Here is a 58,089-nt window from a genome sequence, read left to right as displayed (position 1 = left end):
AAAACTAATAGGAATTGTTTCAGAGCCTTCAGGTAGCTGATGTTTAGTTCTCACCAATATCCATAAGGAGCGAAAATGAATTAAATACTAATGATTACAGGGCACACTAATTCAATGTAATTGCCTATCCGATACTTGACATGGAGAAAGCATCCAACATTCAGTCAGCAACCTGTAAACTTCAGCCTAAAGAAGGAAGAAAAAAAAAGTCTAATTAAATTTAGTACATCGACATCGAAATATACTATTATCATTCACATAAAAAGTGTCCCATAATCATTCTTACCCCAGATGATGATTGACAAGATGTTTTAACTGGATTTTGGGTCAGCAATGCATGCACTGCGTCAGGAGAACAGTTATTAAAAAAACATTTCTCATATTGGGTTTAGCAAAAGAGGAAGAACAAGCGCTTACTTGCACAAGTGCACTAAAGATGGAGCACCTGACTCAGAAGGAACTAGCATTACATACCCATTGGGTGATCATCCAAGAGGAACAGAACCCTAGGTGCAATTAACAAAGGAAACAAAAGAAAATCTACAAGGACAAAGCTATGCCAATCCTGCACTTCTTGGAAAGAAAGCAATCGATACTTGTAGCAATTTGGCCAGAAACAAGCTGCCTCCATATCTTGAATGAGAGAACAAGATCGTCAAAATTCAAATTAAGGGCACCCTGTATAAAAGGAAAACGTGAAAAGTTAGTGAAGAACCTAAACTTAAAATTTAAACATCTCATGCATGTAGAATATTGTCTTCAAGCAAAATATATCAAAAATAACCCTAGGTAGTGACATTTTAACTGCTATTCAATGTTGACAACTATGAACTCAAGAAATTTAGTGCAAAGATTCAAGCTTAGCTAGTCAAGAAATGTACGCCATCAGTATACCACATAAACCAAAATCCAAAAATGAAATCCCCATCATAAAAACTTCAGAAGATATACCATCTGAAACAGACTTAGACAGTCAAATAATCACTGGTTCCGATACCAGCAGAATAGAAGACATCCATTTAGCCTTTCAGAACATTTGATCACGACTCCCATACCAAAAGTACATCAGAAATAGAAGGAAACAACATATTATTCATAATAATAGTTTGGGCTCATTACATTATGATAAGATCGTTGCATTAATGCGACATACATTTAAGAGTGACAACGAAGAATGAAAGGGTGTGCGCACAATGTATTTATCCAGAGGATATAGATGCAATGTTTTGAATTGTCTGCAGCAAACGCTTGTAGCGCATGCTAAAAAGCTGAATAATCTAAATTGGCAACCCAGGAGAGATCATAGAAGTGTTGGATTAGATCAATCCATCCCAGCAGCAACACGCGGCCAACAGAGGGGCAAGGAGGAATTTCAGGAATGAATGCAATAATACAGATAATGGCAAATAAATGCCCAACAATGCCCCGAGAGAAAACCCCTAACGGTGAGGAAAAGATGCGTTAAAGAAGCACAAGACTCAAATTCGACCCTTAAATATCACGAAAAGAAGAAAAAAAGAAAAATCAACCGCGACGAAACTCCACGACAGGCAAATAAATTCCTTCATGCACAATCCAACAACAGTCCCTTCTCAATTGCAAACCCGTGGAACTCAACAAAGTTCTTCATAAACGATAAGCAGACGAACGACGATTTCAGGTTTTCCAGGGGAACAATCATTCAGATTAAAAACATAATCGATCACAGAACACAAAAAAAAACAGACCATACAACTTAAATTAGATCCAATCGGAAACGCCGTGACGAAATAGCCAAAAAAAAAAAAAAAAGGAAGATAAAGTGACGACAAAGGCAATCAAGGTGCAAGGAGAACCTGAACGGGCAAGCAGCATAACCACCGTCGAAAGAGGTGGAATCCAGATATTCCTCTCCGCCCACCCACCACCAAACTGCGAATATCTAAATTCTCAAACCAGACACTCCTTCTCTCTCTCCTCTCTTGCTTCGTCGGCGGACCAAGGATTGCAAATTTCGCTTTCCCACGGCTTTATATACCATGCGTCTCCAATCCCGCCCTATATGCTATATATAGTGCCTCTCCGCGTGGGCCCAGCTCCTGTCAGATCCGACGGCTGATCCTCAGATTCCGTTCATCTTCCGACACGTGGCATCTGGCTTTCTGGAAACACAAGACTTTATATTCAAAATTTCGAGGAATATTTTCACTGTATTAAGGTTGATGATTATTAATTATATCTCAAACTATTTTTAATGAGAATAATTGCTAAAATCCTGAAAAGAAAGCAGAGATAGAAATTAGACATTAAATTTATTTATTTTGCGGTTGATTTTTTACCAAATACTCTCCTTTGGTTTCAAAATAGAGTATTATTTGTTGATTGAGATGGCAAAAAAAACGGGCGGTGCATGTGGAAAAAGAGGGAAACCGTATGTCGCTTTTATGGCAGGGACAAATTTATCCATTGATAATGATAATTGACCTGCAAAATGTCTAGGGCTAAACCAATAATTTGTTAAAAAGGTTATCAATTAGAATCCAGTTGTAAATACCGAATTTCTAAATTATTGATATTTTGCATTAAATCAGCTGATTAATCTTGATTTATTTTAAATAATTATTGTATTTACATAATTGTTACCAGAATTTAAAAATTAAATAATGTAATTGATATAATAATATTAATTAGGTTGCGTGGTTGAGCATATAGTAATTAATATTCATATTTAATATTGAAAATATCTCTGGCTCGTGGAATTTATTCAGCCCACTACAAATTTGATATTGATGTGTTATCACTATCCTATTTGGTTGATGTACTATGAAAAGACGTCGCTGAACCAAAAAAATATGATTCACCATGTCAAATTATTTTCACGAATCATGATCATGTCTGATTAGTACTTTTTTTTTTTTAATTTTTCATGTAAAACGGATCATTAAATGCTGATTTTTTTTAGCCATGGGTAAAAGTAAAGAGTCTATTTCAAAACACTAACATATATTCAGTGAGAGAGCTTTTTGAACTTATAATCTTTCTTTTCTCACGAGGGTTTTTAATGTGAGACTCCGTCTGTAGAAAATTTTATCATATTTCACCGATGAAAAGAATTCATGCATTTATAGAAAATCGAACACACAATCTTGTGTTTAAGCAAGATTTGAGGTGACTCTAACTACATATACAAATTAAAATTATTACTTCGTTTTTATTATAAATTTTTTGTAACTTATTCTCACATACTGAAGACCGCGTTAAATTGAGAAAAAATTTTAAATTTATAAATTATTCTCATATCTTTCTCTCTTTCCAAAAGAATTATATAGGAATAAAATTAAAAAGTATCATTAAATACTCTACAAATAACTTATATTTAGGATCAAAAATTTGTCCGACCAGTGACTTGTAATAAAAACCTGAATGGTACAATTTTTTTTTAATTACATATTTTGATAATGACTGGATAGAAGTGTCTTATATATAAAATTTAAGAGAGTATCTGTCAAAACAAATAAGTTATGAATATATGGTGAGCTCTGATTGCGATCCACGAAAGAATAAAAGCCATAGGATAAGACCTAATTAATTTATGTTTACAAAAATGGAAAAAGGACAAAAAAATTCTCAAATGATTGGGTTTTTCATAATGGTTTCATTAATTAGAAGCATGATTATGTTTATGATGAGGCTGGCTGTGATAATTAGTAACGACAACCGACCAAAGCACAATTAGGGAGACACCCACACGGGTGTACCAGAGATACAGCAAAGCTTTGCTGAGCCAGAATTATAAGCGTATCTAATGATTGCAATTACAAAATTAAAAAAGTTTGTGGTTGAAACAATCAACAATTCAGACGTATTATTATTTATTAGAATTGCTTATTATTGAACTAAAAAAATGCTGATTATTCTTATAAAACATTTGTTATTATTGCCATATCAATTTTATTCATTGGGTGTGTTTGTTTGCTTGTCTTTTTGTACACACTATTCATGGCATGTTTTATTTTCAAGATTGCAAAATGGTCTCATTGATTTTAGATAACTGACAAAATTTCAATTAACTCAATCATATCAAAAGTTGATTGTCTCTATAATATGGAATATCAATTAAGAATTATAAAAATCAATCTCATTAAAATTTTCCAATTTTAAGATTGAGCAAGATTTCAACTTTCCAATATGTAATTCTCTTGGCCAAATCCATGAATTAATGAAATTATCTGAATAAAAAGTCAAATAACACTACAATTTTCTGCAGCTAATCCACAATTTTGCAACTAATATATTTTCTATTTAGAAATTACATTCAATTAGCTATTTAATTTTAATTACATTCAATTAGCTATTTAATTTTTAGACTTCCAAACCATGCATAGAACCTTAATCTTCTCCAATTAATATGTTTTGCATGTGTAAACTATTACTCCTCTGGTACTTAATATAATGATCATTTAACTAATTTGATTAGATTAAGGAAGTTAGATAAGTTAGTTAATTATAAGAAATGTGACACATTTTTCCTAAAACACCATAATCATCTTTCTTAATATTCCATCTCCCTCTTCTACTTAATTATGGTTAAGGGAGTACCCATTGGGGTAATTTAGATAAAATTGATAAATATGAGAAATGGATCTTATATTTATTATCAAAACAAATTCAAGAATTGGGTCCTATATTAAGGACCGGAGGAGTATATCACATTTGCTTGCATGCTAGAGTGTTATATCATTCATGCTCTCTTTAACCAAAACAATCCAATTGTTTTTTTTTTTTTTGGGGTGAATCTCACGAATTCCCATCTTAGCGGATTATGGAGAGAAAAATATAATAAAGAAAATTTGTGGGATATGAGATCCACGAGAAAAGACACTCAGAACATTTTGGTATTCCAAAAGTATGTAAGTATTTCTCAAAGAAAATTATCATTAGGGTGAACTGGACTTTATGTAACGAATAAGTATATTATTATATGCAGATTCGATTGGTTTCTTCTTTTTGCCCCGCACGGATTCGTTTGATATTATATAGTACATGTATAATATATAATGTGCGTGTTGTGAAAGAGAACATGTGCGTGGACTAATGTTTGTGTTTGAGAATTGATTATATGAGATTTATTTAATGATGATGACGATGAGTAGTTCGGTCAGGGCACTTGGAGGAGGCGAGAATTGTCGTGCATTGCCGGTATTTGTTAGGTTCACTAAGTATTTGATTTAATTTGTACATCCAATTTACAATATTAGTCATTTTAACAAAATTTTCAAAATTAAGAAAGATTAATTAATACTCCTTAAATCTATCTTAAGTTGAAATATTTTTTTTAACTTTATTCATATTAAATGAGGTTAAATGAAAGCAAAAAATACAAAATGACTTATATTTTGAATCAAGTCATTTTCTTAGTAGAGCCCTATATTATCAATGAAAAGAAGCACATGGGGTGTTTGGATGGAAACTAAACTATGATTTTAGAAATAATTTTACAGCCTACAAAATAAATATATGGAGGAGTTTGTCTCGATTTTAAAAGGTAATATATTTTTAATTAGCAACAACTGTACGAGTTACATATATACTCCTCTTGTCCTTAATATAAGACTTATTTAATTAATTTGGTTAGATTAAGAAAGTTAGGTAAGTTAGTTAAGTATAATACATATGACATGTTTTTCTTAAAATACTTTAATCATTTCATCATATCCTCCCTCCCTCTCATACTTGATTATGGTTGGGGGAGTATTAATAGGAGTAATTTGAAAAAAAATTATAGATATAAGAAATAGATATTATATTTAGGACCAAAATTAACTCCACAATTACATCCTATATTAAGAACCAGATGAGTACTTATCAACCAAACCATTATTAGCAACAAAATTAAATTATATATATTCTTATAAAATACGAAGGAAAAATATAACTTTTGTCTTTAAACATATTTTAATTATTGATTACTCATCAGTTACTAAATTTTAACTAAAATAAACTCATGAATTCCTAAATTTTTTATCTAAAATAAATCAATTCTTAAAAATCTTTTTGCCCAGAAACAATTCAATCCCTATGTAATTCATTAATTTAATAAACTGTGAGAAAAAAGTTTATAAGGTACCAGTTATATTTCTTTGTAATTATTAAAGGCGCCGCCGTTTGTTGACATCATTCATATGAACAACTTTCCTTATATGCCACTTGAACGTCAATAATGTAATAATAATAATAATGGCTCCTCCACCATTTGAAATTGGTTGAAGATGCCTCACATCATCCTCCTCCACACTTCATCTCGAGAAGCGTCTAAAACAAGATATTACGTGTGTGTCTAGAGAGAGAAAGAGACTTAAAATACAGTTACTTATCCTATTAGATGAGCTTAGTTAAACGGATTATACAATACCATTGAGCTCTATCAAAAACTAATTTTTAAATAAATTGTTGATCAAAAAATCGTACTTGATAATTTTATTAAGTGTTTTCTTTATTCTTATTCAAAATTTGAACTACTCATAACAATATGGTTTTGAGGGTGTTAGGTTTGTGATGAAAGGACTTTTTAAAAATATTTTTATTTAAATTGAGATATAATTCTTTTTATATATTTATTTTATATACCGTATAATTATTTTTAAAATTACGTTTTGATTTTTAACCAAACACTCTTTTCAAGTGATACTTTGATGGACAATATTCCATTTAGTGATGGGCGAATATGACGGAGAGTGGTGCAAGAATAATATGGTCTATTTGTAATTCAAACATAACTCTAGCTACATAGGAAAAATTACTCACGAGCTTCTGTTTAGTAATTTTACTACTTAAAAGCATTTTAGTTTAGACGTATATTTAGTATTCTCATCTTTTATAAGGTACATTCAACACTCTGATTTTATTTTATTTTTTTAAATTCGGCATTTGAGATGTTGAATATATTAAGAAAATAAGATCAGGATACTAATTATATCATGTACAAAAAATCAGGATATCGCACCTTTACCCAATATTTTACACGCTTTGTACACCAAAAGCAAAACTATTGTGAAGGATTTCTTACTCCCAAAGTATTTATACGCGAATTCATATGCTTATGAGCAATAAAATAAAATTTACAAGTATATATGAGCGATTTCTGCAGAAATTTAACATATTTTTATATTTTCATTTTCATAGACATGATTTAGTAGACCAAACAAGAGCTAAGTGTGCGTCTGGGATAGCTTTAAAAAGCTTTAGAAGTTAGTTAGGACCACACAAAAAAGTTAACGGGAGGGGGAAAAATTGTGTTTAAGATGGATTTTTGGAGGCAATTGACTGTTTTTTTTTCCCCACCAAAAAGCCACTTTAAAGGAGAAATGATTTATTTTTTGTTTTTTTGACTTTTTTCACACTTACATTTTTTGAAACTTTTTTTTTAGCTGAATTTTTGAAACTTAATTTTTAATATATTAAATCTGTGTCAAACTACTTTTTTTATGAAGATCCATCTAAATATAAATCATATTAAATAAACTAATTTAGTTTGTAAAAATTAGTGAATAAAATTTAGGAGGTGTTTAGATAAAAACAAAACCATGGTTTTAAAGTGCTTTTACGAAAATAATATATAAAAAAATTATTTCAAGTTACAAAAAAATATTTAAGAAGTAATTTTAGGATTACTCAAGTACCCCTTAATTCCATCAATATAAATCCAAACAAGCCAATTGGAATAAAGGCATAGATGAGAATAGGATTACAGAAGACCGGGGTGGCGGGTGGCGGGTGGCGGGTGGCGGGAACACTGAGGTGAAGAGAGATTGACACGTGTCAAAGGAGGGCTCTTAGGTGGGAGGCCATCGCTACCGCCACCAAATCACCTCTTTCTTTGTGCTCACTCCACGCAATATCCGCTTTTGACCTCAACCCCTATACCTACTCAAATTGTTCAAATTTAAAAATAATAACTTATTCTTTAATACAACGGAAAGGACTAAAAAGTAATAATTTTAAAAAAAGATATTTAGAAATAATTAAATTTAAATTGTCCAAATTTATGTGATTTATAATTTAAGTTAAAACTAATAATTAATAGGGAAATGACAAGAAAATGACTGTTGAATTCTAAATGACAAAATGGGCATGTAAATTACTGAAATGACAAAATGGGCATGGGGTATCAATCTGGAATTTGAATAATTCGCCAAAAAGACTGAAATGCCCCTGAATCAGTCTGAACTCATGAAGACAAAGGCATGACACGTAACATGAGGGAGAGATGAGAAGCTGAAAACGGAGGTGGAGCAGAGTCGAACGCTGAGAAGACGGAAAAGGTAAGGAAAATTTCTCCTAAAATGCTGTTATCTACTCCTCCAACTCTCACCATTGTACAAATCTGATTCATTACGGTGGAATTGCTTTGTGGGCAACCTGGTTTGTAGTGAGAGAGGGGTTGAACGTGGGTATTACGTAAGAAAGTGGAGCTTAATGATGGGTTTGGGTTTTCAAGTCGGTTTACTGGTACATGGTCTAATGGGGATGGGTTTATGAGTGTAGATGGTTTAAATGAAGAATCTGACCAGGATGAGAGAGTGATACATCGGAAATGAAAAAATGGTGGGAACTGATAACGTGGGCATGAAGATTGAGGGCTAACAGTAAGCATGAGGTGGTCAGTGTTGTCAAATTCATTATTGGAATTGTGAAATCCCATATTTAAGTTGTCAATGTAGCAAGTGTGCGCGGACGTATTTTGGGTGTTGCATTTTTTGTGAAATCGCAAGAAAAGTTTCGAAATCCTGATAAATGAAATTGATTATTGGGGAACTAAAATATTGATTTATGCTTCTGTGGTGCAGGTTAGGTAGCTTTGATGACATCTAACATTGGGTCAACATCTTCAAAGCGTCTTGCTTGTTACTTTCATGTGGGTGGGAAGTTTGCAGAAAATGGTGATGGTGAAGTTAAGTACTATGGTGGAACTGTCAGGGTAAGAGTGATCAAGGAGGGTATAAGGCTTGAAGATTTGAGGGTTATGATAGGAGAATGGTTTGGTGTAGATAGTAATGGTTGCGACATTAAATACACATTGGGCTTGAATGATAGGATATTAATAGATCTTATTGATGATGATGAAGTTGACAACCTATTTGAGTATAATGATAGTAATGCACATGTATACGTAGCAGCTAAAGGTAATGAGAATACGGAGGAAGAAGTGGCTGATCGAAACAGGTAAGTCACAAGTTTCGGATTATGGAAGTTGTTACTTGCGATAATGTTGTTGTTAATATCATAACAAATGTTGTAATTATACATGCAGCATGTCAAAATTGTCAGGACTGTCACAGCAAAATGATGAGCCAATGATTGAGGATGCTGTCGAATGTGTGAATTACATAGCAGCTGAAAATGTTCTTAGCCTGCCATATGCAGTAGAGAGTGCACCAACTCCTTTGCCAGGAATGAATTCCCTGAAATGGAAAACAGTATTGTTAGGATTGAGGCAGACTTTTCCAGATGCGGATGATTTCAAGAAGAAACTACACAAATTCAGCATTGCAAACAAATTTGAGTATAAATATGTGAAGAATTCTAATGCCCATATGTATGTCAAATGCAATGTTGAAGGTTGTCCATGGAGGATCAGTGCAAGAGCAGCTGTAAAGAGTACTCCAGCATTTTTACGTGTAACGACATTCAAAAATGAGCATGTTCATAATGCCCAAGACAATCTTCATGTGACACATGGTAGATCAGCTAGCTTGACATCATCAATTATAATTGAAGAGGTTAGGGATCATATAGACATGCGTCCAAATGATATAAAAAAGAGGTTGGAAAGAGATTATGGTGTGAAGTTGACATATAAGCAAGCATACAGGGCCAAGGAAAAAGCGTTGGAGGACATACATGGCAGACCTGATCATTCTTACATGCTTATTCCATGGATATGTGACCGGTTGAAGGAAACCGATGACAAAACAGTGGCAAAATGGGTGGCTGCAAGGAACAACAGATTTGAGCGTGTATTCATAGCCTATGGGTGTTGTATAGAGGGTTTTATTGCTGGTGCTAGACATGTACTGTATATTGATGGAAGTCATTTAAGTGGACCGTATAAGGGGACACTACTTTCAGCGTCGGCTTATGATGCGGACAACGAATTATTACCTTTTGCCATTGCGATTGTGAAGGGAGAGACGCTTGAGGATTGGACATGGTTCTTACATATGATCAAGGAGATAATTGGGTCAATGCAATTAACAATCATTTCAGACCGACACAATGCAATTATAGGTGCTGTGCAAGCAATATTCGGAGGTGAGCGACATGCGTACTGTTACAGACATGTTAAGGAGAATTTCAGTACACAAATGATCAAGTTAAATAGAGGAAGAAGGAAGACAAGTGGCAACACAAGGGAGGATGGACTGCATTTCCTAGATGCCATTGCATATGCAAGGCTTGACACAGAGTTTGATCAAGCAATGGATAACATGAGACACTTCAATTCCCAATTATTTGAATGGCTTGTCAATCATGGTGATATTCACAAGTGGGCCTTAAGCAAGTTCCCTTTTAAACGATGGGACAACATAACAACAAACCTTGCAGAGTCATTCAATGCGTGGATGCTGAAGGAGAGAAGATATAATGTTGCCCAACTTATACATGAGCATCGTGAAAAAGTAGCCAAGAAGATGTATGCAGCAAGCATGGCAATGAGCAAATGGAAGAATGGTGTAGGCCCAAATACAAATGCAACATTGATGGAAAATGTGGCGAGATCTGCACAGATGTTAAGTGTTCCTTACGGAAGGGGTAGGGTGTGTGTCCATACAGCAAAAGGAGCCATTAATGTTGATCTTGGAAAAGGTGAATGTAGTTGTGCAGCTTGGCAAATGTCAGGCATCCCATGCCCACATGCATGTGCAGCTATCAAGGCCTTGAATTGCAATGTGTATGATTTTGTTGAAGAATGCTACAAGATTACGTCCCAACAAAAGATTTATGGTAGGACGATGACTCCAGTGGTGACAATCGACATGCCAAATCCTAATAACTATCGGCTGCAAGATATAGCAAGTCAAGTGTTTTTGGCACCACCTTTGACTAGTCGACCACCTGGAAGGCCTAGGATAAATAGGCAAGAGTCGCAGTTTCAAAACAAGAAGGTCTACCATTGTAGTGCATGCCAGCAAGTTGGCCACACAAGAAGAACATGCAAGAATCCAAACCCAACTTAAGGTTTCATGTCAATACCAACAGGGGTAATTTTTTTTTTATAGGAAAGGAATGACTCTTGAACCCTTTTTAATTTTTTTGGGAGAAGGGTTGATAGGTAGGCTATCTTTTTTGTTAATGATGTTAACTGGGTAGGAGATGTTCTGTAATCTGAATGACAAGAAAACATTAGGCGGTAGGTTAATCCTAATGTTAACTTGTCATTTGGATATCAGTTATGTAGCTTCTGTCATGGGCCTACTGGTTTTTAGTAAATATCATTACGTCAGTGGTCAATTCCATTACAGATATAGTAAAGTCTGAATGTTAATGTAAAAATCGTATGATGGGTAGGCTATCCTTTTTGTAAATGATATTCACTGGGTAGGATATGTTTTGTAATGTGAATGGGGACGAAACATTAGGTAGTGGGTTAATCTTACTGTTAACTTGTCATTTGAATATAAGTTATGTACCTTCTGTGATGGGCCTACTGGTTTTTGGTAAATATTGTCACTTCAGTGGTAAATTCAATTACACATGTAGTAAAGTCTAAATGTTAATGCAGACATCCTATGATGCTCTTTTGGTGTACTTCTATGCTATTTTGGCAACACAGATGACCTTTTGTTTAATGCCCTCAAGGGAGATGGTGGAAGTTGCCAATGGGTATGACTGGAGTGGTTAATGTCATCAACGATGTTGTTATTCACATTACCAATGTTGTTATTATCATTTCCAGGCTAGTGAAACTCCCTGAAAATATGTTACTTGACTTTGAAATAAAGGAAGTGGAAGTGGAAAAAAGCAGAGTGGTAAATATCATCACTAAAGTTGCAATTAAAATTACCCATGTTGTCATTATCATTACGGGGTAGTAAAATTTCCTGAACAATTTGATGCGTGGGTTTGACTTAAAGGAACCGGAAATGGGAAAAGCAGACTGGTAAATGTCATAACTGAAGTTGCAATTAACATTTCCAATGTTGTCATTATCATTACGGGGGTAGTACAATTTCCTGAACAATTTGATGCGTGAGTTTGACTTAAAGGAACCGGAAATGGGAAAAGCAGACTGGTAAATGTCATTACTGAAGTTGCAATTAACATTTCCAATGTTGTCATTATCATTACGGGGGTAGTACAATTTCCTGAACAATTTGATGCGTGGGTCTCAGTTAAGGGAACCGCAAATGGGAAAAGCAGACGGTAAATGTCGTTACTCAAGTTGCAATTAACATTACCCATGTTGTCATTATCATTACGGGGGTAGTACAATTTCCTGAACAATTTGATGCGTGGGTTTGTCAGTTAAGGGAACCGAAATGGGAAAAGCAGACTGGTAAATGTCGTTACTGAAGTTGCAATTAACATTACCCATGTTGTCATTATCATTACGGGGGTAGTAAAATTTCCTGAACAATTTGATGCGTGGGTTTGACTTAAAGGAACCGGAAATGGGAAAAGCAGACTGGTAAATGTCATTACTGAAGTTGCAATTAACATTTCCAATGTTGTCATTATCATTACGGGGGTAGTACAATTTCCTGAAGAATTTGATGCGTGGGTCTCAGTTAAGGGAACCGCAAATGGGAAAAGCAACCGGTAAATGTCGTTACTCAAGTTGCAATTAACATTACCCATGTTGTCATTATCATTACGGGGGTAGTACAATTTCCTGAAGAATTTGATGCGTGGGTGTCAGTTAAGGGAACCGCAAATGGGAAAAGCAGACTGGTAAATGTCGTTACTGAAGTTGCAATTAACATTACCCATGTTGTCATTATTATTACGGGGGTAGTAAAATTTCCTGAACAATTTGATGCGTGGGATTGACTTAAAGGAACCGGAAATGGGACAATTTCCTAAACATGGGGATGCAAATGGGGAAACCATAGTGGTAAATGTCATTACTATAGTTGCAATTTCCCTTAACAATGTTGTGATTTTCATTACCCAGGTTGTGAAATTCTGACAATTTATACGTGGGGACGAAAATGCAGTTGCAAAAAGGAATAGCGAGGTGGTAACAATCATTAAAAAAGTTGTAATTTTCATTACCAATGTTGTCATTCTAGCGAAAATGGATTCAAAAAAAGTGATTTGGGCTTGAAAGACTTCAGATGCAAATGGCAACAGCGATGTCGTAACTATCATTACAGAGGTTGCAATTCTCAATCCGAAAGTTGTTAATCCTATTACTTGTGTAGTTAACCTGGGTCCAAGTGGATGTAATTTGGGGCACAAATAATCAACTTGTGATTATCATCACGGAAGTCACATGGCATGTTGTAAATTTCATAACTCTTTTACTCAAATTATCCCAAAAAGGATTGCAATTAGGCCAACAACTGGCAGCCACTTAGACTTCAAACTACATAAGACTTCAAATATTAAGACTTCAAACTAACACTCCTTTTACAAATACTATATGCCTAATCTACATAATGTCTCCTCCTATCACAGATGGCGTCTTTTGGTCAGTGTGGTGGCTTGGGTTGATGAAAGCAAGCTTAATGCTTCATCACGTCTTGAATTAAGCTCATGATTCACTAGCCACCACATGAGGTTTCGTCGGAATTCAGCCACTTGTTCATCCGTATAGTGAAGTATCTCACCGGGCTTCCATTTACTCAACCATATTAATACATGAACACCGCAGTCTCGCCTGCACATCAAAACATACCAACGATGTAAAAGAATGAAAATAACACATTGGGCTACTTTGAGACGTAATAATATCAACAACATAAACCACTCACAGATTGTTTTGTTGCGGAACAGGAGCCCAAATGATATCACTCATTTTCTTCTTCCCAGTGGCATTAGGCTTAACTATCTCAATAATGTCATAAAATCTATTCCTCTGCACAATATCATTACGCAATTGTAAATAAAAGGTAAATGAAATGTCAATCATAGAAGATGAGTTGCATTATCCTTACACATTCAGTGACGACGGTCGTCATGTCATCAATAATTACACCCTTCTTCTTGCTCTTCTTCTTACCCTCTAAATTTGGCTTCATTGAGTCCAGCACATAGAAATTCATTGTGCTAGGCTCAAGCACAACACAGAACCAGTGAGCGCCAACAAGTGTGGGTCCAAAGATCAAATCACATTCTCCTATGTTGTAGCCTACATTTTCAGGTAAAAATTGTTTCTTCCGTTTTGTAGCATCCCACAGCTTTGGGTTAGCTGCCATTATTGCCTGAAACATGAACATTTTAGTCATTTATCAATATCAATCGACAAAAAACTAACATCTCAGCAAGCTTACCATAAAATCAGCATAAAAAATGTGCCGCTTCACCTGCCCTTCCTTCTCCATATCAGCCATTAGAGTCTTGCACACAGTTGACATCAGCTGTACGCAAAGAGATTATTGTTTTGATGAACCCAAAATGCAGCATCTACTAAACAATTAAATGACCTCATCACAAATATTCTACTTACCCGGTTACCTATTTTCTCAATTCCGCCAAGTGTCCTTAGCTGATCCCGAGTGATATCTTCATCAGAGATTTTCACCAAAGGCCTAAAAATATGTTGTCAATATCATTATGCATATAGTCAATTACCACAAAATTGTAATGAATATGATTACGTGGGTAGTGGATATGTACATACATGTCACCCTCCTTGCTTGAACACATACGGGAAACTATGTCATAAAACCGGTCCTTGTCATCCATGGGCCTCTTTCGCCTCTTAGTTGGCTTTGTCAAAATCCATGGAGAATTGATAGCGGATTTCATCTCCCTTTGCGATCTCCGGAGTTGACATCCCTTGTCCATGGGGGACAAGGGCAGGGGAGACTCCATAATTTCTTTGTCTGCACCTTCTGCTGCAACACCAATGTCATCACCCCTATCTGAGCCAGTTGCATCATCGTCTCCCTGACCATCTCCCCCGTGGAACTCATCTCTATCATCACCTTCGTCATCAGACTCATGTCCATCATGATCATGGGAGTCTTCATCGCCAAATGCATCATCATCTGGGACGTCAATAGGGTCCTCATCATCTATGGTCACATTATTTTCCTCTATCCTTATCTGCACCTTATCTAGCTCATCTTCCATTGCACTTATAAGCCTCATAGTGCTTAATTCGATCTGAGCCATCAATCGTCCGTGCAACTTCTGTAACTCCTGCAGCAAACAATTTAAAATGAGTAAACACTTTTTTCATGAGATTATTTGCTAATGAGAATGAAAATTAGTAATGAAAGCACATACCGGGTGTAAATGAGCCACACTTCTGCGTTTTCCTTCATCCTTCCCACTTCTATCCATACTTCCCTTGCCCTTATACAGTAAACCCCTCTTGCTTTCCCTCTCCTTCTTTTCCAGCTTCCTTATCCTCTCATCAGTCCAGAATTGAATGGCATTTAGGGACCCTCTCTCAACAGTTTTGGATAGTGGGAAGTGCTCAGCAAAATATAACTACAATAGTAAATCATTAACTTGCCAATTCCACAAATAAAGAAAACAATAACTTAGAAGCATAAGTCAGAAATACATACCAACAGGAGGTAGATGCATCCTCCCACATTGCAGCTTCCTTCATCTTCATCTTCGTCTTTCTTTGCTTTTGTGTACACTTTCACATAATCTCCCATCTCTTTCCACAAGTGCTTCACAATGTACGTGGCCCAATCAAATTGGTGAAATCCCTTCATGGTACAGCACATGACTCTTATTAGCTTGTCACTCACAGTTGTTTGTGAAGTAGGAGTTAAAAAACTCCCAAGTGTGTACAGCATAAACAGGAACTCAAACTCATCTTTCTTCTGCCCAGATTTAATGTCATTGAGTATCTTCGTATAAGGGACTTTACCAAATTCCTCCTTCAACCTCTGGTATGTCTCATCATCATCACATACGTCCATTTTTACCTTCTCCCCTGTGTGGGGTACACCCAACAAGTTTGCAACATCATTTGCTTCTATTTCCTTTATTATCCCTCTTATTAGAAATTGATGGGTAGGCGGATCATATGCTCGGAGAACACATACTATGAGGTCACGAGGGAGTCTCTCACATCCAATGTCAAGTAAATGGCCAAAGCCTAAATTTTGTACCCTCACTTTCAAATCTTCATCATCTTTTATGAAGTCCACTAATGACTTAAATTGCCGAACCGAGCAACGAGTGCTAAAAGCCACTTTTTTCTTCCTCTTCTTCTTCATCCCTTCCTTTCTTGATTGCTTCACCCTATCACTGTATTTCTTCTGCTCCTCTGGTGTCAACTGCTTCCATGCCTTTGATGCCTTTTTCGCTTGTTCAGACATATTCTTAAACTTCTCCCCACCCTTAAGAAATTCTCGTCTAAACAACATGTAGCCATTCTTCACTTCTTCACTTGGCCCTCCTTCTACAACAAGCATAAATAACTAAATCTGGTCAGTTGAACAGCTCAACTTTCTTTGCATTTCAAAAAAGTTGTCATTACCATTTCCAGTGTAGTCATTCACATTATAGGTGTTGTTATTTAGCCACAAAATGAACCTCGACTATTTACTACTCATATAACTAAATTTGCTGATCACGTAATGAATGTTATTGCTTCTTTCTCACTTCACAGAACAGAGCAGAAAATAGAGACTAATGACATAATACACTTTAACAACAAACTAAAAACAATCTAACTTACCAAACCTATATAACTCAACCACTTAATTCCTATTACAACTGCATATTACCGTTTGTCGCAGTCACAGTTACTTCGCCAACCTCCTCCATGACAGCAATGCGATTGATGCTTCTCAGCACTTCAGCGACCTCTACCTCTTCAATCCTCAAACCAGCAGATTAATCTCTACCTCTTCAATCCTCAGACCAACAGATTCAAAAATAAATGAATATGCATTAAAAGTGATTCTTTCTCGATGAAATGTTACAAAATTTGTATCTTCAAGTAACTTATATTATGGAAATTACTACTACACAGTGCCACAGATGACCAAGTAAATTATACCAATACATAAGAAGGCCACAAAGGTTATTCTCACTTGGTACATACTGAAATGAATATGCATGTTCATCCCCAGGTAAATTGCACCGCTAAATGACTGAGGTTATGCCCATTAGGTAGCTATATCTTCAAAACAGAGTTCTACCCACGAAAAGTCACCCCTTTCAATTTATTTTACAATGTTAAATTTGCATAACCAATATGGGGATACAGTTGAACTCATTTTAGTCCCATACACAATGCTAAAAATGTGCAATGCCCATTACATGAACAGACCAAACAAGGGGGCGGAAACAGGAAGCATCCTGGCTCATGTGCGACAGTGGTCTCAATTTATGGGCATCTAAAAAGTAGTGTAGCAATCATAAACACACACGTATATTATGCCTTCCAACATTACAGCAACACAGCAATCAGACAACAACAATCAGAGAGATATCTCGTCAAACATGGACTGAGTTATATGAATCAGAGCAAGCAAGCAACTTCTGTAATTCCGTCACACACAGAAGCACCGACTTTTAATCTAATCTACCTTTACATTCCATTTTAAGCCTTTACCATTGCTTCCCCCTTTACAACCAACATTCACCGTTTTCCCCAAATTAAAACACTCCAATCAGACAAGCACAAGACGGAGACATTTGGGTGGCTTACCGGGGTCCGAACGAATATCGACTTCTTCCTCAACCGGTGACGACCTTACAGGTGCTCTCCCTCGAAATCTCTCTCTCTAGCCACCCCCTCTCCCTTCTGAAGATTGAAGCTTCTCACTGGTTTATTGCTTCTCACTACGACCCACGGAAAAGACGAAGAAGCCAGACGCTATTCACAGTTCCTCAACCATGGCAATGTGAGACTTGCGACAACCATATGCAGTTTCGCCGAGTGCAATGTGAGAGTTCGGAGAACCCTATGGTCTATGCAGTTTCGCCGAGTGGAGAACCGCCAACCAAACTCCAATTCCGTTGCACAATATCCCGCCCTCTGATTCCCGAAAAAATTAAGGGCATTTCAGTCTTTTTGGCGAATTATTCAAATTCCAGATTGATACCCCATACCCATTTTGTCATTTCAGTAATTTACATGCCCATTTTGTCATTTCAGTAATTTACATGCCCATTTTGTCATTTTAGAATTCAACAGTCATTTTCTTGTCATTTTCCCTAATTAATATGCATCTTTCTGATTTCTTGTATTATTAATGATTAATTATTATTTTTAATATTTTAAATAGATAAAAAATTAAAGAGTAAATAGAATAATGACCAATTTTATAGTGAAAATAATATTTATGTTAAAAAAATATGTGAGCCCCATATATACTTAGTGTGCTCCTGAGGCGGTTTTAGAAAGCAAATTTTATCTCTTTAAAGGAAAAAAAAATACATATTGTATCATGCATTTTTTGATTTATCCTCCACTTTTCTTTTAATATTCTTATTCTGTTTCTTCTTATTCAAATCGAAAACTTTCCCTCATCATGTTTTTGTTAAATTTTCTCTTCAAATTTTCTCTCCACATGTAATATGATATGGTAAACGCGTTGTTGGGGTTATTTGAATTTCCCTAATTTCTAGATTCATAGGATATTCTTAATTAAATGCACTGTATAATTAGGAAGGAGGAATGAACATATTCTAACCTTAAAAATATGAAAAAGGTAACACATGTTTACGTTTTAACTCGTCAGCCATGTTTCAAAGATTAGAATTATAGACAGGGCAAGAAATTTAATACTCCAAATCCTTCTTTTACTCGTTTTTCATTGGGAATGCCGAACTCAGGACTTCCGTGTTCCCCGTGTCTTCCATGGGCTTTCCATAGACCAAATATGGAACGTGGCCCAGTTGGCTAACCTCAAAAGTCAAAATAACGACAATTTTGGTACAACTATTTTCAGTCCTTAATTAAGACCTGGTTTCACTCTCAATTTATAATTCAAACGTACATGTTTGATCAAGGTAATCCTTCACTACTAAATATAAAACCTACTTTGGTAATAGATACTCCTCCGGTCCTTAATATAAGACCCATTTAACTAATTTGATTAGATTAAGGAAGTTAGGTAAGTTAGTTAATTATAAGAAATATGACACGTTTTTCCTAAAATACCATAATTATATTTCTTAATACCTCATCTTTCTCTTCTACTTGATTATGGTTGAAAGGGTATCCATAGGGGTAATTTAGAGATAATTGATAAATATGAGAAATGGGTCTTATATTTATGACCAAAACCAACTCACCAATTGGGTCCTATATTAAGGACCGGAGGAGTATTATCTTTTCTAAAATACTTCTCCGGTTCTAAATATAAGACCCACTTTGCAAAGTGGGTCTTATATTTAGAACCGGAGAAGTATTTTAGAAAAGATAACAAAGTGGGTCTTATATTTAGAACCAGAGAAGTATTTTAGAAAAGATAACATCTATTACCTCTGGTCATAATTATAATATCTCATTTGCAGATTATAAACGAGATCTTATAATTAGAACTGGAGGTAGTATTTACTATAAATAATTAGCTTAACTAACTTTCTTAATATCTCCAAATTAGTCAACTGGTTCTTAATATAAGAACTATTAGACTAATTTGAATAGATTAAAGAAGTTTATTGAATTAGTTATTTTTAACAAGCAAGTATTATCTTCTCTAAAATACTTTTACATGTGTATTGATTAGAACTACCATTTGATGAAATCTTTAACATGTACTATAAGAACTACTTTAAAAAAATTAGATAAATATGATTGACAAAATAGATTATGACCTTATATTTAGAATTAAATTGAAAGTCAAAATAGTTCTTATATTAAAGACGCAATAGTATTAAGGGCTAGAGGCAGTACTTGCGAATATACTTTAGCAACTTATCACACAGTCACGAAGCAGAGAACTTAATTTGAATATTCAGATCGAGCAAAAGATATCTCAGAGACCAAATTAAAACTTATGAGCCATCGGTAAGCGTTTTGGTTTCGCAGCGGCAGCATGTTGTGATTATTATTACAACACAGGCCTCCCACTTTGGGTACTGTTCATCTTGGTGATGTGAACCTCCTGAGGAAGAAGATTGTACTTAACTTCATGCACCTCAAATATCTTCTTCAGCTCCAACAAAAGCTCTGTCATCCGATTGTTTCTCTCCCCATAGTTCTGATGGTTGATCGTGTGCTGAACACAAAGACACAGTTTCAGCTTATCCACATTCTCTATCTCTTTCGCTATCACCGCGTGCTTTGGATTCCAGTACTTCGGCTTGCTCTCTATGTACCTGTATATACATATACATACACATACTCATCAAAATCTGATCATATTACTGTGAAAAGAAAGATAAAGATCAGAGAGACATATTCTTACGTTTGAATTGATTTCTTGAGCGAAATGATGGTCTCCATAGGTGTTGAAACGTCAATAACGAAATCAACAGAATCCCACATTTCTGGACTCCTATAGAAATTGCTTATGGGCTTGCTGAGCAAAACTGCGTTGGGGTAGTAGATTTTCTCATTGTCGTATCGAAGAAACACAGTCGTCAAGATATTCATCTCCTCCACAATCATCTGTTGAAGAAGCAGCAATATGGTTAATCAATACAAGAATAATGTTAAATTAATTAAGAAGAAGAAGTGGGCATCTTTGATGAGTTTGGTGAGAATATATGGTGACTTACGTGAACATCGTCAATGACACAGCGATCTCCAATGTCAAAAGGGTGCATGATGAAGACGAAGATGATGGCCTCCAGCACAGTTTTGCAAGTGCCTTGGAAGGCAACCCCAACCAGAACTATTTGTGTGATGAAGAAAAGTATTACTTTGAGGGTAGCCAGCTCCATCACCAAAAGGAACACTATGATCGTTATAACTATCACTATGGAACTTGCCAGTTTGTGAAGCTGTTGAACTGCTGTTTTGGTGTCGTTCAGTGATTGTGCCAGAGTCTTTCTTTCATAGTAAGCTCGAATCTGATTATATATCCATGCAAATTTGTTCATTAATAGTATCTAATATATTAATTGATTAAAGCCAACAAAGTAATAACAAAGGGATCATCATGGAACTGGGGATTCTGCAGTAAGAAACTTACCACCCAATTTCTAAATGAGGACCTGGAGATTTTTCCAGTTTCAAGTGAACCTTCGAAGAGCGGGAATATAGTATGAACCTCAACTCTCTTCAAAAATCTCATGAGATCCTCCTCTTCAATATACCTTCAATAGTATAATTTATGAATCATATGTGTCACTTGTCGTGCCAATCAAAAGTCAGAGATCAGTGCACACAATTTAGCTTATATTATTAATGAATCCTTCCATTTTAGGAGCATACCTAAGAATAAGCCTGAAACCAGGGGAGTGTTTATATCAGCTTTAGGAGTACTTTTACAAAGTTCAAAATGAGTATGTCATAAGAGTTTTGTCTTCACTTGGTCTAAAACGCTTTATTAGGTGCTTTTACTATATACCAAACATGAAACACCCCTATGGTACGGTTCATGCATGCTTCATCTTGTTTTATACATATTACCTCCTGTCTTTAATAAAGGAGTTAAGATAACTAATTTGAGAAGACTAAAAAAATTAGTTAAGTCACTTATTTCTAACAAGTTTATGTTAATTTTTTAAATTATCCTATTTAATTATATATATTAAAATTACCTATTAGTAGAAACTCCTTACAGTTGATAAAACTATTTTAAAAAATATTATAAATTACAAGCAAAAAATGAGTTGAGGTGTAGTATTTAAGATAAAAGCAGTGTTTGCGTAGAAACAAAATCATGAATAATTCTAAAAAATACTTATGACATATAAAGTAAAATGCAGAGAAGTTTATTTTGATTTAAAAAAATACTTTTAAAAAGTGATTTTGGTTTCCAAACACCTCTTAAATCCATCTATCAACTAGCCATTATATTTATTACACAAGGAAGTATGTATATAATAGTGGAGAGAATATTTGAGATGGCACAGTGGCATAGTGGCGGGTGGGGGGCAAGATCGTGGACCAGCTAGACTGAGGGCGACAAGACAGAACGCAACGATGATTACTAGTTTACTAATGTGTGTGCGTACTGCTATGCACGAAAGGGGAGGGAGAGGCTAATGGGGAAATAGAAGATGGATATATAGACGGAAGCCTATCCTGGACGTGCCTGGTGATAGCTACCTGGCTACTTCACTCTTGCATCCACAGCGTCAAACGACATCACGACTGGTTGTCGTTTGGTGCAGAAGCCGCAATGGGGTGAGTTTGATGATGACCATAAGGACCACAGAGCAACTATTTGACGCGATTATATTAGAGGGACCACAGAGCAGCTCTTCAAAGCTGTCTCACAAGGCGGGTCGTTTCATTAAACACCTCTATGTCTGAACCATAATTTTGATCTCGGACCCCGTTTAGAATAATTTATGAGTAATTTTTCAATTGTAATTTACGAATATAAAATAAGTATTGTCTCAACTTACATAAAATGTGTTTATAAATGATTTCAAATGTGATTTTAAATAAGGCCAAAGTGGGTTTGTGGAATGTGATATATTGTCAAGATCTCCGTGAATGAAGCTGGTTCACAAGATTATTCTTTACATCATTCATTCATTGATATATACATATATATATTTATATATATAAATGTATGTTGATTATTAAGTTTTTCCACTTAGTGGCCCTGACGCATGCGTGAGAGGTGCTGAATTTTATCACGTTTTAGTGACACACACACATATTGCTACTATATATATATATATATGAGGATCAGTGGCCCATCTCTAATTACTACTCCCTCCGATTCTTATTATAAATTTTTCAAATGGCTAATATATGGATAACAAACAATTAGTTAAAGTTATTTAAAAATAATAAATATGTTAAAAACACACTTTTCTTTTCAAATATGCTTTTATAATGAATGAGAAAAAAATATGAAAGAGAAGGTGTCAAAAAAATATTAGATGCAAGAAATAATTAAGGGTAACATTAAAAAAATACATTGAATGTTAAGACGAATCAAAATTGAAACTTATAACATGAATTACACCTATTTTCAAGTTTGAAACTTGTAAATATGACGTATGGAGGAAGGGAGTATATATGGCGTGGCATGTTATTAATTTCTTTATACTACCTCCGGTCCTTAATATAAGACCCCAATCCACTTTGTCTCTCATATTTACTCAATTTTTTCCAAGACAATCCTTCTAATAATTATAGTTTTAGCCAATACAGTTGATTAGTAAAGATATTTTAGGAAATATAACACCTATTTATTACAAATAACTAACTTAACTTCTTTTCTTAATCTCTTCAAATTAGTCCACTGGATCTTGTAATTAGGACCGGAGCTAATATATAAATATAAAGCAGTATAATCAAAATTTTATGAAGGAAATCTCATGGATTAGTGGAAGTTCTTATCATGATAGTATATTAACTCTGCAACTATGACTAGACATATCATAGTTTGATGAGATGATTGTGTTAAAAGAAGATAGTACAAAGAAATTAAAAGTTCATCGTTTGAATCTCTAAACTAAATATTATTTCAACGGATCTGATGTCATTCTGTGCATGCAAAAGCGCATCAAAACTTATTATAGCTAATTAATCTGTGAAAAGTGTTTTAAACTGTGGGTATCCCCCTAATTATGCCTCTAATTACCATGCAGAGGTCATACAAAAGCTATCTCTACTGCTTAAGAACTAGTTTCAATAGTTATTATAGTGACGAGTATTATATTATTTATCAAATATCAACAATTCAAATTTAATATGGATATTTGAGATTTAATATTTAATATTTTTGTTTTTGAAAATTTTTTTCTTTTTAATAGATACATAATTCAAAATAAATGTAATTTCTTAACTATAAGTTTTTTGAAAAATAAATTTTTATTTAAAAATTACTAATTTTAAATTTTAAATTTAAACCATTAAAATTGATTTTGAATAATTTAGATTTCATATAAGTATTATTATATTCATCACTGCTGAAATTGGTTCTATATACTTAAGCATCGATCTAATAAATAATTAACATAATAAATTAATAATAATACACGCTACCTACTTGGCACCAGGTTTAGCAACGTTCTTGAAAATCCTCTGGGCACAATTCCTAGCTTCCCACTCGCTGCAGATTTCCGACTCGGCGTTCCCGAAATCGTCGACGGTCCGGGAAATCGTGGACAGCCCTGACGACCTCACGTAGTTGACCAGCCTTTTCACGCTCCACACCGACGCCGTGCTCTCCATACTTAGTTCTCTCAGCTTCTCCATATCTATCTTCCTCGACCCAAACTTCTTCGACTTGTACAAGTTCTTTGCCTCCTTCATCGCCTTGTTCCTTTCCTTCCAGTTCGCCGGCATTGACTTGGACCCCGTCAGATGCTGCGACGTCGTTCCGTCGATCTCCTCCAATGGCGGCCCCGAGAGCGTGTCCAGTATGTAATGATGGAACACGCTCTCTTTCATTCTGTCGAAGTAGGTCGCGACGTGGAACGACGAAGCCAGAAGTTTGACCAGGACGATCTTTACGAGCCAGATTATGGCTCCGAGGAGGACGGCCACCAGAGCCTGGAACACCTTGTTGAGGAACTTGTGGTTTTTTTTCTGGATGTTGTCGAAGACGACGGTCCAGTACGAGAATAACACGAGGCCAAGCCATATGCAGTTTCTGATGCTTTTTCTGAGACCGTAGATGAAGTATAACACTTTTTCTCTGAGCATGAAGTTCCGTTCTATGATGAACACGGAGACAGCCACGAGCCAGCCGGAGACTAACCTTCCACTGAACGTGACCATCCCCATCAAGCACCATTTCCAAATCTCCAAACCCCACAAATGCTTCGTCTTAATGGAAGCAATGGTGATGCTAGAGACCAAGCTGGTTAATATGATGAGGAACAAGGCCCATTCCATCACGCGCTTCCATTGAATCTTCCGTCGACGACGACGTTTGGTTTTCTTGTGTGACCTGGGGCGGCCGTCCTCCCCGACCTCATCTTCTTCTTCATCATCGTCGTCGTCGTCGTCGTCATCCCATTGGTCGTCGGTGGAAGAATACCGGGCGGCGTCGTCATGGGCTTCTTCGGGGACAGTGAAGTTAGCGTAGAGCGGGTGGTTATATTCTTGGATGCGAGATTTGGGTTTGGAAAGCTGAGGCGATTGAGGGTCTTAACTCTAGAAGTCAGCTCTGGCTTGTTGTTGGCGATGATGGTGTCGTTGTTATTGTTGCTGTGGTGAGTTTCCATGGAAGGAGGGCTAGCGTTGAGGTGGTCGATGAAGAGAACGACCTGATCGGACTTTGGTTTATTATCCATGGAAGGATCTCACAGAGAGAGAGAGAGAGATCGGAAAATAGTAATGGAGGTACAGGGGTGGTGAGCAGTCTCTCTGAAACAAGTTAGTCAAGGCATGGCAGTGCATGCAGGCCTATTTGAAGACCGAAGCATCATAACAAAACGAAGAAAACGATCGAAAAGGCATTGACCTCGTGCTCATAATTTGATCACATATGAGCTAGTTAATGAGTTGGTTTTATATAAATATAAATATATTACCTTAATTCATTTTATCTCTTATATTTATCAATTATAATAAAATATTGGATGGTGATTGGAATAATAATAAAAAATTATTTGTTTGGGTGCCACGCCAATTTGTGTTATGGTTATGAGTTGACAAGGAATAGAAAATGGAGGAGCAAGGAAACAATAAAGGGACGTGGGTGGTGCATGGGGTAGATAGAAGAGGAGGGTGAGGGGATGACAGAATGATAGAAGGGGAAGAAGGAGAATGTGAGGAAAGTATTGGAACTTGGAAGACGAAAGCACCCAAAAAGGAGAAATTGGTGCGCACATGGCGTGGGCCCCGTTCCCGCACTCCTGGATTCTCATGTCCCACATTTATATTTTTTTTAAATACAACAATTTCTTTAAAGAAAAATTGCAAGTAATGAATATTTCAGCGGAGAATTTTCCAGCAAATTTAAAAATATCCTTGCTTTTTAACATTAATATCATTTTTATTCTTTATTATTTAATATGGCTAGTATATAATTAAAACATACACTAAATTGACTATATATGACCTCCTTGATCACTGATCAAGTATGGTTTGACCATCCATCATCCAACCCTGAACCAACTGTTTCTTGATTCAATGATCAATGTAGTGAAATTTCTAATATCCTTATCAACGCATCAACGATTGCCCGTATGATTTTTCTTGGGTGTATATTTCATATCATTTCCGCTTTTTAGTGTAAAATTTAATGTTAAAGACCGAAAATAATATTAAACTGTAGGTTAAATCGTTATTAAGAATAAGAGATAATACTACCTCTAGTCTTAATTATAAGACGTCGTTTGTAGTTTACAAATGAGGTCTTATAATTAGGACTCAAGGCAGTATTATAATACTCCTTCGGTCTTAAATATAAGACTCATTTATTATTCTCTCTGGTCTTAAATATAAAACCCATTTTGTAAGGCAACAAAAACCAGCTCCTTGAGGATAATGTATTTATAGACCCAATTACTTCATTTATCACTTAATTTAATTTATTTTTATTCAGTTGCCATTTTTATATTATCAATAAAAATGGATTTTTGTAGTTATAAAAAACAACATTCGATGACAGCAATAAGAAATCGGCAGCAATATACATTACAAAATAAATCTTATATTTAGAACTAGAGGACAGTGAATATTGACATGATTTGCAATTATTTCATTGGAGGACAAGTTGTGGTTTGCCAAAACAGGAGGAAGAGCACTATAAGAGAGAACAAGTGGCTCATCATCATCATCATCATCATCATCTTATGTCCTTTCATTTCTCCCTCACACGCACTCATCAGATTTGAAGCCTTCCCATCCTTTTCATTCTCATTCCACAAGCGGACGAATTCCTCTCCTTTTCTGCTTTTTCCCGTGTGCAATTCCCCTTTCCCCTTTCTACTTCGTTTATATTTTTTTTCTTCCCCTCGGACGATTAAAAATTTAGATGAGTTAGATTCATCTCAACAAGCCAATATATTCAAAGAATAATTTCAAGTTACAAAGATACAAAGACTACGAAAGAGGCGTTCACTACGTATAAGTATATGGCTCGATGCATTGGTGCGGTCAGTGGGGTCCCTTAATTTTTTTTAAAAAAAATGATTAAAAATGGTTGAAAATTACCAAATGTTATATAAGAAATTTTAACAAAAATTTATTATTATTTGTAAATTTAATATTATCAACATCAAATAAAGTATTAGTATCAAAATTGATTTTAGATTGAGTAATTTTTAACTTTATTTTTTTTGTTATTTTTCCTAAATTTTTTTTGGGATACCCCACATGTGTAGCCCTGCACAACCGAAAGTGCTACGTGTTAAGGATTATCTCACTCTTATACCCAATAAGGCACGGTATAGGTACGGGCCTTATCGTTATTGGGAGACCCAGCACATTGTGAGGTACGTTCCCGGGGAGCAAGCACCTCCATCTGGCACTTGTATTTGAAAATCCCCCACGTCTAACTCGTGTCGCAAGACCAATGTACCAGAGAAAAATTATATGTAATAATTACTACCGATAATTTTTAATATAAAAATTAATTGATTGATTTAAATATATTAAAAAATAGTTAAGTTAGTTATTATAATAAATAGTTATATCTTTAAAACCACTTCTATTATAAGACTCTTCTGGGTAAAAATAAATAAATATGAGAGACAAAATGGATTGAGATCTTATATTTAAAATAAAAATAAAAATCAAATAAGTTTTTATATTAAACATAGGATATAATAAATACTCCCTCTCTGGACTTATATATTTCATTATTCACATAATTAGTTTCGCTCGTATTGGACTTAGGTCCTAATCTACTAAGTATAAGTTAACACGTTTAAATTAAAAAAATAAATATTCACAACATATATAGATGCCGGATTGAGAACCATAAAATGGAACACTTGCCTGATTTTATATGATAGAAATATTCACAAGGACGTTGAATTGTATGGAAAGAATTTGTATTGAAACACAGTAACATTGTTGTTTTTGAGGGATACACTTGAGGAAGCAGCAACAGCATTCCCGGGGAATTTCACTGACAAAGCCCAATTTTTATATATTTTATCCCACATTAATTCAGGATTTAAATGATAATTTTGAGCTTAATTAGACTTTTTATGCATTATTGAATTAATTGGTTGATTTTTGGATTTTGCATAAAAATTGAGATTTTGGATTAAAAATATAAATATTTTGTACTTTCCTATTTTTGACTTGGAATTAATTTTTCCTATTTCTTTGAAAACAAGTCTCATATTTTTAGAAAGTTTTGCACTTTCTTGCCTAATTCTTGTGCAGATTTAATATTTAATTTTTAATTATATTTGGATATAATCTACATTAATGGATGCACTCAAATTCTTGTAGGTCAAGAAAGGGGCACATAGGAAATCCAATGGTGCAAGATTGTTTCTTGGAATCTAAGCACAATCTAATGGCTAATATCAAGTGGGTCAATTAATTACTAATGGGCTTGAGTTTTGGATTCAGAAAAATTTTCTTTTCTCCCATTAGAATAATTTCTTTATTTGAGAGGACAATTCAACGCCTAGGACCCCTCAATCATCCACCGTCATATTATTTTTATCCTTCTCCATTGAACGCAGGAAAAAGGAGACTTGAACGTCAAATCCTCCTCCTTCACCACTACTTCTCTAGTCTCACGGCCTCTCATAATTCCTTGATTCCATTCCATACCGCAACATCCACTCTCATCAATTGCTCCACGCGTGCTTCACCAACTTGAATCATCCACCGTGCGTCACATGCCCGTAAATTGCACCAAAGAGCTTGGAGGAGGAGACAATTTGATGGAAGCTTAAGCTTACAGGCAGGCAACTTGAAAGGAGCATGAAGGAGACTTGAGCCTTGGGCTAGCATTTGAAGACCACAAAGGAGTGATGTTCCATTTATCTTTTTAATTCAAGGACTTAATTTATTTAGTTTTAAATAATTTTAAGTTGTATTTTGTGAGACAATTTAGTTCTAGATTGTCATCTTTATGCTTGGATTGGATTGATATTTGGATTTTATTTGTGTTGAGACACTTGTTGGAATTTATATTTAGAACCCTTGCATTGTTAATTGAATTTATAATTGAGTTTTCATTATGAGTTTAATTATCAATGTGGTTTGAATTGCAAAATTTGGGTTCTTTTGCCTCTTAATTGTTTAATTAAGTTGGTTAATTGTCTAATTGTTTAATTGGATAATTTCAAACATAATTTCCAAAATTAATTGAGTTAATTTTCATTGGTTTTAATAAGCTTAATCAACCAACCTTATATTGTTATGAGTTCTCTAATAGTTTAAGGGCTTTTGAAATTGAGGGTTCCCTTTGTTTCAAGTAGGTAATTAAGTTTATTAATTCCACACTCTTATCACTTCCCTTTGATCTAATTAACTGATTAAGGTTATGAAAGTTAAATCCATGCGAATCCTGAGTTGTCCCCTCTACCGTACCTGAAGAGAAATCTCTGAATTTTTACTTCTTAATTTTCTTTGCTTCTGATTAATTTTCTTTATTCATTATTTTTATTTTCCTCCAAAAACCCCCAAAAATTGCATTGCATTCATTTAGTTTAATTTAATTTTCATACATATTTTAGGGCATTTGCATCTTGCATTTAGAATTAGAATTTTGCATTTTAGTTTAGGTCCAATTTATTTTATTTTTTATCACCTAAATTTTTACTTAAAGAAACGCATAACTTGCTCTTTGGAAGTAATGACCTAGATCGACCCTAAACTACAAATTAATTGAGACCTAGTTTAATTAAGTGCTTTAACGACAAAAAGCATCATCATCCACCTTCATATCACAGAGTACAAGAGAAGAAAATGCCAAGAGAAGAAGGAGAAAAACAGATAAAAGGAAGACTTATAACCAATACTTTGTTGGCCTATAAAGAATAATAATAATAATAATACTATGAATAAAATACATCTATACTAGAATAAATCTCACTATAACTTTAACCAAAATCAGAATTAGTTATTTGGCTTGTCAATTCTTCCATTGGTAAACTTGTTACCAGATTCATTCCTTGCTGTCCTTTTTAAAATGAATCATCTGTTTGGTTGCTGGTTGAAGATCTGAGTTGAGGGGTCGTCGTCTTCAGGCACTGGAAGATGAGTACCAGAGCTTTTTCTGGCAGATCAAGATCTTCTCAGTCTCAATGTCGTATTCTGTGTTTTCTTGACGGCACTCCCATCGTATCCCTCTCCCATCGTATTCCCTCGGCCATTGTCGCAATAGCATCCACAAAGTAAGTTGATTCTCGGATGATCGCATACCCTTTAGGTCGCAGGATCCTGTCCATCTCCAACATCACGTACTTCATCTCACATCTGCAATCAATTTTGTTGTTCTCTATCATGGACAAGGAGGGATTTAATGGTGTTTAAGAAGAAAGAGATGATATGAAAAAGTCACCTGTGGCTTTCAGCAGTGAAGAGTCCATCCAGATGAAGAAGGTCATATGTACGAGGATATGTCGAAAATGCCTCACACCTACAACAAAAGACACAACACTCGAATTTATAAACATAATTCTGAGAAATAATTGAATAAACTGAGAAACCATTTGAAGATTACCAGTCATGGAAGGTCCCGATCAGCCCTCGATCAAAAACGACAGGGAGGGTGTTCGTAGCATACGAGGAAACCACATTCATAACCCACACAGGATCAGCAATCAAAGCCGCCGCGAAACCTCCGAACACTGTGTTCATATCCATCACATTCCTTATCTGGTCGGTGCCGAGCTCCGGCATCAACTTCTTGTAATGATGAACCCTCTTCTTCACTTACTATCATCTGCGAGAACATCAGACCCGCTGGGCATCTGTGCGGTGCCACGTGCAAAGGCCACTTGGAAACCTTGTTCAGACTCAGAACTTGGGGTTTGACGAAGAGGAGTGTACCAGGCGGAGTCAGGTTCGAGACCGTCGTCGCATTTTGGTGGGTAGGATTCTGGGCCAATATTGTCGTAACATTTGTTGTCAGGTGATTTCTGCCACACTGCTATGTCTTCCTTCTTGTTGTACAGCTTGAAACACAAGGATGTGAGCAGTTCTTGAAGCTTGTTGTAGTCTGATCTTTGCTCTTCCACCGTCGTGTTCCATCCCCTCCACCTTCTCTCGTAGTTCACCGGCGGACCAGACAGTACCCAGAACCCTCCGGGGCGCAGAATACGATGAATCTCAAACAGATAAATCCCCCTGCATACATATGTCACAAGACTCTCATTATTTTTTTGAATTAAAGTGGCAGACACTGAAGGTTTTGTGAGTTTTCATGTCACTAAATTACAAAATCATTGGCACAACACGGTCATGTTCAGATGAAGATTCTAGGAGATGTGAGAATTACCAAATTCGGTCCAAGGGATGAGGCATCTTGAGCAGTGAGCCATGTCGAAGGAATTAGAAGGGAAAGGAAGTCTCTGTGTGGAAAGGACGCCAAGAATTGCAGGGATGCCACGTTCAAGAGCGAACTGAACTTGAGCTTCATGGTTATCTCTTGGGGCCAGAGAAACTGTGAGAACCCCACGATCCAACAAGTCACCACCCCAGCTAGCAACCTTGGACACAAAACAGAGTTCCCAGGATTTAATTAATATAAACATGTCCTATGTTTAATTATGTCAGTCTAACGGTTCAAATCTGCTATTGAAATTATCAGGTAATGAAACTCCTCACCCCACATCCAGTGTCAATGGCAGTTCGGATAGTCCCATCTTTCATTCCTGGGATCAGATCTCTCATTAAATCAACATATTCCCCAACACCATTGGGAAACATAGTACCTCCACCAGGAAACATGAATTTCTCTCCTTCCTTTTTTAACCAATGTTGATTCGATTTCTGCTTGTTTATCCAATCATACGGCACGTTCCTGAAATTTGTCCAATGTCACAACTAATAAATTTTCTGAACCCGCCATAAGGTGGGCTCCAAGAAATTGGCAAAATTTAGAATTCGAATATGTGACAGTGCACCTAGCCACATATCACACACATCACTTCAGTTAGGCCAACTCACTTCAGTTAGGCCAATTAACTAACTAACTCCTCCAGATTAAATAATCAATCCAGATTTGTCATGTTAACTAACTCAGGAAGCACATAATAAATATACCTGTACCAACATTCATCTCTGCTCTTTGGCCATCTGATTGGGGGCTTATATCCATCAGGAGGAGGAACTAAGCATTCTTTCCTCTCATATTTTGGAGGACAATGGCGTTCCAACAAGGTTAGCCTATAGGTACCATACTTCCTCCATCTCTGCAAAAACCAAGCAAGCTTACTTTTTTAATCATCATCAAGGAGGCCACTTTCTTCTCTGTAAATGTTACTTAATGAACGAGAGAGAGAGAGAGAGAGAGAGAGGTTAAATGATATAAGGATACCTTTGGATCTGTGCATGGAGTGTAGTCTTGATTGTCAATGCTGCATTCTGGGAAGATGATGGGTTTGATTTGCAGAGGAGCAACTGAGGATTCTTTTGGAGAATTCCTCATTGCCTTCTGAATGTTGCTGGTGATGACGTTGTCTTTATTGGAACAATAGAATCCACCCAGGTAGAAGCTAAGTCCACACAGCAAAAGCAAGATTGCCGTAGGGACAACCTTGGACTTCTTGTCTGGGAGGTTGATCGGTTTTCCATCTTTATGCTTCATCTGCGGATATGGGGTGTATTCAGTTTCCGGGAAATTTTGCAGAAAAAAGATAGAACAAGACCACTATCTGTTTTTATAAATCAATACCCAGAAAGAACAAGAGACAAATAACGTTGGTTAATGTGAAAACAAAACTTGCTTGTATCAAGTAGATCAATGAAACAAGATGCAAAATCCCGTGACAGACACACTTGGGGGGAATTCAGAGTGAGTAAAGAGAAGAAAGAGAGAATGACGGTTAAGTTCCAGCTGGTAGGTACTACTTGAAGACGTGGACCATTAAAACGACACGGGTAAGCTGTAAATGTGAAATATGGTACCACCGACACTATGTCACATTGTCTTTATGGCTGTCACATGCCATTGGCTATAAAGCCCATAAGAGTCGAACTGCTTCATCATCCCTCGAAAAAGTCAAAAAAAAGTCACAAAGCAAACGCCAGATCTCACAGCCCCACACCATTATGCCGTTGAAGATATAGAAAAATGGAATTTTACAAGTGAATTGGCATCACGTTGCTTAATAATTTCTTGACAGATACGGAAAGATTTAATCACCCACTTATGTTCTTGCCGATTAACTTTTCCCCCTTACGAACAATCGATCATTTGCTGTATGATATGCAAAAAGCAGAGCTTTTCGCATTCAAGTTTCTCTGATTCAGAAATAAACAAACACGTGTTCTTTAACAAAAACAACGGCTTCCATTGTTCCAATACCATTGAAATAATTGAAGTGAGTATATGAAAATGGAAAAGATGAAAGCTCGGAGTGTAACTTCTAACGAACGTCCCACGCTCACCGGAGCTCACGGCAGCTAAACATAGCATATTTGAAAAACAGAAAAAACAGAGAACCCGGAAACAGGAATCAGATCTGTGATGCAAATTGGAAAAGAGAGAAAATGGAAGCAGCAACGAGCATAATCAGATCTGGGTTATGACAGACAAAGAAGATGAAAGAGAAAAAAATCAAGTAGGAAGCCAAAATCAAGAGAAGTAGGGGACGAGAATGCGTACCTTTAAATGCGACAGAGTAGTTCCTCTTTCTCACTCTGTTTTCGAAATGTTAAGAGAGTAATGGCGAAGCCTGAAATAATGGCGAGCGACTCAGAGAGGAGGAAAGGAACAAGAGGCAAAATCCTAGATGAAATGGAACATGGGGCTTGCTCCGTGGGAGAGAGATGGGTGTGAGACTAATCTTAGTCGATGATTATATATAATGAAAAATATCGCGCCCTGTCGTCCTCTGTTCATGTTTCGTCTTCCGTTAACGCAATCTGTTCCAATAATGAAGAAAGAGAAGGAAATGACAAGGGAAAAAACAAAAGAAAAGCACGGTAAAAGTCTGAAACTTTTTATTGGGTTTCCTCAGTTCTCACTGATTTCCTAGTTCTATTCTATGCGTTTCCCCTTGGGGTAAATGATCATGATATACTCCTCCGGTCTTAATTATAAGACCCAATTGATTTATTTGAGGATATTAAGGAAGTAAGTTAAGTTAGTTATTTATAATAAATAAGTGTTGTTATTCCTAAAATATCCTTGCTAATTAAGTATATTGGCTAAAACTTCATTATTAGAAGGATTATCTTGGAAAAAAATGCATAAATATAAGAGAGAAAATGGATTGGGTCTTATAATTAGGACCAAATAAAAAATCAAATGGGTCTTATAATAAGGACCGGAGGAGTATATATATATATATATATATAATACTTCCTAGGCTTTATTTATTACGCTCAAATTTATATATTTTGAAATTAAATATTCTCAATTTAAAAAAATAATGGTAAAAAAAATTACATTTTAAAATATTTTACATAACTGATAAACAGACTACTTATAATTAAAAATAGAAATATAATTATAGTGATGCTTTTTGTTATAAAAAGTGACATCATGATATATATATTTTAAATTTAATTGAATTGAATGCTGGAGAGAGTAAATTTTATTGGCTTTAAACCAAAAAATTAAAAAATTAAAAAAGTCACTTTGATGCCAACCCGGCCAAATTAGTTTAATCACCGACAGAGAATTTGCCGCGTGGGCACTGTTTGGGTGGATGAAGTCCTAAATTTCATTGATTTACCCACTAATCATTTTTAGGAGGCAAAATTAAAATATATAAATGTTTGACATATGTCATGTTGTCAAGCACTGGCTTGTTAAGTTTTGTTTGGATATTGTTAAGCTCTATCTATTAAAAACCTAAGCTAGATAGGCTTGTCGTAATAAAATAATGTATGAGAATTTTTACATTTTATATTAGTAAATGATAATATAAAATGAATTAGAAACATCATCCAAAAATTATATATAATACGAATAATACGTAAATTACCTGTAAAAAATATTACCTACTGTAATTGCTGAATAATGACAGGAATTTTGGGGACCGACAACGTATGGAAGGAAATTGACTGCGGCGGCGACATGAGAGGATAGTGATAGGGATTGCCATATATATATATATATATATATATATATATATATATATATTGTATTGTTTGAAAACCAATATTAGAACAAATGAAGAAAAAATGAAAGTTATTTTATTAAGTGATTTTAACTGAGAACTACGACATTGGCAACAGAGAAGTTCGAAGAACAGAATGAGAACACGAAAAGAAAAATATTACTAAAAAAAAAGAGAAATGAGATGAAACACAATGAAAAGAGAAGTGTCTATCATTTTGATTTTATTTAGAACATTAAATGCGCTATAAATAAAATTAAACCAAATGCATAAAAAATAGTCTAAAGTATATTTTTAGTCTTTAACTTTACACAATGTTTTATTTTGATTTTTAACTTTAAAAAAGTAAACTTTTAGTCTCTATTCTAAAACTTTTAAACAAAGTGATAATATTGAGTTCTTAAATGCTGATAAAATATTACTAAATACTAACATATTAAGTTTAATATTCAAAACAATCATGATTGTTATAAAAAATTATCACTTAAGATTAATAATTTTGAGATTAAATGACTAAAAATATATTTTTGTAAAGTTAAGGAACCAAATTGAAACATTACGTAAAGTTAAAAAGACTAAATGTATACTTTAGCTTAAAAAAATAACATCAATATGTTACAATGCATCATGAATAAGATTTAGTCCTAACTCCTAAATACACTTAGAAAGTAAAATCAAGATATTGAATGTTGTTTTACCAACATCATATGAAGAACCCATTGCTAGGAAAATAGGGATGATTTGATCATCCATTTTGTATTATCTGTATAGACTCTTTTAATTCTAAATATTAGATATATTTTATTATGTAATTTATACTATAAAAAAATTTTATATTTATGACCGGAGGAATATAATGTTTGACTTTCTTGCAAAAAAACAAAAGTTCGACATTGGCCCCTCATAACGTGCTTAATTAATGATCACGCTTTGCTCAAAATATTCTTTCATTCATGTATCCATATGCATTGATTTTCTTTATGGACTCCGATGAGACCCATTGTTTATTTGTTTCCCTATATCAATAATTTTATCTTAACAAACCTCAGTAATTTTTTCAATCAGCTTGTTGGAAAAAAAGATAAAAACAACTTTTTCAATCAGCCACAAGTTCAACAAATTAAATCCAATTTTAATATAGTCTAGTATTTAAACTTATAGATTTTTGCCAAAAAAAATGCTTATAAAATTTTAAAATCCCAAATCAGGAATAATTACAAAATTGTGTTGTCATTTACTTTTCAAATGTTGTCAATTGTTATTAAAGTGTAATAAAAAAAATTGATTTAGAATTTTAAAATTCAAAGATAATTTTTTGGGATTCTCCAAAAATAATTATAGCTTATAAATGCTGATTAACGAAGAAGTCGATCTCTTTTTTTTTTTTTTGACAGGAATCGACTATTATGTGAATGCGTTGGATGGATTAAGAAATATGGGAATAAATCATCAAAAACTTTAAACTAAGTAACAAATAATTTTTTAAAAAAAACAAGAAAAAGAAAAGGGATCGTCATTGACTTTGTCATTGTGGTGATTGTTAAAGAAGCACGTCGTCGTTCATCTGTTGAAAGTGAGCCCAGCACTGGCTCACTAGTAGTGGTACTGAACCACCAAACGTATTTTAAGAAATTTTTAAATAATATTGTGCTGAAAAAATTCAAATTTTAGCATAAGTAACTAAATTTATAGGATTACTGTATCACCAAGGAACTTTTTTTTTTTTTGAGACGGTAAATAAGTTGGCAATCAAGAATGAATTGAAATATCCTGTCAACATAATATGTCAAAAGGTGTATGTTTTCCGAACACATTCTAGACATAAATAACTAAACTGTATTGATAAAAATGTTAGTTAAAATTAATTAAAAATAATAAATATGTAAAAATATATATTTTATTTTTTAAAAATACTTCTATTTATGGATCGAAAGAGAGCGAGTAAAAGAGAGAATTAGTAAATGAAAATAAAAGAGTTAGATAATTAATGTAATAATATAGGAACATATAAGTAATAGGAGGGAAAAAGAAAAAATTTGTTAAAATTTCAAAATTGTTAAACGTATTTTTTAAATAGGATCATATATGTTCTAACAATTTTTTTTTATATATATATATAGGATGAGAGGAAGTAGTAAAATAGGAGAAAATAGGAATTAATTAAATTTTAATCCTAATGTTTATAGGATCCACCAACACACCCCATATGGGTATGGTTCCTCACTTTAATGCTTTTGCAAGTTTATTACAAATGCTATGAATGAATGCATTTAATTATTTGCGAGGTTACTGAATTTAGAATATCAATCTTTTTTGGGAATCAGAAAGCGTGTGAACAGAATACCCCCAATAATCAGGGCATTAAGGCACTCAAACTTTAGGTTGTTTGGCATTTATTTTTGGGATCTTTAGTTGGTGGACCTTGTTCCCATTTGAATGCTCCCATTGGTTTTTGGAGCATTAACCACTTTTCTTTCATTTTCTTTCTTTCTTTCTACTCTCTTGATTCATAATACAAGATTACAAGTCATTTTAATGAATTCATTCATATAAAAAAATAAGTTAATTCATTAAATCTATTTCAAAAAATGATAGTTACTTATCAAATGACCTATATTTTAAACCAAATTATTTTTTTAAAAGTGACTTACTCGTATATTATGAAGGAAAGGGAGTATTTTGAGTTAAGTAAAATCCAACATTTTAAAGCATTTTTGCAATATCATGAACTAACTTTTAGGATATTTCGCGTCTTAAAATTGTTTTTCAGTCTCCTAGTATTCTAAAGTAATTTTTTATACCTCTAATCCCTAAAATATTTCTGTACATATCACGCTCTCCAAAATATCGTCTTACAACTGGAAACAAGGGAAATAATAAAATGCTCTTCAATAATTAAGTTGTTGTATTAATGATTTATAATTAATATGAAAGTGTAGTGATTAAGGAGTGTTTGAGTAATTTGGGAAGAGTAGAATGAGTGTATAAATCTCAAGTTGAAGCAGGACTACCCCATTAAGCACGTGGATTAGTGCCTAACTCTGTCTCTAGAGAAGAAGAAATTGGGCATTAGGTATTTAGAACTCAGAAACCGGCCTAAGGGGTAGATATGGGCGCATCTTGTCTTGGCCAACCCAAAATAACAAATGTGGATGCGCCAAACAGGTCGTAATATTTTATTAAGGTCGATGATATAGCAGGAATGATGTACGGAACATGGAGAAGCTAAAGTCCTATGACGTGTTATTTATTTAGGCTTTTTTTTTTTTTTTACCAGCAATGTGTTATTTATTTAGTTAGATTCAATTATAATTCGTTTATGTTATTTTATTTTTTTAATTTAATGAACATACACTGAGCAGAGTGTGAAGCACCAGCACGTGCGGCCCATCTTCACACCACAAATCTCCCAAACTTTTCGTTTTTTTTTTTAATTTGTGTAATATATATGTATATATATATATAAAGTGTTATTTATTGCTCGCTTGGCGTTTTGGGCGCCTCAGGATAAAATATCCGCAATAAAAGCTGGAGAGAAAAAATAATTGAAAAAAAGGAAAGGGAGTGGAAATTATGAGAGGTGGGGTATGATGGAGGGGCTGTCTCCAAACGTGAAATTGGAATCTTCACTGCACACAGCAAATCTCACCAACACGGAAGGCGGCGGTGCATGCCTCAAACCCCAACTTTCTTCTTTCAACTTTGGAATGGTAATTATAACTTTTAAAAATAATTTTTTAATAATAATTTACAGTATACGAAATAAATATGTGAAAAAAATTTTTCCCATCAGCTCATGTGAATGTACTTATGATTAGCAACTTCAAATAATAATTAAATTTTTTTATACTAATGTATTACTCACCAATTGTTTGGATTAAACCTTCAAAAAAAATACTTTTCAATAGTAATATTAATTTATTGTATTATTAAAAAATTATATAATTATGATATTAATTGAAGTATGCCTACACCTCCCCAGTTGGCCATGTAAAGTGTCACTACTATATTTATAATGCCGGGAGAGGGGCGGTGCCTGCATCCATGCCTGATTCCAGAGAAATTAAGGTGGGTTCAGTGACCCAAAAAAATAGTAAAATAAGAGGAAGGCAGGAATCAAAGCCTGGCCATGTGACCAAACATGTATTACTAATTAAGGAATGATTTTTTCCTGCTCTTCTTCAGTCATGTATATGTAATGTTTCATTTTTCTTATTAATATCATTTGATCTTTTATCCAAAAAAAAAAAAGGAATGATTTTTAAACCCTCATTTCATTCCTAGCCACCAACTTCCTTCCACTTCAACCGAACATTATCAACATACCCGCACCCTGCACGTTCCAGTTAAAGCCTAAAGGCTTCTATTTTCTGGATTCAGTTAAAACTTTATGATGCAGTAAAAGCTGCTATTCCTTGTAAGAACTTGGTATTAAACTCAGGCTCCGATGCTTTTCTGCGTGAGAAGCAGTAAGCCGGAACAACTGTTCGTATTACAGACACACAATTGATGCTTTTATTATTATTATTCTTAGAATTTCATATTATGACCTCTGGTCATCAATTACACATTCATACATGAATGGATCTCAGTGTGGTCAATAACAGATACTGGCTGCTGAAGTTGGACGACCCTCCTTCATAGAAACCGAGTCCACACCCATCCCACCTGCACCGCAGTGACCATTCTTAAAGTCATCATGCTTGCTTGGATTAAAGCCTGAAATGGTACTCGCTGGCTCAGTGACCACTTTTCCCCTCTCAGATATAGTTTTGAGTCGGATGCGTTCAGCTCTAGAGCCAAGAACCTGGCCTAAGATGGAAGCTGCTATTGTCAAAGCCATTGCTGATTTAGGCATCAACACTGATTTCCGAAGCATGGCAATAAAGGGAACAGCTGCATGCACTGCTGCGAACCATGATAGCGAGAACTTCTCGGTGTGTTCCTTCCATGCACCTAAGGGAACGTTAACTGCCATTCCCAAGGCTGCAATTGCAAGCATTTTTGCAGGAAGAGGCTGTGGACGCAAGTTTTTCACAAACGCTGTGCGTGCAAGGGCCGCTCTTGCAGCAACAACTGCAGGTGGGCATCTAAGCTTCATTCCAGGTGGTGGCCGAAGAGCTGAAGCAACAAGGGGTAGAACATGGCTCACAGCTCTATAAGACTTGGCAATAGGACAGTTCCCTGTTTCCAACCATTCATTTCCAAGTGCCTCGTGCTTGGATAAATCTCCTTTCTGATAGAAAGCTCAAAAGGAGAACAAAGAAGAAATACAAGTCACATCTCCAACATTTTTTTCTACAGTAGTTGAAACTTGATGAGCTAGTGCGCTAAATTTTATCAAGCACATAGAATTGTAATAACCTTGCCCTTGGAGCCTAAACCTAATAGCAGAATTATCGCTAATTTTTGGCAACATTATCGCATGAAGCAAAAAATCCAAAGACGGAAAGTGTAGGTTTTTCTTTCACGTGATCATATTAATTCATGCCCAACATTGGATAGTCTCCAGGCCACATCATTAAATAGTTAAATGCTTCCTACCAGCACAAAACTCATGTTAAAATGCCCAACAACAATGTTTACCTGGGATGAAGGTTCTCTTTTGTTTGACGGTTCAGTCTTCTTTTGCTTCTTCCATTTCTCAGAGAAATCACCAAAACCGAACATGCCACCAGGCCCAAAGGATGACAGGCTTATGGTGGCAAATTTTGCAGCCAAAGGGTTGAAAACAGGCTGAGGCTCAAGTTCTCTACAATCATTGTGTAAGTCAGATTTTTCAGATAGGGGGATAATTCCATCTTTCCCATGGAAGAGCTTAAATGCCATGTCAAAATTAGGACCATCTTCAAATATAGGACCCTTGGCTCCGAGCACCTGAATATTTAGAATTAATTAAGGCACTCGATTAAAATGCTGAACCATATTGAATTTCAACATTCAGATAGAAGTTTCACAGAAAGTGCACAGAAAACTTACAGGAACGTTAATCCTTGATGAAGAAAAGAAGAAGTTAGTAGGTTTGTTGATGTTTCTCAGAAAGGGGCACCTTTGGATGTCTTTCACATCAAAGGGGCACTCAGATACATCTTCATTCATTCCCTTTAATAAATCCATTGTCTGCTGTTATCAAAGAAACTCCTTCTAAAAACAAAGAAAAAATAAACAAAAGTGAGAAAGTATGTACTAGTAAAACAATCCCCGAGTGAATTTCTGGATTACAAATCAAAAGGGTCAACATCTCGATCAGCAATTGGCACAGAAAATTTCACACTCATCTTTTCTAGTGCAAAGTATCAATAGCTCCCAGTTCTAGTAAACTAAATGAAGAAGGAGAACCAGCACCTAAGCCTTCAGTAGAAGTTAGGATGTTATTGGCGAGAAAGTTATTAAAAATTTAACATCATGAATTGATCAGTAAGGTTTAAATAACGCACGACTACAGGTCTACAACATCAAAAAGCATTTAGAACAAGGGAATTCAGCAAATAGACCGTTCATGAGTTTAAAACACAGTCCAATTATTGAACACCATGAAAATAATTGATGTTCAAAGAAGCCAGCGAAAACTCTAGGAACCTAGACCGCACGAGGCCAGAAAGATAAATCCACACGAACCCTAATAAGCTGATTTGTCCATCTTCAACGAATCGAAAACCAATGAATTGAATCAAGCCGAGAAAGTGATCAATACTGAAATTAGGAAAAGCGAAGGAGTCTGGAGAGGGAGAACATACCGAAGTTATTGTCGCCGGACGGCAATTGACGACCCCGAAAGCTGGAAGGACGTGTGGCCACCACAGACAAGGGAGTACGACGACAGAGGATGTTGCACGTGTTTTTTTCCTTGCTTAAAACCGGTGGAAACTCGAGACGGGGCCCTGCGGCGGAGAGAACTTTGCATTAACTGCCTTTAAAATTTAAAATTTTTTTCAAACTAATACATAAATTAACCGTACCCAATTTTAATTAAGAGCAATTTCAATACATATAATTAACTAAAATATTTTAATAAAAATAATACTCCTCCGGTCCTAATTATAAGACCCAATTGACTTATTTGAGGAGATTAAGGAAGTAAGTTAAGTTGGTTATTTATAATAAATAAGTGTTGTATTCCTAAAATATCCTTGCTAATTAAGTATATTGGCTAAAACTATCATTATTAGAAGGATTATCTTGGAAAAAAATGCATAATATAAGAGACAAAATGGATTGGGGTCTTATAATTAGGATCAAATGAAAAGTCAAATGGAGTCTTATTGGGAGAAGTACTTAAAAATAACTAATTGAACTAATTTTTAAATATCTTTGAATTACGGTACGTTTGACCTTGGAGTTCAAGCCTTCAATCCATTAGAAACCTCATCCCAATAAGATCCATCTATGCAAAATTGCGAATGATGTAAAGGCATATGATTTGTATGAAAATTGCTAAGAACGCATTTGAATGGATGGATGAACCACCACATAATTTATTTTCTTACTGGAATCTATTAATAGAGACTTCTTTTGTAATCTACATCACTTTCCCCCCCCCTCCCCTCTATGCGTTAATGGCAGTATATTTGTAAGAGAATCCAAAATTAATTTCCTCAAGTCATTCTTTGTTTTAGGACCTGTTTGTCCAAAATTAAGAAAAATTTATCACTTTTTAATCCTTAATATAAGATCTAATTAACTAATTTGATTAGATTAAGAAAATTAGACAAATTACTCAATTATAAAAAGTATGACATATTTTTTTAAAATACTATAATCATTTTCCTTAATATCCTCTCTCTTTTCTACTTGATCATGATTAAAAAAATATCCCTAAAAATGATTTTAAAAAATTAATAAATATAAAAAATAAGTTTTAATATCTAGAATCAAAATCAACTCAATAATTAAATTCTATATTAAAGACTGAAGGAATATTAATTAAACTAAATGAGAAAATTGTTGAGAAATCCTTAAACTAAACATGAGGATTTTGATTTTGTTGGGAGTTGTTAAGTTAGTGAACATAAACCTGCTAGATATATTACAAAATTGTCATAGGGAGGCTTGTAACATGCTCACAGAAATTTCTCTCCGAGCGCATGACTCAAGCTTGAAGTTACATGCGTAACAAAATCCAACTCGATATAAAGATGCCAACCAATGCTTCATAAACTAACTATACAAAAGACCCCAAACAAAGCAAGCCGCTCACTGTTCAACAGCATCTTGTGGAAAGCGGAATCCCTCAGTTCTGAAGCATAACGCCATGAAAGTAGGTTCTCAAAACTGAGCTGTACAGATCACCCATCCCCAAAGAACCCGTCAACGAATCAATGACAGAATCCAACATGATGTTACAAGAGCATCTCTCATTTCCAATAGCAGTTCAAAATCCGCCAAGCTGTTGCCTTTGAACAAACCCATGTCCTCCATGAACACTACTATTTCCATAACCTGAAGGGGCTGCCGCATTGAGACCAGGACAGTCTCTTGCCCAGTGACCAGTTTGATGACATTTAAAGCATTCACCAGTGGCAATTCCACCACCTGCCGCTGAGGATGCCCTATTTGTAAAGGCCCCTCCTCCCGTGGACTGTCGAGGTACACTAGTAATGTTTGGGCAAAACATAGAGCTATGGCCAGAGCCTCCACAATTGCTGCAAGGCATAAATGAACCAGAAGACCCACCTGAAGCAAAAGAACTCCTATATTGGCGTTCATACTGACCCACTTGATTTTCTGGCATCCCATATTCCCTACTCGCACCACTGCTGTTCCTTATAGGAGTATAAGCTGGCGGCACAGCCAGGCCAGATCCAACATTCTGCGGTCCAGCATTACTGATTACAGAGTTAGGATTGATGCCTTCTACCTTCTCAGCTTTAAGCTTGTCAATCAAATCCAAAAGAAGTCTTGATTCAGATGAAAAGTTCACCTTCTCTGCTTTCACTACCGTTGACTTTACACGCTGTTCATCACCGAATGTCTCTTCCTTAACTTTTAACTTGAATATGTATTTAGTAAAAAGAACCTTACGGATGATTTGAGCAAACCTTTCATCGTCCTGCTCTTCATATTTCATATAATAAAGATCTTTGGCAGGTAAGCCCATTATCTCCTCACCACACTCCTGAAATGCAGTAACCCATGTTAGCCCAGTGTGATCCTGTATTTGGAGTTGCAGTATATACCTATATTCACATGCATCAACATTCTGGTCACATCTATCACACCGCCATTTTCCATCTCCATTATTGGACACTTTCTTGCTACATTTCCGATCCCCTATCATGATGGGACAGGCTGGATAGCAGAAAGAATCAGCCTTAACGAATGAAATGCTTGCACAGATGCTAATCCAATCAGGCTTCTCTGAAGTCCCCAACTTCTCATCTTTGATTTGAGATATAGTCTTCCTCATATCAGTCTTACCAGCATTGAATGATTCTCTGGAAATAGAAATAGCTGGAACATTCCTCCCTTCCTTGTCAAACCATTCTTTCAACCTGTAAGCCTCGGGAAAATCAGGCTCTATAAATAGCTGACTATTGGCTATGGTCCCAAGGGCCTTCCCATTGAATTCATTTACCCTGACAGCTTTCACAGCCAAAACTGGAAATGCACCTGAGTCACAAGTATTCTGCAACCGTTGTCCTTCTGCATTACAAAACTCTCCCCAAAGGGTTAACTCAACACTACAACCAGACATGTCCTTCAACTGGAGGGCTCTCTTCTGAGTTTCACTGCCATTCTTTCTCATGATTGAAGTGGTGGGACTAACAGAATAAACCACACCAATCACATCCACAACACTTGAATTTTCCATGCTTTCAACATCACTAATAGGACGAAAATTAAAAAGACGCATTGGAATTGACTCGTCATCATTGCATGGCTGTATGATGGATGTAATATCAATGGTCAATTCTAGATCATTAGGAAGGTGATTAAAATTTTTTTGAGCAGGCTTTATACTCCCCCTCGAAATGAGATATACTTTGCCAATTTCAATTTGTTGATAGAACTGTTCAGCCACTGCATTAAAGCAAGTTGCACGAATTTCTCCACCATCAGAATCAAGAAGATCAAAAGAAAATACCTTGCCATCACCTCTGGCATTGTTGTACTGCCTGAGGCCTGCCTTTGCTGTAACTCTAGCCTTAATTGTCCACATGCTATGGTATGGACTCAATGCAGCTATTGGAATTATCCTTGGTAAAGCTTCATTTCTGGCCATTTGTCCCCTGTTATTGTAAATTGGAGAAGGCTGTCTATGCATAGGCTGTGGTGGACGAATATATGCATTTTGCGGGGGTCTTGGAGTTTCTGGTCGAGGATTGCGAAATCCCATGTTCTGTTCACTGTAGGAGCCATTGAGTGGCCCTGAATTAGGTAAAATAGGGGTAGCTCCAGGCTCTACTTTAGGCAATCGAGGAGGGACATTTGCAGTACCATATCTTGCACCATTGGTAGTGAGATTCATTTGTGAATGATCTAGAGATGGCCCAATCACATTTGGTCGAGCAATCTTGCCACCTGCAGGTGAATTACTGGTTAAAGACTGGGGGTTCCCTGTGGTAACTCCAGACTGATCAGAGGAAGATGAAGTAGGTACAGCTCTTGGTGCGGCAACAGGTTCTCCAATCAGATCACATCTGTCAACTACCATATCCAGCTCGATAATGATGATGATCCTGTTTATGGTGAATGAGACAACCACATCATCTAATGACCCCCTAACATGGACAACAAAGGTGCAAAATTCTACCTGGGAGCATAAACTCCACCTACTGGACAAGAAAGAATTCAATTTATAGGAAATATTCTGAATGCATATCTGTTCAAAGTTTTGAAAATACAGCATGATAGAAAAATACCAAGCAATTAGTCTCACCAACAATTTTTTTCCGATGTAATAACAGCCATACTCAGTTAAGACCATGGGAAAATACAATACAACACCCCTGTAAAATTTTGAAAGTGAGTTGATTGATCCCACTCCCACCTAGGCTTCCCCAAGTTTGTCAATTCTAAAACTATTAATGATTAACCTCTGTATGAATAGATAAACAGCCAGTCTATGCAGTGAGAATGAATCATTCAACAACGAACACTCTTACTGGCCTAAAATCTATTTGATTCTAGTAACGAAATATATGCTCATATCCTATATCCCCGAGGAACATCCAGATTCAATCATTTAGCTCGTCCCTTTCAACAGGAAGAACCAATCCGTACACAAAACTACAGAGAAGGAACAATATTAAAAAACTATCGTCTCATTTACCAGTTACACACCAATCAGATGATCCCAATCCAGAGATTTAATTATTACTTCCTTGCATGTTCATTTAGTGAACCTTCACAATAACAACGACGACGGCATTCAAAACGCCCCAATCCAGAGACTTTGCTCTCATCTCCATTCATCATAAATGCCAATCGAAAAAGAAATCAAGAAGACCAATCGCCATTCAAAATCATAACTTCAACGCAAGTAATGAAAATGGTTCATTGACACAAAATCTAACGAATGAGAACCAGGGACTAGAAATGCCCCAAAAAAAGCGACTTACTTGCGGCTCTGGACAACATTACAGATAAACTGATTCAACTTAACAACAGAGCCCTTCTGCAATCGTCCAGCATGGACCAACTCGTTCTTCTGAGTAGCAAGCATCCCTTGCTGGTAATGGGAACCATCTGAAAGAACAAGCCTATACCTCTCCGTGCTGTTATGCTGCTGCGACTGAACCAGCTTCAAGTCAATCACTTGAAGCACAGGCTTCAGGTCCTCGCAAGAGAAATCGTCTCTACACATCGTCATTATTGCCCCACCGGTGAGACTAGCAGCCATTGTGGAAATTCTGAGATCACAACCCTAACACTTATCAAAGGATCGGTGAATTAAATTGGGAGAAACGATGAGGAAACTAAGGAGTTGATCGGTTTTGAGGGGAAACTGTCGGGAGTTCAAAGGGGAAGACGAAGAGAGGGAAAGAGTTTAAAAACCCTAGGAGTCGGGTCTTCAAGGTCCGATGAGCGCCATAATTTCGGTGGGGCGGGAACCGCGAATTTAGCCACAAAATTTGAATTTCCCACAAGGTTAACTTTATTTCCAGAAATACCGAACGCGATCCCTTTTTCACCCAAAAAAAAAAAAAGGGATAATTAATCTGCAAGTTTATAGTTTCAACTAATTTTGAATCAGGTCCCTATAATTTTTTTTCTTTTATCAGATCCTTATACTTTCACCTGTTTTTAATTAGGTCCTTGCATTTATTTTTCTTTTTATCAAGTCCTTATAAGATCACCTTATTTTTAAGTAAGTCCCTGAATTTTTATTCTTTATTTATAAATTCTAATAGTACTATTTTATAAACATAAAATAGTATATATTATGTAATATTAGTTTATAAACAATAATATTCTAAAAATAATGAATTATTATAATAATTTTATTTTTTAGCAAAAAAAATTAATTTGTTTTAAAAAAATTTCCTTAATTAATTAATTATATTACTTATCTTTTATTATATAATTATTAATATTTTATATTTCAGTACTAATTTATTTAATTAAGTTCATATTTAATTAATAAATAAAAATTAAAACTAGATGGACCTAATTAAAATTTTAGTGAAATTATAAGGATTTAATAAAAAAAAAATAAATGCGAGGACCTAATTAAAAATAGATGAAAGTATAAGGACCTGATAAAAAGAAAAAAAACTATAAGGACCTAATTCAAAATTGGTTAAGACTATAAGGACTTCCAGATTAATTAACCCAAAAAAAAATCAGGGCAAGACTTCATCAGTTAATAATTAATAATTAATACAAAATTTGGTACTTAATATAAAAACTAGTTGAATAATTTAAATAAATTAAAAAATTTATTTAAATTAGTTGTTTGTAATAAATAGATATTGTCTTGCTTGTAATAATTTCTTACTAATCATGTGTATTAGCTAAAATTATTATTTAATGAAATCTTAACATGTGTAACTAGCTTTTATATTAATAGTATCATGTGTATTAGTAAGAACCATTTTTAAAAAAAATCTAAATATGATAGACATAATAAAATTAGGTTTTATATTTAGAATCAGTTTAATGTTAAATTAGTTTTTATGTTAATAGTATTAATTATTAATATTGATGGGAAGCTTGATTCTTACATTGGAATAAAGGGTAAAAAGAGGAGGAAAATTTTGAATATGAAATTTGAATTGCCAAAAAAAAAAAAAAAGACGGAAGAATAACAAAGATTTTATGCGTGATTTTAATGATCATAATTGGTAAATGAATAAAATATCTAAATGACTTCAATTAGTATGCCACTCTAATTCTTAATATAAGTCACTTATAACATATTTTTTCATATCAAGAAATGTATTAATCTGAGAAAATTTTTTAATTTACCTTATTAAACTTTTTCTCTCTATATATATTTATAGATAATTCTCATATATCTTCATTCTTTCTCTCTTTTCAATGGAAATTAAATAGGAGATAGGATTAAAAAGTAAACATTAAATATATTATAAGTGATTTATATCTAGAATCAAAACTTTTCCAATAAGTAACTTATATTTAAGACCAAAACACTTTTGGAATTGGATTGGAATTGGATTGGAATTGGAATTAGATATCCCACGGTAGTATGTCCAAGTTTAAAAGAAAAATGCAAACACTTTTCCTTTTATATTTATTCATGCAGTGAATAAATATGAAGTAAAAAAATCACAACACATTGTGTTGTTTGCTTGTGGATAGTTCAATAATTTTCAGGACTTGAATAAAACATGTAGTGAAAAAATACAAACACATTGCATTATTTGGTGACAACCGCTCTTTCAAAACCATTTTAGATTAAATCCAACAATTTATTTGAATGATTAACCATGATAGAAAAGAAGAAACCTTAAAATTTTAAAATCGCTATCATGGTTAAAAGAAATAAACTTATAATAAGAGTAACATCGATCGTTACCTTGGGCCTTGGACTTCCAAAGTCCAGAAATATCATTCAACCATTAGCCCAAACCAAACTTATATTTTCAACCATACGAACTGATAAATCAGTTTAATATAAACTATAGAGCTCATTAGTCAAAAGTCAACACTTTCAAAGGAGCGTTACACGCAGAGTCTAAAATGTCTCGGGCCTCCTCACGCCCTATCATACCAGATAGTAGTAATTAAAAGTATTATTTTACATCATGATAGTAGATGAGCCCTATGTGGCAATATATAACAAGTCAGCACATAGAACAAAAGCAGGGAGGCTATACAAGCTATCAGCACACTATGCCTCCGGAGCCTTCCCTGATGGGCCACCACCTGAACTATCGCCTGAAAATGTTAAACCACGGGGTGAGACAAACGCCTCAGTAACCAACTTTCCAACTCATCATACATACTAACACGTGCTCGTGAGGTGTCAAGTGGGACAGTTATTAATTCTCGAGAAACATAGATATATCCATAGAAATATAATTTCAATCATCCAAACCCTCACTATGGGGGCCAACACACAAGCCACATAAGTCTATCCCTCACTCTGGGGGATCAATCAAACATATGGGCCTATCCCTCACTCTGGGGGACGAATAAGAAGCCACAAAGGCCTATCCCTCACTATGGGGGACGAAAGAAGAAGCCAACCAATGTGCACCAATGGCGGCCTTACCACGTGGTAGGATAGGACTCAATCCAAAATCCAAATAACAACCAATCATTCACAATATAATAAAAATGTCTCAATCTTTTCTCAGTATAATCCATAAGATATAAATCATATATCTTTTCCAAACTTCTCAATCACAATTCCAAAAATCCCACAAGACAATTTTCATAGCTCAAAAGATATAACATATCTACTCAAGTTTCAAATAATCAAATATTATTCTAAATAGCAAAATACTCACAAACAACATATTAGCACATATAACAAGTGGAAAGTGGTTACCTCTCGCCAAAGCAATACTTAGGATTACCACAAGGTCAATCCTTTGCTCAACCAATAATTAATCTACACAATTAATATAACCACATATTAATATAAACTAATTAATTAATTAATAAACTTCTCTATATTATTTAAATATTAATTAAATTTTACTCTAAAATCCCGCAACTCTCATAACTCAAAAATTATTAAGTATTTTAGAAACAACTTAAAATTTCTAACAACCCAAATTATTTATTTACCACCTCCAAATTATTTACCTTAATAAAAAGGATTTTCAACAATTTCCAAATATAAAATTATTATGTTATAAACTCTAAAAATCCTCATTTAAGTTTAAACCTCAAAATCAAACTATCAAAAATTCAATAATACTTCAAATATTTATAAATAAATAATCTAATCAAAACTTTAATGGTATAACTACCATATAATATATTTCCATAAATAATAAACTTTTTAGCTACAATAATTATTTTAAAACCTCCAGTCACCCAATAAATAAAAATAAACCGATTAAAATCTTAATAATATATCAAACAATCCAAATAAATTATTTAACTTGAATTTAATCGGTAAAAATAAAAAAATATATATAAATCATATATAACAGATTTTTCAACTAAAAAATTAATTTAAATACTAAAAACTAACAAATAGAGAAATCTAAACCGATTAAAATTAACAACTCATTTACTTCTAAATTTCTATAGTCATCTTTTGTCAAAACTCAATACTTATATCATATATAAGTCTCAAAATTTTCTCTAATCACTATGGTAATACTACTATTATGAAGCATAAAATATATATGAAATATTTATGAAGAAAGTTTGATGAAAAGAGATAATTTCATGTACCTAAAATATCTTCAAAGCTTTTTCCTCCTTACCGGTCTGCTCTCCCACTCTAACTCTCTCTTCTCTCTCTTTTGTTCTCTCACGCACTCTCGCCTTCTGCCTCTTACTCTCTTTTATTCTACAATTCCAACACCCGTCGCACAATTTCCTCATTGCATTAACTCTTCATCCCCAAGTCTTCCTTCTCTCCCCTAAGTTTCCTTAAACCAATTTTTTCCACACGTTTGCCCATTTTCCACTCTCTCCCAAATTTTCCACCCTCAAGTTTCAACTTTCCACCGAAAGTTGGTGGAAAGTTGAATCTTTATTTTTTTTTCTTTTTTTTTTTAAAAAAAAGGATATTACAATTCTCCCCACCTAAATAGAATTTTGTCCCAAAATTCAAACAACCCACACAAGAAATAAAAACAAAAGTAACTCAAAGTGCTTACTAAGAAAACAGGTAAGGGTACTCATAACGCATCCGTTCCTCTGTCTCCCAAGTAGCATCACCGGGACTCATGCCCTTCCAAAAGACTTTAACAAGACGGATAGTTTTGTTCCTCAATTGTTTATCCTTAACGTCCAAAATCCGCTCTGGTTCTGCTGGATAGGTCAAATTATCTCGCAACTCGACCTCTTCGGGTTCAATAACATGAGACGGATCGGGATGATACTTTTTCAACTGTGACACGTGGAACACGTCGTGTAAACTGGAAAGATGTGGCGGCAGCGCAATTCGATATGCAACAGGTCCAATCCGCTCCAAAATCTCATAAGGACCCATAAATCGGGGTGTAAGCTTCTTGGCTTTATGGATCTACCAACACCAGTGACAGGTGAAACCTTCAGAAATACATGATCACCCACTTCAAATTCTAAAGGTCTCCTCCGACGATCCGCATAACTCTTCTGTCGACTTTGGGCCATCAACAACTTCTGCTTGATCAGCTCAATCTTTCTGGTTGTGATGTCCACTAAATCTGGGCCAATAATTGTTCTTTCACTTAATTCAGTCCAACAAAGTGGAGATCTACATTTCCTCCCGTATAAAGCCTCATATGGTGCCATCTGAATGCTAGCGTGATAGCTGTTGTTATAGGCAAACTCAGCTAATGACAAGTGAGTGTCCCAACTACCCTTTAGCTCTATAGCGCAGGCCCTCAACATGTCCTCGAGAGTCTGAATCGTCCTCTCAGTCTGTCCATCAGTCTGAGGATGATAAGCAGTACTAAACTTGAGCTTAGTGCCCATGGCTTCATGTAATGACTGCCAGAAGTTCGATGTAAACCTCGGGTCCCTATCTGAAATGATAGACTCCGGCACTCCATGAAGTCGAACAATCTCATCTATATACAGCTTTGTCAATCGTTCTAACGAGTAAGTACTCTTGATAGGCAGGAAGTGCGCTGACTTAGTCAATCTATCTACAATTACCCATATCGCATCATAGCCAGCCGGGGTTCTTGGCATACCAGTAATGAAATCCATAGAAATACTATCCCATTTCCATTGGGGAATATCAAGATTCTTTAATAGTCCTGGAGGTCTCTGATGTTCTATCTTGACCTTTTGACATGTCAGACACTTCATTACAAAATCCGTGACATCCCTCTTCATTTTTGGCCACCAGTAGTTCCTTTTCAGGTCTTGGTACATCTTGGTTATCCCTGGATGTATCGTGTAATTACTTCGATGCGCCTCTTCTAGAATAGTCCTTTTGATTTCCTCATTATTAGGGACACAAATCCTCTTCTTGTACCTCAGGATTCCTTCTTCACCAATTTCATAATCAGGCACACCATGGGTCTCCACTTCCTCTCGGATGCTTAGTAACCGGTCATCCTCCATCTGTGCAACCTTCAAGTCTCGAAAAAACTCATAATCACCCAAAATTGATTGTAGAGTGGCTGGAGCCTCATGCACCACTTGGAGATCTCTCAATCTCTCTAAGCAGTAGTGTTCCTCCAAACTCATGTGAAACACATGCACCGTTTTCCTACTCAAAGCGTCTGCAACCACATTGGCTTTACCCGGATGATACTTAAGCTCAAAGTCATAGTCCTTGATGAATTCCATCCACCGGCGTTGTCTATTATTCAGTTCCTTCTGATCTATTAAATACTTCAAGCTCTTGTGATCGCTGAAGACTTCAAACTGTGATCCATATAAGTAGTGCCTCCAGATCTTCAATGCAAAAACCACCGCCGCTAATTCCAGGTCATGTGTAGGATAATTTTCCTCATGCGGCCTTAATTGCCTAGATGCATAGGCAACCACCTTTCCTTCCTGCATCAGGACACACCCTAAACCCTTAAGTGAAGCATCAGTGTAAAGGGTGTACGGTTTACTAGGATCTGGAATAGTCAACACTGGAGCCGTGGTCAACTTAGCCTTCAGTTCTTGGAAAGCCGCCTCACACTTTTCACTCCAGATAAACGGTTGGTCTTTCTTGGTCAACTTAGTTAGAGGCATGGCGATCTGAGAAAATCCCTTGATGAATCTTCGGTAATACCCAGCTAAGCCCACAAAACTTCGTACCTCCGTCACAGATTTTGGTGTCTCCCATTTCAATACGGCATCGACCTTGCTAGGATCAACAGCTACTCCCTCGGCAGATACTACATGGCCTAAGAACTTCACTTCTCTAAGCCAGAACTCGCACTTGCTTAACTTAGCATATAACTGATGATCCCTCAATATTCGCAATGCAATGTAAAGATGCTCTCGGTGTTCTTCCTCATTCTTAGAGTATATCAGGATATCATCTATAAACACCACAATAAACTTGTCCAATACGGCCTAAAGATCCGGTTCATATAGTCCATAAACACCGCTGGAGCATTCGTCAAACCAAAAGGCATTACTAGAAACTCGTAATGTCCGTATCTGGTACGAAAGGCCGTCTTCGGGATGTCCTCTGCTCTAACTCTTAATTGATGATATCCCGACCTTAAGTCAATCTTGGAAAACACTGCTGACCCCATTAATTGATCTAGCAATCATCAATCCTAGGCAAAGGATATTTGTTCTTGATAGTCACTTTGTTCAACTGCCTGTAATCTATACACAATCTCAAGCTCCCATCCTTCTTTCTCACAAACAGTACTGGTGATCCCCACGGTGAGACACTTGGTCTAATAAATCCTTTTTCAAGTAACTCTTCGATTTGCTTTTTCAGCTCTGCCAATTCAGAAGGTGACATTCTGTACGGTGCTTTAGAAATTGGAGCTGTCCCTGGTACTAGCTCAATGGAGAATTCAACTTCCCTTTCAGGAGGTAAACCGGATATTTCCTCAGGAAATACCTCAGGAAACTCCTTTACTACCTCGATTTGGTCTATACCAACTTCTTTATCCGTACTAACGGAAAAGAAAACAGCATACGCTGACAACCCTTCTGAATACACTTAGTTGCTTGAGTAGCAGACAACCACAAACGACCATTAATAGCCTCAACTATCGTAGTGCACAAAGGAAGAGTTACTATCTTCCTTTTACAATCCAGAATGGCATTATTTGCTGATAGCCAATCCATACCAATAATCACGTCAATACCCTTGAGGGGTAGACAAATCAAATCAATCACAGACTCACGATTCTCAAATTTAAGCACAAGACTTAAACACGCCTGTGTGGTTAACACAGTGGCTCCCGCTGGAGTTGACACTTTCAACATGTAAGACAAATCATGCATTGGAAATTTAAACTTTTGAGCACATTCCGCAGCAATAAAAGAATGAGTGGCACCAGAATCAAACAACACAGGTATATCATGTCCTTGAAGAGAGACAGTACCTCTAATCAGATTAGGAGACATACCAGCTTCCTCTCTAGTCAAAGCAAAAACTCTCCCGGGCACCGTGGATCTGAAACTAGGAGTTTGCTGCTGCATCTCTGGACAATTGCGAGCTATATGTCCGAAACTTATGGCATCGTAGCATTCCCAACACTGTCCTGGGTGATTTCTCCCACATCTCATGCAAGGACCACTAACACTTGGTGTAGATCTGGCAGGCTCATGGTGGACACTCCGATCTCCCCCTATACGGCTCCCCTGAGCCTGTCTCCTTTGCATAAAGCCTCCACGGGCTGAATTCTTCTGATTCTGGCTCTTGCCTCTGCTTGAGTTACCGAGCTCCCATAACTGTAGTTATTCTTTTTATTGATTCCTCCCATTGGCCTCATAAAACCAGAGAATCTGCCCTGGTTATCCCGACGTCGGCTCTCCTCTACCTCTCGGGTTCTGCGAGCTGTCATCCTGAGTTTCGTGCAGGCATCCTCGAAACTCTTAAACTCATATAAGGCCATTTGCTGTTTCAACTCTGGCCTCGCCCGTTCTATCAATTGTCGGGCCATCCACTCTGGATTATCATTCTGCTGCAGGTAGGTAACATGCTTGGAGAGGTCAATATACTTGGCAATAAACTCATCCTCATGCATGTTCTCTTGTCGAAGAGCATAAAAAGCTGTTTCTTTTTCTTGTCTCATGGCTGGGGGAAAGTAGTGATCAAAGAACATCTGTTTGAATTCGTTCCAAGTAATCCCCGAGTCATCTATGCCGCTTACACTCCTCCACCACCTCTTAGCTCGATCCCTCAGTAAAACTACCGCTGCTTGTACCTTTTGGTAGGTATTACAGCCACAAGCTTTAAATATTGTCTCCATGTCATCTATCCAAGCCTCAGCTTTGTCAGGATCCATACCCCCATCAAACGTCTTTGGGTGATGCCGCTCTATGTCCTTCCATACGCTTTTAAGGTTCACCGCTTCTTTTCCTGGTCGCCTTTGTGAACTACTCTCTTCTCTGGTTCCTTCAATAGAACCCTGTGGGTGACAGAATTTCCCACGACGGTCCAGGAAGCCCATTCCCTTCAAACTCTTCCACAGCTTTCTTGACTCTCAAATCTTCCTCCATCTTTCTTACTCTCTCATCTACCACCGTAACTACCACTTCCCTTAACTGTTGCAGTAAAGTCTCCTGGTTAAACTGCAAGGATTCGGTGGTTGATTAGGTGGGTTTGTGGATTCATCTCCACCCTGATCAGTTTGTCGGGATCGTGTCCGTACCATCCTCCCCACCTAAGGATGGAACCCACCAAAAGAAACACAAAGTAAGGACAAACACAGACACAAAGTAACAGGGAAGGTTATGTGAGATTATTATATATTGCCACTAAATGCAATGTAATGCAACCCACTTCACAGAATCTTTGGCTCTGATACCAAATTGTGACAACCGCTCTTTCAAAAAATTTTAGATTAAATCCAACAATTTATTTGAATGATTAACCATGATAGAAAAGAAGAAACCTTAAAATTTTAAAATCGCTATCATGGTTAAAAGAAATAAACTTATATAAGAGTAACATCGATCGTTACCTTGGGCCTTGGACTTCCAAAGTCCAGAAATATCATTCAACCATTAGCCCAAACCAAACTTATATTTTCAACATACGAACTGATAAATCAGTTTAATATAAAACTATAGAGCTCATTAGTCAAAAGTCAACACTTTCAAAGGAGCGTTACACGCAGAGTCTAAAATGTCTCGGGCCTCCTCACGCCCTATCATACCAGATAGTAGTAATTAAAAGTATTATTTTACATCATGATAGTAGATGAGCCCTATGTGGCAATATATAACAAGTCAGCACATAGAACAAAAGCAGGGAGGCTATACAAGCTAATCAGCACACTATGCCTCCGGAGCCTTCCCTGATGGGCCACCACCTGAACTATCGCCTGAAAATGTTAAACCAGGGGTGAGACAAACGCCTCAGTAACCAACTTTCCAACTCATCATACATACTAACACGTGCTCGTGAGGTGTCAAGTGGGACAGTTATAATTCTCGAGAAAAATAGATATATCCATAGAAATATAATTTCAATCATCCAAACCCTCACTATGGGGGCCAACACACAAGCCACATAAGTCTATCCCTCACTCGGGGGATCAATCAAACATATGGGCCTATCCCTCACTCTGGGGGACGAATAAGAAGCCACAAAGGCCTATCCCTCACTATGGGGGACGAAAGAAGAAGCCAACCAATGTGCACCAATGGCGGCCTTACCACGTGGTAGGATAGGACTCAATCCAAAATCCAAATAACAACCAATCATTCACAATATAAAAAAATGTCTCAATCTTTTCTCAGTATAATATCCATAAGATATAAATCATATATCTTTTCCAAACTTCTCAATCACAATTCCAAAAATCCCACAAGACAATTTTCATAGCTCAAAAGATATAATTTATCTACTCAAGTTCCAAATATCAAATATTATTCCAAAATAGCAAAATACTCACAAACAACATATTAGCACATATAACAAGTGGAAAGTGGTTACCTCTCGCCAAAGCAATACTTAGGATTACCACAAGGTCAATCCTTTGCTCAACCAATAATTAATCTACACAATTAATATAACCACATATTAATAAAACTAATAATTAATTAATTAAACTTCTCTATATTATTTAAATTCTGATTTAATAATTTTACTTTAAAATCCCTCAACTCTCATAACTCAAAAATTATTAAGTATTTAGAAACAACTTAAAATTTCTAACAACCCAAATTATTTATTTACCCTCCAAATTATTTACCTTAATAAAAAGGATTTTCAACAATTTCAAATATAAAATTATATATTTAAAACTCTAAAATCCTCATTTAAGTTTAACCTCAAAATCAAACTATCAAAAATTCAATAATACTTCAAATATTTATAAATAAATAATCTAATCAAAACTTTAATGGTATAACTACATATATATTATTTTCCATAAATAATAAAATTTTTAGCTACAATAATTATTTTAAAACCTCCAGTCACCCAATAAATAAAAATAAACC

At 35.5% G+C, this 58,089-nt stretch overlaps 5 protein-coding genes and 1 pseudogene across 9 annotated transcripts; 1 reads left to right on the top strand and 5 right to left on the bottom strand.

Moving 5' to 3' along the window:
* Positions 1-8,839: 8,839 nt before the first annotated feature.
* LOC114718311 (uncharacterized) lies at positions 8,840-11,216 on the top strand. The gene is made up of 2 exons (XM_028903595.1): positions 8,840-9,201; positions 9,290-11,216. The coding sequence occupies exons 1-2, from the start codon at positions 8,840-8,842 to the stop codon at positions 11,214-11,216; spliced, it is 2,289 nt and encodes a 762-aa protein (XP_028759428.1).
* A 2,209-nt stretch (positions 11,217-13,425) lies between these two features.
* On the bottom strand, positions 13,426-17,981 carry LOC114718307 (uncharacterized). 3 transcript variants are annotated; one of them, XM_028903588.1, is made up of 10 exons: positions 17,831-17,981; positions 16,902-17,023; positions 15,723-16,573; positions 15,436-15,642; positions 14,825-15,348; positions 14,651-14,732; positions 14,475-14,561; positions 14,139-14,405; positions 13,956-14,059; positions 13,426-13,861 (listed from the first exon to the last, which is right to left on the bottom strand). In XM_028903588.1, exons 2-10 carry the CDS (start codon positions 16,939-16,941, stop codon positions 13,654-13,656), a joined length of 2,370 nt encoding a protein of 789 aa, XP_028759421.1. In that variant the 5' UTR covers positions 16,942-17,023; positions 17,831-17,981; the 3' UTR covers positions 13,426-13,653. The 3 variants fall into 3 exon arrangements, with proteins under 3 accessions (XP_028759421.1, XP_028759422.1, XP_028759423.1); XM_028903589.1 differs by lacking the exon at positions 17,831-17,981 and having other exon boundaries at positions 15,436-15,600; positions 16,902-17,438; XM_028903590.1 differs by lacking the exons at positions 13,426-13,861; positions 17,831-17,981 and having other exon boundaries at positions 13,978-14,057; positions 16,902-17,438.
* A 2,011-nt stretch (positions 17,982-19,992) lies between these two features.
* Positions 19,993-25,111, bottom strand: LOC114718312 (mechanosensitive ion channel protein 10-like). The gene is made up of 5 exons (XM_028903597.1): positions 24,255-25,111; positions 21,270-21,393; positions 20,854-21,147; positions 20,541-20,743; positions 19,993-20,451 (listed from the first exon to the last, which is right to left on the bottom strand). The coding sequence occupies exons 1-5, from the start codon at positions 25,103-25,105 to the stop codon at positions 20,184-20,186; spliced, it is 1,740 nt and encodes a 579-aa protein (XP_028759430.1). The 5' UTR covers positions 25,106-25,111; the 3' UTR covers positions 19,993-20,183.
* Positions 25,112-30,151: 5,040 nt separating this feature from the next.
* On the bottom strand, positions 30,152-33,737 carry LOC114718306 (probable methyltransferase PMT20; annotated as a pseudogene).
* Positions 33,738-39,809: 6,072 nt separating this feature from the next.
* LOC114718309 (uncharacterized) lies at positions 39,810-52,843 on the bottom strand. 3 transcript variants are annotated; one of them, XM_028903594.1, is made up of 5 exons: positions 52,831-52,843; positions 52,331-52,334; positions 41,404-41,565; positions 41,011-41,301; positions 39,810-40,660 (listed from the first exon to the last, which is right to left on the bottom strand). In XM_028903594.1, the coding sequence occupies exons 3-5, from the start codon at positions 41,539-41,541 to the stop codon at positions 40,022-40,024; spliced, it is 1,068 nt and encodes a 355-aa protein (XP_028759427.1). In that variant the 5' UTR covers positions 41,542-41,565; positions 52,331-52,334; positions 52,831-52,843; the 3' UTR covers positions 39,810-40,021. The 3 variants fall into 3 exon arrangements, with proteins under 3 accessions (XP_028759427.1, XP_028759425.1, XP_028759426.1); XM_028903592.1 differs by lacking the exons at positions 52,331-52,334; positions 52,831-52,843 and adding an exon at positions 42,162-42,263 and having other exon boundaries at positions 41,404-41,568; XM_028903593.1 differs by lacking the exons at positions 52,331-52,334; positions 52,831-52,843 and adding an exon at positions 41,994-42,009 and having other exon boundaries at positions 41,404-41,568.
* LOC114718308 (replication protein A 70 kDa DNA-binding subunit A-like) lies at positions 43,446-47,340 on the bottom strand. The gene is made up of 2 exons (XM_028903591.1): positions 46,986-47,340; positions 43,446-46,103 (listed from the first exon to the last, which is right to left on the bottom strand). Exons 1-2 carry the CDS (start codon positions 47,264-47,266, stop codon positions 43,796-43,798), a joined length of 2,589 nt encoding a protein of 862 aa, XP_028759424.1. The 5' UTR covers positions 47,267-47,340; the 3' UTR covers positions 43,446-43,795.
* Positions 52,844-58,089: the final 5,246 nt, after the last annotated feature.

The sequence above is a fragment of the Neltuma alba genome, unplaced genomic scaffold (assembly GCF_004799145.2).
Source record: "Neltuma alba isolate B1F8T4 unplaced genomic scaffold, ASM479914v2 tig00011829_pilon, whole genome shotgun sequence".
In the NCBI taxonomy this organism is placed as follows: Eukaryota; Viridiplantae; Streptophyta; class Magnoliopsida; order Fabales; family Fabaceae; genus Neltuma; species Neltuma alba.
Note: the sequence above shows the minus strand (reverse complement) of the source record. Positions and strands in the feature narration are given on the sequence as shown.

Excerpts from the sequence above, each read along its gene's own strand:
- LOC114718309 (XM_028903594.1), bottom strand. The coding sequence starts at position 41,541 with ATGGATTTATTAAAGGGAATGAATGAAGATGTATCTGAGTGCCCCTTT. Across the intron at positions 41,302-41,403 it reads CATCAAGGATTAACGTTCCT|GTGCTCGGAGCCAAGGGTCC; the intron begins GTAAGTTTTCTG and ends CTAAATATTCAG. Across the intron at positions 40,661-41,010 it reads AAAGAGAACCTTCATCCCAG|AAAGGAGATTTATCCAAGCA; the intron begins GTAAACATTGTT and ends GCTTTCTATCAG.
- LOC114718307 (XM_028903588.1), bottom strand. The coding sequence starts at position 16,941 with ATGGAGGAGGTTGGCGAAGTAACTGTGACTGCGACAAACG. Across the intron at positions 14,733-14,824 it reads TCAAGCAAGGAGGGTGACAT|GCCTTTGGTGAAAATCTCTG; the intron begins GTATGTACATAT and ends ACATATTTTTAG. Across the intron at positions 14,060-14,138 it reads CGACCGTCGTCACTGAATGT|AGGAATAGATTTTATGACAT; the intron begins GTAAGGATAATG and ends GATATTGTGCAG.
- LOC114718312 (XM_028903597.1), bottom strand. The coding sequence starts at position 25,105 with ATGGAATGGGCCTTGTTCCTCATCATATTAACCAGCTTGGTCTCTAGC. Across the intron at positions 21,148-21,269 it reads CCTCATTTAGAAATTGGGTG|ATTCGAGCTTACTATGAAAG; the intron begins GTAAGTTTCTTA and ends ATATATAATCAG. Across the intron at positions 20,452-20,540 it reads CTCAAGAAATCAATTCAAAC|GTACATAGAGAGCAAGCCGA; the intron begins GTAAGAATATGT and ends ATGTATATACAG.
- LOC114718311 (XM_028903595.1), top strand. The coding sequence starts at position 8,840 with ATGACATCTAACATTGGGTCAACATCTTCAAAGCGTCTTGCTTGTTAC. Across the intron at positions 9,202-9,289 it reads GAAGTGGCTGATCGAAACAG|CATGTCAAAATTGTCAGGAC; the intron begins GTAAGTCACAAG and ends TTATACATGCAG.
- LOC114718308 (XM_028903591.1), bottom strand. The coding sequence starts at position 47,266 with ATGGCTGCTAGTCTCACCGGTGGGGCAATAATGACGATGTGTAGAGAC. Across the intron at positions 46,104-46,985 it reads AATGTTGTCCAGAGCCGCAA|GATCATCATCATTATCGAGC; the intron begins GTAAGTCGCTTT and ends CACCATAAACAG.